The 64,173-nt window shown below is 36.4% G+C and overlaps 1 protein-coding gene across 13 annotated transcripts; it reads right to left on the reverse strand.

Moving 5' to 3' along the window:
• Positions 1 to 33,221: 33,221 nt before the first annotated feature.
• LOC107030925 (trithorax group protein osa-like) lies at positions 33,222 to 43,147 on the reverse strand. 13 transcript variants are annotated; one of them, XM_015232142.2, is made up of 11 exons: positions 43,049 to 43,147; positions 42,697 to 42,785; positions 41,306 to 41,596; positions 40,998 to 41,213; positions 38,328 to 40,923; positions 37,450 to 38,222; positions 37,100 to 37,284; positions 36,857 to 37,018; positions 36,741 to 36,790; positions 33,649 to 36,111; positions 33,222 to 33,562 (listed from the first exon to the last, which is right to left on the reverse strand). In XM_015232142.2, the coding sequence occupies exons 3-8, from the start codon at positions 41,510 to 41,512 to the stop codon at positions 36,937 to 36,939; spliced, it is 4,059 nt and encodes a 1,352-aa protein (XP_015087628.1). In that variant the 5' UTR covers positions 41,513 to 41,596; positions 42,697 to 42,785; positions 43,049 to 43,147; the 3' UTR covers positions 33,222 to 33,562; positions 33,649 to 36,111; positions 36,741 to 36,790; positions 36,857 to 36,936. The 13 variants fall into 13 exon arrangements, with proteins under 13 accessions (XP_015087628.1, XP_015087626.1, XP_015087629.1 ...); XM_015232143.2 differs by having other exon boundaries at positions 33,223 to 33,562; positions 33,649 to 33,803; XM_027919549.1 differs by having other exon boundaries at positions 33,223 to 33,562; positions 33,649 to 33,818.
• Positions 43,148 to 64,173: the final 21,026 nt, after the last annotated feature.

Consider the following 64,173-nt stretch of genomic DNA (forward strand, 5'->3'; position numbering starts at 1 on the left):
ATACTTCATTCATACATGCATGTGCGTGTACATATACTTAAGATATAACTTCAGATAAACACATTTAGGCACACAAGTTTATAACTTCAGTAAGCATATACTTTACATTCATAGAAATAGGTAATGATGCATAGGATAACTATCCTTTCCTTAGTCATCATGAATCTACCCTACTTATAAAAATGCATGAATTGTGTGTACCTTGGTCAACATGATCACATAATGATTATCACATAGCATTGAGGAAGCCACCCTCTAAAGGTCACAAAACATGTATAACATTCTATCAAGTCTTGAGTCAAACACATCTAAAGTATTTAAGACTACAGACTACAGACTACACACACTCACAGTACATCATAGGAGGCAAGTACATATTAAACAATAGAATAGAAGACTCATAGCATACTTCGATCACACATTTATATAGGGTTCAAATAGGTAGGGGTCATGCTACAAAGATATTCTTCATCACTAGCCATATAGACCACCTAACCCTAACATGTTCATCATACATATTCATATAACATCATCCCCACACCTAGGTCATGCAACTAGTTTTGAGGGCTGTTCATATACTTCACATAACATCAAACTTAGACATGATATTAGAATCATGGCTACATCCTTCAACTTCCTAAACATGGAATCATCATATCAAATGCCTTCAAGTCCATGATCATATCACATAAACATGTACAAGAATGTGAACACCTCCACCATAAGTGGACCATACCAATCATCACAATTCAATATACATTCTAAGCTAAATAGAGGAAATAGGTCAGCTTACCAAATCTCCAAATAATGATCATCCTTGATCGATTCCCAACAATTCATAATTGATTGACATTAAGGAATAAAGAACTAAGGAATTCGTTATAGTCTAAACATAATCTAGTCATCATATCCTCATGATCACAAGACCCACATTATAAGTCAATTTGAGAAATTAGGAGGATCATGGACTCTTTATGAAATTGGATTGAAATTCTTAATTAAAATAGTAATTAAACATAAATCCATCTTTTGAATGACTTTGAAATCAATTTGACGATGAACTCATGGCTAGATTGAAAATTGGGAATTTTGGTCTTTGAATCACTTTTGAAAATCATTGATTGAACTCCTTAAATGGAAAATTGACTAAGAATTAACAATTACCATACCTTATTGATTGAATACCCATGAAAAATTGGATAAGAAACCATAGAATTCCTACCCGTAGCTTGAACTTGAGTTTTGGTCTCCAATAGAGGTTTTGGGGTTTTGGGAGAGAAGAAGGTTTTGGGATTTTTTTTTATTTTTCTTATTGGGTGTTGGGGTTTTGATTTGGGGAAGGGGTTAAATAGGTCTTAAAAGTAGTTTATAACTGCCTCCCAAATTATAAAAAACACCCCTATACTTATTAGGACTTTTAGAAATGTCAAACTCAACTTTTAGTTTCGAAATTATCGTCGGGAAACAAGTCCGCGACGTGGAGCTACTCTCACTTGATTATTTTGAAAATAAATTTTAGGAAAGTGGAGTCTGCATTGTGTCCATGAAGAAGACCAACTTTTTTCCTTGATTAACCAATTCCGCGACGCGGAATAGTTTCCTCTAATGGTAATTTGATGATGCATTGGGCATCTTGCTAGCCCAAGGTTGGGTCCTCCTCAAGGACCCCTAGGGCGGTCCTTGGGGAGTCGTAACCAGATGTTTTGACCCTAAATAGGTTCATTTAAAGATTGGGGTCATCCCTACTGACTTTAGACTCCAAACAACACATAAAACTTTCCAAAACACACTAGAACACAGTAGCACATCTCAAGGCTATCTTTCCAACGTCTTGGACGTTTTTGGACGTTTGACCTCCAAACCGCTTCAAATCAACTATAAATGTTATATAATATTTTATTAACATGATATTAACCTTTTTATACACATGTGAGTGTCAAACTACCTTAGTCAATTTTGAGGGTTTAACAGATATTGAGAGAGTTTGGAACAGTTTGTGAGGAGGAAGGGGAAAATGAGGAAACCATTCTTCAAGCCCCCTTTACAGTTACCTGATCTCCCGCCTTAGCGAGAGATCCCACACCACAGCGGCCCCTCAGTGGGAGGGCTACTGCTCTGGCATGACAAGTTGTGTAAATTTTAATACATTTTATTCTTCGTGTAGGGTTTTCATTTATTTCTCTAGTATGTTGAGTATAGTATTCACTCGTGGAAATAAATTGAAAGGTCAACTTTAATCATGATGACGTAATAAACAATACCTTAATTTAATAATAGATTGAAATGGAGCCAGTGATGTCCCGTGCACTAGTCTTTCGAGGACAAACAAAGGGTAAATTGGTATCGATGATAACGACCTGAACCGTCTTTATTTAAGAGAAAAAAATATTTGGGAAAGTTCTTGCCATTGTCCCACCAGACAATATAACATCAAGAATACTTCAAAACACATAAACATGAGACCCTCCTACCAAAGGTTATTCTAAGTCTCACTTGAGTGAATTATGAAGCGACCTCCCATAATCCCTTCAGACACACCAGATAGATCCTTTAGACTACCTAAGATAATATTTTTCCCATTTCATTAATCAACTTTCCTATCTAGAGTTACTCTTAAGAATCCCCTAAGTCATACATGAGGAGAGCATTCATATGTCCCCTCCACACCTTAACTAGGCAATCCTTAAAGCTACTCTAGATAAGTACTTATTCATTAACATGCTTTTTAACTTAAGTCATTATCTTCATTAGTCCATTTAAGGGGCATTCAACAATAAAGGACACTCACATAATGGTCTTGGAGAAGACCTAGGGTACTCACACACTAACATCTTCAAAGCGTAATTGTGCAACGTCTAGATAGCGTCCCATTCCACTACATAGTACTTATCCAACACTAGTATGTATCCCATATGATGAGAATAGGAAATAACCAACATAGACATGGTAACTAAGCATGGAATCCAGAGTCAAACCTACTCCGATAGAGGGTGTTCTACTTGCCAATGGTAAAACTAGGACACATCACATGTAGGCACATGGTTAAGCAATATTAAGGGTTTCTTGGTACTCTAGCCTAATTATTAACTATAGCTATACCCCAAGAATATTCTCTCGGTGCTAGACTTTTTTCTCATAGAGTGATTCAATAAAGGAGCATATGAAGAGGTACGATGTATTTTTCATAACAAAATCATACTACACCTTACCAAGGAGGACCCATAGGGTTTCCTTACAGTGGTTAAGAGGATAGCTCAATGACTTTTCTAAGGATGATTTCATGTTGTTTCAGCCGACCAACCCTAAGCCCACCATTCACACAAGAAGGATACCATTACGGCTTTTAACTTCAAGGATATCATAACATTCCATCTAGGTTGAAGGTTCCACCTAAAGGACCTTCTTAACTATATTAGGTCACATGTTAATCACACATACAAGACTAAGAAGCCTTATCATACTAAGCCAAGTATCCTTATTCATTTTACATGTATCAAGTAAGGGACACAAGTCTACTAAAACGAGACAAACACATACTTCACCATATCACATATAGAATATCATTCAAGAAGAACATAGGAACAACAAATGTCAACTATAGGTCACCCTATTCACTACTATAGTATCCTTAATCTAAGTCATCACAATTCTCATATAATCCATAAAGAAGCATCACACTTTAACATCAAGTAATACACATAACAACTTCATTATAGCCTACTAAAGACACATATCCTCAACACAAGAACTCATGCTTTGACTTCACATATACACATACGTCATCAAGACCTTCACCATACTCGCATATTCACGCTATAATATGATAAACCCATAATTCATAAATTAATGCCGATGAGGCCACATTATTCACAATATAACACATAAGCGCCGCCACCATAAGTGGACCATACAAACTATCATCATCATCTAAGAACTCTACTACACAATATAGAGAAAGCTAGGTTAACATATCACCAATCCAATCTCACAACTCCAATTCGGAGGCAATTCAACCAACTCAATATACAAAGGCTCTTACCAATAGCCATAGTCACCAATTCAATCGAATAATCACAATATACAATGATTCCAAGATAACAAAATATGAATTTATCAAACTAGGACAGCCTACTTACAGTTATTGCATGATTCTTTCATAATTCAATAGCTAATCAAACTATACAAGAATTCGATAGTATAGAGACATGATCAAATCACCCATAAAATAGTCAAAACTAGGGTTTCATGATTTGCATGGGTTCGTAGAGTTTTTAGTCTAAAATCATCAAATTAAAAAATCAATTGAATAATAATACATTGATTCAAAAAGTTTTATTCAAGAACCCATGGCTAGATTACAATTTAGAAGTTCATCTTTTGAGAAAGTCTTAGAAAACAACTTTGAAGATTGGTCCTTGAAGAAAAGAGATTCAAGGATTAAAATCATACCTTAATTGATGATAGACCACGAAATTTGAGATGATTTGAGGGAGAAATCACCCTCCAAGCTCCAATCTCCCTTCAAGCTTTAATTGTGTTCTAGAGAATTCTTTTTTAGGGTTTGGGGTTTTGATTTTGAATAATGACTTGAATAGGGGTTATAGACTTATAAATCTACTTACCTAAAACACCCTTAAGAAACCATAAAACTAATTTTAGGAAGGCTAGGTGAAAACCCCATAATGCCCTTGGGTTGGCTGAGACCCTGCAGGAAAATTGCAAGTCTCATCGACGGCCACCCATCGACACCTCGTCTGCCCACCAAAGGACCGTTCTTCTAGTCCGTGGTTTGGGTAAGAGGCTGGACAGATGGGAGCTTAATACCACTAGCCTAAGTTTCAACCTGCGCCCTCCACCTACGAGGCATCGCCTTACCTACTGGGCGTCGATTGCCTTCCGTAGGTGAGGCTTGTTTTAACAGCTTTTGGCTACAAGTTGGGTCCTCCTCAAGGACCCTTTGGTTGGTCCTTGGGGATTTTTTTCCCAGACGTTTCTAACTCGAATATAGTCTTACACATGTAACGAACCTTTCACATCAATTTCAACCAAAACGAAAAAAAGAAAAACTTGATGAAACACACTAACGCACAAGCACGTTCCAAGGCAAACCTTTCGAACGTCATGGATGTTCTTTGATGTTTGACCTCCAAACTTCACCAAAATTTATACACTTCCTATATACATCAATATCAACCATTTTAGGACTTTAGAACCTCATGAAACACGTGTTAGGATCTAGTTTCACCTAAGACGTTTTAGAGGTGTTACATTTGCCCCCACTTGGACAATATTCGTCCTTTTTTGTTTGATTTTAGGCACTATCAAGAGATAATTAACTCAAGACTAGCAGCACATAACCATACCATACAATAAAAAACTTATATATTGGCGTAACACAAATTTCACATAATCAAGAGACTCCAAGCACAACAAGAAGATAGAAACTAATCTACGACTCATTACGCAATAAGACTCACATTCTTCATTTCAAATAAGAGAAAACTCCTTATCCACTCATTAACATGCTCATACACATAAATTCTATTCACATTAAAACCATTTTCAACAAAAGAACAAATTAGGCAAATTTCCAAAAAAAAATTCACAGTGAACTGTCAAACACTACAATAAAAGATGCTCGAATTTTGAAAATGCAACTCATAAGCAATTTATGATGAAAGCATGACAATATGAGATAAAAAACCATATAAACTCGTTTTACAACCTAATCATAACTTCATGAGGTTCACAATGCAAGGAATCAATGAAATTCAATTTCATCAAAAATCCTAAACACAACGCAACATGCAACATGCTACTATGACATTCTATCTCTCAAGCTTGAAAGAATAAAAGAGAAGAGACAACAAATCACAACTCCACTACCCACCATACTTCCCCACTTAGAAGGAAATCATAACAACTAAAGGTAAAAACCATAACTTACCAATATCATCTTCATCCGGCTTTGATCCCTTAGGCATGAGGGCATAGAAGAGACTCCACTTTGGAACATCATCACCTGGAACACTTGGAGGATCTTTCTTGACCTCTTTTCCTCTAGACGCAATAGTAGGACAATCCCTCACCTTATGACCATCCTTACCACAAGCAAAGAAATACCCTGTACCAGCTAGACATTTCCCATAGTGCTTATTCCCCCAAGTAACACAAGTAGGCTTAACACCTTGAGAACCACTACCCTTCTCAAGTTTTACCTTAGGATACCTAGGTTCATCTTGAATTGGAGCCCTCTTCTTGAATTTAGGTTGGTTTTTCTCACATGACCTTCTCCTCTTCAAATTCTTTGATATCCTACTAAGCTTGGACTCCTCAATGGATTGAGCATACACCATAAGCCTAGACAAGTTCATGTAACCATGGAGCATAGCCTTACGGCACTTTTCTTTCACAAGGTCGGCAACACCGGTCACAAACCTACTCATCTCATCTCTAGGGTTAGACACCAAGGATGGAGCATACCTAGACAACATAGTAAACTTCAAAGAGGACTCTTAAACACTCATGTTCCCATTCTTTAGGTTAATGAATTCTTCAACCTTCACCTCTCTCCTCTCACAAGGAAAGTACTTTCATAAGAAAGTCTCCTTAAACTCCTCCCTCTCTATAGGTCCCAACTCAACCGGCCTATTATCTTTCCATAGAGTGTACCACACTTGAGAAACCTCCCACATTGGTATGAAGCTAACTCTGTCTTCTCCCTAGAAGTCACACCCATGGCACTCAACACCTTATACACTCCATCATGAAACTCTTAGGTATCCCCCCCCCCCACCTTAGAGCCTAGAAGGATAGGAGGATTCATTCTCAGAAAATATCTCAATCTAGAGGTCATACTAATCTTCATAGTATTCACTCTAGGCTCAATGTCTCTATTCAAATGAGTGGTCATAACTCGAGATAGGGCAAGGAGAGCATGTATAATCTTTTCATTAGTCAAGTCCGAGGAACCACCGGAACCTCATTACCTTCACCCCCAATAGGAACTTGAGAACCTTGAGGAACTTGATCACCTTGTGGAACTTGAGAACCTTGTGGATCTTGTCCATCTTGGAGAATTGGTTCCACTTGTTCCACTTGAGGGAGAATTTCCTCATTCACCCTCTCTTCTTCAACCCACCTGGAAGACATCCTTTTAGTAGTCATCTTTCTACAAACACAATGGAAAGCATTAAGAAGGACACTCATAACATTTAACTCTACGGAACGACACAAGATTAGAGAAAGAAGGGAAACTCTATCGTCCTATAGTCTCTCGCTCATAGATGTGTCGCGACTCACACCGATGTACAAGACTCTACTATACGTGGATTTATGAGACTTTTTGATTCCTAAGACTACTTCATAACTTATGCTCGATACCAAGTTCGTCACGACCGAGGGCACACCGTAAAAGATATGTCATTCCCTCGAATCGTGGCATGGCGTACTTGACCTCTCAGAGGTGTTGTACATGTCCTTAGACATCATTCATTGCATACATGTATGAAAAGTAGTGCAGAATTAAAACTTTTCACATAAATAATATCTCAAAACATCTTTCAAATAAAACGATAGAATATAATAAGTCTCCACATACGCCAATCTTTGACTCAAGAATACTTGCGACATGGCCCATACAATCGAAGATAGAAAACTTAGTCTATCATAATACTTTGAATGAAAGAAATCTAAAGATAGTAATGTCCTCGAATCAAGTAAGGACGTACCCCAACTTTGCTTGAAAGAGTCCTAGTTTCCAAGCTTTGCTTCAAGATGCCTCTCACCTTCCACCTACAACTTTATATATTGACAAAATGTATGAAATTAGTACAATGCATATGCTAATTATGGCATAATGCATAAAATCATAAAAAAAAAGGGACATTTGTATAAAATATGCTCTTTTTGAGTAAACCATTATATCATTATAACAAACCACATTAACATCAATGAACACATATAAGTCATATCCCACTATATAACATCAACAGTATTTCAAAACACATAAACATGAGACCAAACTACCAAAGGTATTCTAAGGCTCAGTTTTGTGAATTATGAAGCGACCTCCTATACAATCCCTCAACACACACCAAAGAGATCCTTTAGACTACCTAAGATAAGATTATTCCCATTTCATTAATCAACTTTCCTATCTAGAATTAGTCTTAAGACTCCCAAAAGTAAGACATGAAGAGGTCATTCATATGCCCCCTCCACACCTTAACTAGGCAATCCTTAAAGCTACTCTAAATAAGTACTTATTCATCAACATGCTTTTTAAATTAAGTCATTATCTTCATTAGTACATTTAAGAGGAATTCAACAATCAAGGACATTCACATAATGGTCTTGGAGAAGACCTAGGGTACTCACACACCAATATCTTCAAGCGTAATTGTGCGATGTCTATATAGCGTCCCATTCCACTACCTAAACTACATAGTACGTATCCAAAACTAGTATGTATACCATATGATGAGAATAGGCAATAACCGAAATAGACCATGGTATCTAACCATGGAATACAGGGCCAACCCTACTCCGATAGAGGGTGTTCTACTTGCCAATGGTAGAGCTAGGACACATCACATGTAGGAACATGGTTAAGGAATACTAAGGGTTTCTTCGTACTCTAGTATCCTTCTTAAATAGAGCTACCCCCCAAGAATATTCTCTTGGTGCTAGACTTTATTCTCATTGAGTGATTCCATAAGAATATAAAGAGGTACGATATCTTTTTCATAACCGAATCATACTACACCTTACCAAGAAGGTCCCCTAGGGTTTCCTTACAGTGGTTAAGAGGATAGCTCAATGACTTTCCTAAGGATGATTTCATGTTGTTTCAGCCAACCAACCCTAAGTCAACCATTCACACAAGAAGGATACCATTACGGATTTCAACTTCAAGGATATCATAACCTTCCATCTAGGTTGAAGGTTCCACCTAAAGGACCTTCTTAACTATGTTCAAGGTCACATGTTAACGACACATACAAGACTAAGAAGCCTTAGCATACTTAGCCAAGAATCCTTATTCACTTTACATGTATCAAGTAAGGGACACAAGTCTACCAAAACGAGACAAACTATTACTTCACCATATCACATATAGCATATCATTCAAGAAACACATAGGAACAATCAATGTCAACTATAGGTAACCCTATTCACTACTATAGTATCCTCAATATAAGTCATCACAAGTCTCATATAATCCTTCAAGAAGCATCATACTTTAACAACAAGTAATACACATAACGACTTCATTATAGCCTACCAAAGACACATATCATCAACTATAAGAACTCATGCTTTGATTTCACATATACAAATAAGTCATTAAGACCTTCACCATAATCACATATTCACGTTATAACATGATAAAGCCATAATTCATAAAGTAATGCCAACGAGGCCACATTATTCAGAAGTATAACACATAAGCACCGGCACCATAAGTGGACCATATCAACCATCATCATCATCTAAGAACTATACTGAAAAATATAGAGAAAGTTAGGTCAACATATCACCAATCCAATCTCACAACTCCAATCCATAGTCAATTCAACCAACTCAATATACAAAGGCTCTTACCAATAGCTATAGTCACCAATTCAATCGAATAATCAAATGAATCCAAGATAACAAAATATGAAATTTATCAAACTAGGACAGCCTACTTACAGTTATAGCATGATTCATTCATAATTAAATAGCCCTATCAAACTACACAAGAATTCTATAGAATATAGACATGATCAAATCACCCACAAAATAATCAAAACTAGGGTTTCATGAGTTGCATGGGTTCGTGTTTTTAGTCTAAAATCATCAAATTAAAATCAATTGAATCATAATACATTGATTCAAAATGTTTTATTCAAGAACCCATGGCTAGATTACAATTGAGAAGATCATCTAGAGAATGTCTTTGAAAATAACTTTGAAGATTGGCTCCTTGAAGAAAAGAGATTCGAGGATGAAAATCATACCTTAATTGATGATCGACCACGAAATTTTAGAAGACTTGATGGAGAAATCACTCTCCAAGCTCTAATCTCCCTTCAAGCATCAATGGTGTTCTAGAGAGTTCTTCTTTAGGGTTTGGGGTTTTGATTTTGAATAATGACTTGAATAAGGGTTATAGACTTATAAATCTACTTAAAATACCAAAACCACCCTAAAGAAAACGTCCAACTAATTTTAAGAAGGCCAGGTGAAAACCCCATAATGCGCTTGGGTTTGCCAAGACCCTGCAGGAAAATTGCAGGTCTCATCAACGGACACACATCGACACCTCGTCAGCCCACGAAAGGACCGTCTTTCTAGTCCGTGGTTTGGGTCAGAGGCTGGAAAAATGGGAGCTTAATCCCCCTATCCTAAGTTTCAACCTTCTCCCTCCACCTACGGGGCGTCGACTGACCTACTGGGCGTCGATTGCCTTCCATAGGTGAGGCTTGTATTAACAGCTTTTGGCTACAAGTTGGGTCCTCCTCAAGGACCCTTTCGTTGGTCATTGGGGATTTTTCCCGGACGTTTCTAACTCGAATATACTCTTACACATGTTAGGAACCTTTCACATCAATTTCAACAAAAACGAACACGTAAAACTTGATGAAATACACTAAGGCACAAGCACGTTCCAAGGCAAACCTACCTCCAAACATTATACACTGCCTATAAACATCATTATTAACCATTTTGGGACTTTAGAACCTCATGACACACGTGTTAGCTCTAGTTTCACCTAAGTCGTTTTAGAGGTGTTACATTCTCCCCCACTTGGACAACATTCGTCCTCGAATGACACTTGATTGATTTTAGGCACTATCAAGAGATAATTAACTCAAGACTAGCATCACATAACCATACCTTACAATAAAATAATTATATATTGTAGGAACACCAATTTCACATAATTAAGAGACTCCAAGCACAACAAGAAGATAGAAACTAATCTATGACTCATTACGCAATAAGACTCACATTCTTCATTTCAAGTAGGATAAAACGCCTTATCCAAACATTAACATGCTCATACACATCAATTCAATACATATTACAACAATTTTCAACAAAAGAACAAATTAGTCAAATTTCCCAAAAAATCACACTGAACTGCCAATCACTATAGTAAAACATGCTCAAATTTTGAAAATGCAACTCATAAGCAATTTATGATGAAAGCATGACAATATGAGAGAAAAAACCATATAAACATGTTTTACAACCTAATCATAACTTTATAAGGTTCACAATTCAAGGAATCAATGAAATTCAATTTCATCAAAAATGCTAAACACAATGCAACATGCAACATGCTACTATGACATTCTATCTCTCAAGCTTGAATAGAAGAGAAGAGAAGAGACGACAAATCACAACTCCACTACCCACCGTACTCCCCCACTTAGAAGTAACTCAAAACAACTAAAAGTAGAAACCATAACTTACCAATATCATCTTCATCTGGCTTTGATCCCTTAGCCTGGAGGGCATAAAAGAAGCTCCTCTTTGGAACATCATCACCCGGAACACTTGGACGATCTTGATTGCTCTCTTTTCCTCTAGCCTCAATAGTAGCACAATCACCTTATAACCATCTCTTACCACAACCAAATCAATTCTTGGTATCAACTAGACATTTCCCATAGTGCTTATTCCCACAAGTAACACAAGTACGCTTAACACCTTGAGAACCACTATCCTTCTTAAGTTTGACCTTAGGATACCTAGGTTCATCTTGAATTGGAGCCCTCTTCTTGAATTTATGTTGGATTTTCTCACTTGACCCACTCCTCTTCAAATTCCTTGAAATCCTACTAAGCTTGGACTCCTCAACGGATTGAGAATATACAATAAGCCTAGACAAGTTCATGTCACCATGGAGCATGGCCTTACGGCACTCTTCTTTCACAAGGTCGGTAACACCGGTCACAAACCTACTCATCTCATCTCTATGGTTAGACACCAAGGATGGATCATACCTAGACAACATATTAAACTTCAAACTGTACTCTTCAACACTCATGTTCCCTTTCTTAAGGTTAATGAACTCTTCAACCTTCACCTCCCTCCTCTCACAGGGAATGTACTTCCATAAGAAAGTCTCCTTAAACTCCTCCCACTCTATAGGTCCTAACTCAACCGGCCTATTATCTTACCCTTGAGTGTACCACACTTGAGCAACCTCCCTACATTGGTATGAAGATAACTCCGCCTTCTTCCTAGAAGTCACCCCCATGGAATTCAACACCTTCTACACACTATCATGAAACTCCTGGGATCCTCCCCCACCTTAGAGTCTAGAAGGATAGGAGGATTCATTCTCACAAAATCTCTCAATCTAAAGGTCATTGTACTATCCATAGCATTCACTCTATGCTCAATGTCTCTAGTCAAATGAGTGGTCATAGCTCGGACTAGGCAAGGAGAGCATCTCTAATCTTTCCATTAGTTAAGTCCGGGAGAACAACCGGAACCTCATTACCTTCACACACAATAAGAACTTGAGTACCTTGAGGAACTTGATCACCTTGTGAAACATGAGAACCTTGTGGATCTTGTGAATCTTGGAGAAATTGTTCCACTTGAGGAGGAATTTCCTTATTCACCCTCGCTTCTTCAACCCTCCTGGAAGCCATCCTTCTAGTAGTCATCTTCCTATAAACATAAGGAAAGCATTAAGAAGGACACTCATAACGTTTAACTCTATGGCACGACACAAGAGTAAAGAAATAAAGGAAACTCTATCGTCCTATAGCCTCTCGCTCATAGATGTGTCGCGACTCAAACTAATGTACACGAATCTACTAGATGTGGCTTCATGAGACTTTTTGATTCCTAAGACAACTTCATAACTTATGTTCTGATACCAAGTTTGTCACGACCCGAGAGCACACCCTAAAAGATATGGCATTCCCTTGAATCGTGGCATGGCGTACTTAACCTCTCGGAGGTCTTGTACATGTCCTTAGACATCATTCATTGCATACATGTATGAAAAGTAGTGCGGAATTAAAACTTTTCACATGAATAATATCTCAAAACATCTTTCATATAAAATGATAAAACATAATAAGTCTCCACATATGCCAATCTTAGACTCAAGAATACTTGGGAAACGGCCCATACAATCGAAAGATAGAAAACTTAGTCTATCACAATACTTTGAATGAAAGAAATCTAAAGATAGTAATGTCCTCGAATCAAGTGAGGACATACCCAAACTTTGCTTGAAAGAGTCCTAGTTTCCAAGCTTTGCTTCAAGATGCCTCTCACCTTCCACCTACAACTTTATATATTGAAAAAATGTATGAAATTAGTACAATGCATGTACTAAGTATGGCATAATGCATAAAATCATGAAAAGGGGACATTTGTATAAAATATACTCTTTTTGAGTAAACCGTTATGTCATAATTATAAGAAACCACATTAACATCAATGAACACATATAAGTCACATTCCACAATAATATCAACAATAATTCAAAAACACATAAACATGAGACCCTCCTACCAGAGGTTATTCTAAGGCTCAGTTGAGTGAATTATGAAGCGACCTCCCATACAATCCCTTAACACACACCAAAGAGATCCTTTAGACTACCTAAGATAAGATTATTCCCATTTCAATAATCAACTTTCCTATCTAGAATTACTCTTAAGACTCCCAAAAGTAAGACGTGAAGAGGTCATTCATATGCCCCCTCCACACCTTAACTAGGCAATCCTTAAAGCTACTCTAGATAAGTGCTTACTCATTAACATTCTTTTTAACATAAGTCATTATCTTCATTAGTCCATTTAAGAGGCATTCAACAATCAATGATATGCACATCATGGTCTTGGAGAAGATCTAGGGTACCCACACAATACCATCTTCAAAGCGTAATTGTGCAATGTCTAGATAGTGTCCCATTCCACTACCTAAACTACATAGTACTTATCCAACACTAGCATGTATTCCATATAATGAGAATAGGCAATAACCGACATAGACCATGGTATCTAAGCATGGAATCGGGATTCAACTCTACTCTGATAGACAGTGATCTACTTGTCAATGGTAGAACTAGAACAGATCCCATGTAGGCATATGGTTAAAGAATATTTAGGGTTTCTTTGTACTCTAGACTCCTTCTTAGGTAGAGCTACTCCCCAAGAATATTCTCTCGGTGCTAGACTTTTTTCTCATAGAGTGATTCAATAAAAGAGTATATGAAGAGGTACCATATCTTGTTCATAATCTAATCATACTACACCTTGCCAAGGAGGTCCCTTAGGATTGCCTTATAATGATCAAAAGGATAGCTCAATGACTTTCCTAATGATCAATTCATGCCGTTCCAGCCAACCAACCCTAAGTCCAGATCAATTCATGCCGTTCCAGCAAACAAACCCTAAGTCCACCATTCACACAAGAAGGATACCACTACGGCTTTCAACTTCAAGGATATCATAACCTTCCATCTAGGTTAAAGGTTCCACCTAAAGGACCTTCTTAACTATGTTCAAGTTCACATGTTAATAACACATACAAGACTAAGAAGATTTATCATACTAAGACAAGAATCCTTATTCACATTTTATATGTATCAAGTAACGGACACAAGTCTACCAAAACGAGACACACATATACTTCATCATATCACATATAGCATATCATTAAAGAAGCACACAAGAACAACCAATGTCAACTATAGGTCACCCTATTCACTACTATAGTATCCTCAATCTAAGTCATCACAAGTCTCATATTATAACGACTTCATTATAGCCTACTAAAGGCACATATCATTAACTAGTAGAACTCATGCTTTGACTTCACATATAAACATAAGTCATCAAGACTTTCACCATACTCACATATTCAATTTATAACATGATAAAGCCATAATTCATAAAGTAATACCAATGAGGCCACAATATTCACAAGTATAACACATAAGCACCGCCATCATAAGTGGACCATACCAACCATCATCATCATCTAAGACCTATACTACACAATATAGAGAAATTTTGGTCAATATCCAGCCAATCCAATCTCCCAACTCAAATCCATAGCCAATTTAACCAACTCAATATACAAGGCACTTACCAATTGTCATAGTTACCAATTCAATCCAATAATCACAGTATACAACGAATCCAAGATAATACAATATGAATTTATTAAATTAGGATAGCCTACTTACAATTCTAGCATGATCCTTTCATAATTCAATATCCCTAATCAAACTACACAAGAATTCGATAGTATACAGACATGATCAAATCACCCATAAAATAGTCATAACTAGGTGTAGCACTTCAAAAGTCTAGGACGTGTTCTAGAGCCTAACATAGGTGTCAAAAGGTTTAGATACTGTTTTTAGGTCAATTTTAATGAATATAAGTCATTCAGGAAGATTAGAAACCAAAATGTCAAAGAATGTCCATGACGTTCGGAAACTAGCTCAATGAGGTGCTACTGTTCCTTAGCCTATTTGAGTAGGTTTTAGGAGTCGGAAAATGATGAAAGTTGGAGGAAGGGTCTCTAAAATTTATTAGAGTTTATTAATAATTGAAACGTCCGGGTAGGACTCCCCAAGGCAAACCAAGGGCCCTTGAGGAGGACCCTTGCATTTCGGGGTCAAAGGCTGCCCAAGGCAGTGTCTACCAATGGATGCAACCAATGACCAGTTTTCCAATTGATAGGGCGTGAACTCCTTCCATCGATGGACACTTAGCCAAATCCTTAGAAGCCTATTTTGGACAACTCTGTGAAGTTAACGACGGATCTGTAGATTGCCAAATAGGGCGTGGACTGTTCCATCGACGGTCTCTTAGCCAAATCTTGGGAGGCCTGTTTTGACAAGCCTCAGACCAAAATGACGGGCCAACTGGAAGGTTGGTCCTTGGTCCGTCAATTGACACACGACGCATCGACGGGGAGTCGTTTGTGAGGGTACTGTTTTGCTGCTCGTTTTTAGCTAGGTTGAGTTAATTAATTAGTTAGGGGTTTAGGAAGCCTAATTAAGTGGGTTAATGACCTACATAAAGACCCTAAGTTAATTAAACTAACCTAAGCCCTCATAATTCCCAAACTCAAACTATATTCCTTTTCTCTTCTTTCTCTCTCCCAAGTTGAAGAACACCATAGAAGATCAAATTCAAGGGGGTGCTACGGCTGCAATCACAGAGGTTTCTTTATCAATCTTCATCAAACAATAAGGTGTGGGATTCCTTTCACCTTTGGTACTTCTTTCCTCAAAGGGTTCCATCAAATTGATTTCAAAAGTATGAAATTCATGTGGGGGTCTTCCAATCTCGAAATTGATCTTCTGAATTGCTTTGTTTATGATTTCTTTTGGATATTATGAATAGATTAACATGTGTTATAACTCAATTATGTGCTTTCTTGATGGATCGGTATAGTTTGTAGAAGATGACCTTTTCCCCTTAACCTTAGGTTGTGAACTTGAATTGAATTGTGTATTATTGTTGCAATTGGTTTGGTTAGTGTGTGGATTACTATCCTCTGTGCTTATTATTCTAATCATGAGTAGATTATGATATACTTTAGTCCAATTATGCTAGTTCTTGAGAATGACTCTAGTTAGGGAAGTTGGTTGATTCTTTAGGCATGATTTAAACTTAGGAAGTCTTAAGTATTATTTAGGTAACCTTGAAGAGGGTGTATGTGCATTCTCTTCTAGGAGTACTTAAGTAAGTCTTTTGATAGCCTTGGTAAAGAGAATGTCATATCTTATACATGTTATTTGTTGGGTGTATTGTAAGTGTGTATATGTCTCATTATAAGTAGTCTTGAGGATCGTTTAGGCATGCTTAGAGAGGGTGTATAAGCAGTATCTATTTGTGTTGCTTAAGTGAGTCTTAAGATAGCTTTTAGTGGGATACTTACATGCTAGAAGGTGTCTTAGGTGAAGTTAAGCAACTTCACTGTAACAGTGAAGAAGTTCATTGTACAATGAGTTGAGGTCACTATAATGTGTTCCTAAAAATGCTATAAATTGACTAAGTGATTTGTTATGTGTTTCTAAGATGTTAAATGTTGATCTTATGATTATATTATGATATTTAAATCAAAAGATGCATATTTCCAATAAATGTCCGTTTTTATGATTTTTATGCATTATGTCATACTTAGTACATGCGGTTGTACTAATTCCATGCTTTTATCTATATCTATAGTGGTTGGTAGGTGAGGAACATTTGGGAAGCAAGACGTGGATCGTAGCATCGTTCAAGTGAAGTTGAAGTATGTCCTCATTTGACTCTAGGGCATAGATGTCTTTTATTTCTTTTATTGAAGTATTGTAATAGATTTAGTAGTACTATATTTCTAGATTGTGTATGGGCCGTGTTCCAAGTACTCTTGTGTCTAAGCTTTGATGACATTGAGACTTAGTATTTCCTATGAGTTTTATATAAAATAGATTTTAAAGACTATGAAAATGTTTGTGAAAAGTTTTAATTACGCACTACTTTTCACTATGTATATGCGATGAACGATGAAGGGCTTGTATAAGAATTACGAGAGGTCGAGTATGCCAGTTGCACTCAGACAATGCCATATCTTCTAGGATGTGGTCTCGGGATTTGACAAATGGAGTACAAACCAACTAGGGCGAATTAAGAGGTTTGACTTAGCCTAGGTAAAGGTATGGCACTCTACCTATGACTTGCACTAGTTTGCCTTGAGGGAAGCCTTAGGAGGTTGTTCTTATGTATGTATATGCTTACAAATGTAAATGATGATAGTATGATGATCTTACATGTAAATGACACTATGTGATGTTGGCTACTCTTATGAACATGTATTTGGCCTCTATTGCTAAAGTATGATTTTATGTACTCTTAATGATATGTTATGTGGAGTTGGACATTGGTTATGATTCTTGCTAGGTTAATCTGATTAAGTAAAGTTATGGGGCTTTGCTTGGTTATTGCACAAGTAGACTTAATGAGGGTCATGAGTAATGGTCTTACTTTGTTATAATGTGATGAACTCTTATTCATGCTTGTGATATTATGACTTGATGATAGAGTTGTATTTGATTATAGGTTCAAGTATGTTGATATGCATGTGACTTGATTAGACTTAGGGTGGTTTAGTCTTGTATAGTACATGGTATTGACTTGATAAATATGCATTACTGACTTGTATTGGTTCGTGAATGTGCATAGGTAAGAATTCAGAAATAAAAAGGCTAAGACAGGGAATGAGTCCGGGCAACAGAAAGGTAATGTGAATCGTTCGTCCTTTTAACAAAAGCAAAAGGGGCCTGCTCCATCATCTACTGATGCACCTACACAAAGTAACAAATGTGAGTATAATGATCAAAATTTGCATAACTTCATAGATATACCGTCACAATCTCAAGGTAGAGTGGCACAAGGAGGTAGTTCGGATCATGCATGTGCTAGGTGTGGTAAAACCCACCCCAGTAAATGTCGTGATAGCAAGACAGGTTACTTCAAGTGTGGTCAAGAGGGTCACTTTATGAAAGAGTGTCCTAAGAACAAGAAAGGTAGTGGGAATACAGCAATAGAGCCCAATCTTCATCAATTTCTCCACCAAACAAAGTTGCACCTAGAGGAGCTACTTTTGGTACTAGCGAACGAGCAAACCGCCTTTATGCAATTACAAGTCATCAAGAGCAAGAAAACTCTACAAATGTTGTCACTAGTATGATCAAAGTCTTTATTTTTGATGTTTATTGTTTGCCAAACCCAAGAGCAGGTTTATGTTTTGTGTTTCTACACCTGTTGGGTATTCTATTCTAGTTGAGTGAGTTTATCGTTATTGTGTCATTTCCATCAATCAAAAAGATCCCATGGCTGATTTAATTGAGTTAGACATGGTAAATTTAGACGTTATTCTAGGTATGGAGTGGCTTCATGCCCGTTATGCATCAATAGATTGTAGAATTTGAGTTGTCAAGTTTCAGTTTCCAAGTAAGCCAGTTAGAGTGGAAAAGTAGTTCAGCAGTGCTTAAGGGTCATTTTATTTCGTACCTTAAGGAAACAAAGTTAAGTTTCAAGGGGTTTTTGTATCACTTAGTCTGACTTAATGACTTAGGTGTTGAGATACCTCCTATACAGTCAGTTCCAGTAGTAAAAGAGTTCCCAGAAGTATTTCTAGATGATTTACTTAGAGTCCCTCTTGAGAGAGAAATAGAATTTGACATAGACATTTTTCCATATACTCGTCCTATCTCTGTTACGCCATATAGAGTGGCACTAGCAAGTTGAAAGATCTTAAAGGATCTCTTATATAAGGGCTTCCTTCGACCAAGTGTCTATCCTTGGGGAATTCTGGTCTTATTTGTGAGAAAGAAAGATGGTCCATTAGGATATGTATAGATTACCGTCAGTTAAACAAGGTTTTCATCATGAACAAACATCCTTTTCAAAGGATTGATGTTTTATTCGATCAACTGCAGGATGCCACCTATTTTTCTAAGATAGATCTCAGATCTGGCTACCATCAATTAAGAGTAAGGGAATGTGACATTCCAAAGACAGCTTTCAGAACCTGATATGGTCATTATAAGTTTTTATTCATGTCCTTTGGTTTGACCAATGTGCCTACAGCATGATGGGCCTTATAAATAGGGTATTCAAACCTTATTTAGATATGTTTGTTATTATCTTGATTGTTGACATACTAATCTATTCAAGGAATGAATAAGATCATGCTAGTCATCTCAGAGAAGTCCATCAGACTTTGAAAGATATGGATTTATATGCTAAGTTCTCTGAAATTGAGTTTTGGCTCGAGTATGTGGTGTTCTTATGCCACATAGTTTCCGGTGATGGAATTACAGTTGATACCCAAAAGATAAAGGCAGTGAAGAATTGGCTTAGACCCACATCTCCACCTGATATTAGAAGTTTCTTGGGTTGGATGGCTATTATAGAAGGTTTTTGAAGGGGTTCTCATCTATTTCATCCCCTTTGACCAAGTTAACTCAGAAGAAGTGAAGTTTCAATGGTCTAAAGCTTGTCAGAAAATCTTTCAAGAATTGAAAAAGAGGTTAACTATTGCCCCAATTTTGACCTTACTAGAAGGTACTCAAGGTTTTGTGGTGTATTGTGCTGTATCTAGAGATGGTTTGGGTTGTTTATTAATGCAGAATGGGAAGATTATAGCTTATGCCTCTAGAAAATTGAAAGTTCATGAGAAGAACTACCTAACCCATGGCTAATAGTTGGTTGTTGTAGTATTTACTTTATGGCATCATTATTTGTATGGTGTTCATGTTGATGTATTAGCTGATCACAAGAGTCTTCAATATGTGTTCACTAAGAAAGAGCTTATTATCAGACAAAAGAAATGGTTAGAATTACTCAAGGATTATGACATACGTATTATTTCCCACTCACGTAAGGCTAATGTTGTTGTGATGCTCAAGCTTTGAGAAGGTTGTGTATGGGTATATAGTACCGCCATGTTGAGGAAGAAAAGAGAAAGTGAAAGATGTGCATAGACATGCATGCTTAGGAGTCCGACTAATGGACTCCATCGAAAGAGGAGTAGTGATGATGAATGGGGATGAATCATCTTTAGGGTCATAAATGAAAGAAAAGCAAGACCAAGATCCTATTTTGCTTGAATTGAAGGCAAATGTTTATAAGCAAAAAGTATTAGCTTTTGAACAAGGGGGAGGTGGTGTATTGAGATATCAACGTAGATTATGTGTACCAATGGTGGATGGACTCCAAGAGAGGGTCATGGAGGAAGCTCGTAGCTCTAGATATTCCATTCATCCGGGTTCCAAAAAGATGTATCCTTACTTGAGATAAGTCTACTGGTGGAGTAATATGTATAAGGGCATTGCTGAATTTGTTTCTAAGTGCACGAATTATCAACAAGTTAAAGTAGAGAATCAAAAGCCCAATGGTTTGGCTCAGAATATAGAATTTATGAAATGAAAGTGGGAGATGATTAATATGAATTTCATCACAGGTTTACCAAGGTCTCGCCGGCAGCATGATTCTATTTGGGTGATTGTCAACATAATGACAAAATTAGCCCACTTTTTATCGGTAAAGACTACTCAATCAGCAAAAGATTATGCTAAGTTGTATCTTCAAGAAGTATTCAGACTTCATAGAGTTTCGATCTCCATCATTTCAGATAGAGGTGCACAATTTACTGCACAGTTTTGGAAGTCCTTCCAAAAAGGTTTGGGTTCGAAGGTGAACTTCAGTATTGCCTTTCATACCCAGACACATGGGCAAGCAGAGTGCACTATTTAGACTTTAGAGGACATGTTGAGGGCATGGGTGATTGATTTATAAGGAAATTGGGATTATCACTTAACTCTCATTGAGTTTTCTAACAACAATATCACCACTCGAGCATCCAGATGGCTCTTTATAAAGCTCTTTATGGGAGAAGATACAAATCTCCTATTGAATGGTTTGAAGTTGGTGAAGCAGAGTTGATAGTACCAGATTTAGTTCATCAAGCTATCGATAAGGTAAAAGTTATTCAAGAGAGGTTGAATACGGTAGAGAGTCGTCAAAAATCCTACATTCTTTTTAGGAGAAAAAAGTTAGAGTTTGAAGTAGATGATTGGGCATATCTAAAAGTTTTACCCATGAAGGGTGTTATGAGGTTTGGTAAGAAATGAAAGCTTAGTAGTCCCTGGCATATTGGACCCTATCGATATCCAAAAGGATTGGGAAAATAGCTTATAAGTTAGAGCTATGTAACGACCCAGATTCTGGAATCCGGATCGAAACTGGCGTCGTTGACCTCTCAGAGGTCGCAGACAAGCCTCATCTTGCATTCACCACATTCATATTATTATTTTTAGCAGAAAATTTAAAACTTTTAAACATATGAAGTATACATACACTTCATATAGTTATTTCATGAATTCATCATATACTAAGCTCAAAATAAATATAACAACCATCTATCATAAGAATCAATTTGAAATAGAATAAGAATATATCATAAATACGTTTACCAAACATGGCCTTAGTACAAAATCTTTGAAATGAAAGTACGAAAGAAACGCTAGGGACAACATCCACTAGATTTTTCTAAAACTAAGGCTAGACTAAAACTGTAGCATCCTCAAAATCAAGAGGACCTACCAAATGGTCTGGAGAAACGCTGATGTCCAAACCGTTGCAAGAGTCGTCAATTTGTCCCTTAACCTGCATCTATAAAATAGTAAATAGTAGGGGTTAGTACACCACTTGTACTAAGTATAGGTGTATGCACACATACACATAAGGTTATGTATGATCAAAGAAATCTCTTCCTAAACAACATACATGCTTTTTCTGGAAAGCCTAGTCACTAGACTTTCCGAAATCGTTAGTTGCGAATTGTGGTATGAATATGGTGTATTTTAATGCATTAAAAGCACACAACTCATTTTCTATATGATTACAAGACATTAGTATCATCAACATAATTTTAGAACAACTCGGTCGAAGATTTGAGATTTTTGATCCTCTTAGGCCGAGAGCTCCTCTTTGTACACTTGGATTATTTTTCAGTCTTTTTCTTCTTGTTGTTGTGTAGTTGAATAATTATTTTGGTACTATGTTTTACTTACAAGTACAATTATTCATTATAGTCCCATACCTACAGTAAATCGATGTAAGTAATCCAAGGATTAAGGAATGATTTCCCTACCTTATAGTGAGTCATTCTTTACATTATACATTCATACCTTTCATTAGCAATTCTCTATTGATGTTGCCATTGATTTCATTACTTTCATGTTTTATATATTATACATTTCATATACACGAGACTTTGGAATCGTTGATGTAGCATTAAGACATCTCAAGTGAGGGACCAACATATGGGACCTCAACCCGAGGGCCTTCTTTAGCAAACACATAGTCTGCTTCATTCGTACTTCACATTATTCATTTCATTCATTCGTAGGCTGATGTAAACACCAGCTATACCTAGGACGAAGTTTAAGACTCTCATCGGGATCATGAAGTGCAATGACCAAGAATGACCTAATGTCATTACTTGAATCTGATTTCACCTCCTGATTGTCTTGCACAAACACCTTCTATATCGTTCATTTCATTATCTTTCATACTTTGAGGCTGGCCTCATTCTTTCTTTGGGAACTTTAACCTTAACCGACATAGATCATGTGAGCATCATGAAATCCAGTGTCTGCCTCACACTAAAAAGAGGTGGAATCACCGGCCAAAATGACCCGAACATGCTAGCGTATATAGGGAGTCGAACCCTGGTAGATCCCTACATTGGAAGTATAGGTTCAAAGACTAGGAGATATAAGGAGACCTATACCCGGCATGCCGGACAGTCTCATCTCATGAGAGTTACGTGAACCTCAGCCCTTCCCGAAGGAAGGCATCACCGCTCATAGCTAGCCTATCGGTGCTCAATATAAATTTCCATTACATTGAACTCATAGATCATGGAAGATGGCTTCTAGAATGAGGGCATCGTTGCTCATTAGATGATTTTTCATCTCATCATTAGTACTAAGTGAGAATTGTCCTTACACTTACATATAGAATATGATTGAGACTTGTCTCTTGATATTCAACACTCTCTTAGGTGAGTACTTTTAGTGACCTTTACTTAGGCTTGGTTGAGACTTGTCTCACCATTCATATTAGCCTCTTATCATGTTGTCACCATTTTCATTATCATCATAGATTAACATAATTACTCACCTCATTACGTGAATGTTTTATTTCTTCTTTATCTTTTAGTGTTGATTCAAGCATTATGGAGGCTTGCTTCTAGATTGAGATTTACTTACTCTATTGATGACTTGTCATCCTTACATTACATTGATGAAATGTGAATTTCTTTACATAACATCCTTTGGTGATAATGAGACTGGCTCACACATTTTAACACCTTCATACGTGAGTATTCTCTTAACATAGTAGCTTAGGTGTAAGTGAGACTTGTCTCACTTCCTTTAACACCCCATTCTAGTCATTTACTTACTTTAGACCCCTTCAATTATTTTATAACTCACGTTATTTACTTACTTTAGTGTAGTTGATTCATATCATTGTTTATGGACGATGAGCACTTCATTCAATGAGTTATGAGTTCATATGTCATTCTTTTAGAGCATGTTCGGAGTTGTCCCAATGAATGGCATGTCCTTAGTTATGGATTCATTGAATTATTTTAGATGTGCTTATTCATTTGGCATTACAACATTTTAGTCATATAAGATAGTATAGGGTATGTTGGGACTTGTACCATTGATTGACATACCCTTAGTATGGATTCATTTTATTCTGTTGGTCATGCTTAATTTGACATTGCATTATATTGGGGACATAAGATTGGTGTAAATTTAGTATTGGCCTAGAAAATTTGGAAATGACTTCATAGCCAATTTATTGGCACAAGCCAAACATTCATTCAAATATAGTTTCATGAGATTCTCATTAGCCAATTTTTCCATCATTATTTAAAAGCAATAATGTAAGCCAATTCCATTCAACTTTTGGGCAAGACATTGTTAGTCATTTTACTGGCATAACCCAAACATTCATTCAACTTATGATTTCATGGAGATCTGTTTATCCAACCTTATAACATAACTTTAGGCATAACTCTTTCAAACATCTTGGACAGAATCATATTAGCATTTGATGAATATATCATCTTTATAACTTCATATTAACAGCAAGTATGCTCAACAGACCGTAACATCTTCATACATAACATTTTCGAACATATCTTTAACATAGTATCATTCTTTTAATTCACATAATAACACTTAGCATCAAACGAGTCCAATTAATAGGTTCATTCAATCATTATTTAATCAAAAACCATACACATTAAGATCAGTCAGAACCACATACCAACAACATGATTTCTAACATATTCAACATTAAAATCGTAACAAGGATACTAGGGAAAGGAGTTCGACAAGACGATGGGAAACAGCCTTAGTTTTCAAGATCTTTGAATCATTCGAAAGAAAGTTATCTTGGAGAAAGAAGTCCAGGAGATAAACCCATTCCTTATGTAGAACTTAATCTACGAAGACCACCTTGAACGAAACTTTGAAGGAACCTTGAAATCGCCCTAGAGACATCGATAAGTTTTCTACCTTTTTCTTGCGTTTGTTGCTTACTGTTTTTGCATCGCATTTTCTTTGAGTTTGAACGTGATTTTCAGGTTTAAGAACTGATCTTTAGTTATAAAACTTAGGTTTCATAAGTTAATTTAATAAACTAATTAACCAATTACCAAAACGCCCCTCCGAAGTTGACTAAAGATAGGAGAACATAACACTTAGTCAAATCTGGAAATTGGTGTTGACTATGATTTCGGTCAACATTTTCACTTTATATCAATTAATAAAATCCTTAATTTAATTAATTTAGGTACCTAGGGTAAGTATTAAAGTACCCCTAAGTCATTGGAACTATAATCAACCCTTTAGGACCATCCTAGGTTAAGTACTAGGATGTTTCTTGAATTATACTAGGTTAGTGTAAGAATTTTGTTTTGATCATTTAAACCAATTAATTAAATTGCTAATTTAATTAATTAGGTGACCTAAGGTAATTAAAAAAGTACCCTTAAGTCGTTAGGACCATAACCAATCCTTTGAACCATCCTAGGTTAGGTACTAGGTTGTCTTTTTCTTGTTTTAATCGAAATCTAAAAATTGTTTTGTGATTTCGGTTTTGCCCCTTTACATTAATTAATTAAGTTGCTAAATTAATTAATTAAGTAGTCTAGGGTAATTACTAAAGTATCCCTAGGTTGTTAGGACCTCAACTAACTCTTTGGACCTTCCTAGGTTAGCTACTAGGTTGTCTCTTTAACTAGTACTAGGTTAGTGTCAACCCGATTTTGGTCTTAGGTTGTCGGGTGCACTAATGGGTCCATTTAGGTTATTCCTAGGTTATTTAGCTATTTTGGGAAGTTATTTAGGATCTAGTTTATTAGGAAGTTAGGCCCCACATGGAGTGGTCCCTTGTGCACGTTTTCCCCCCTAACTACCCTAACCGAATTCGGTTAGGGTGGTCCCCTCCTTTGGCAGCTTCTTCACATGTCTTACACATGGGTTGGTTGTACCTCCCTAACTAACTATTATTTCTGGTTCATTTGAGAATGTTTACTTATTGTCCCAATGACCCTCACTATGTCCTTGGGCACTGCTTAATTTACATGATCATTTTAAATGGTCATGTGGAATGGTACCTAGGCTGGACACTTGGATGCCTCGTATCTAAAGTGCTAAGTTGTGAATAAATGTTTTTAGCTTAGGGTCTTCATTGCAGGTGCATTTCTTAAACAAGCTCATTAATGTTAGAAAATTAGCTAACACCCTTTAAGCCAATATTTTCTAATATGCCCAATATTTTGCTTATTTGGGTATTATATAGAAATTGGCTAATACCCCTTAGCTAATTTTCTATATTGTGCCATATATTTCTCAATATTGGGCATTGGGATGCCTATGTAATACACATTCTTAAAGACCTATTGGTCTCTTCACTAGATATGTAACTTTTCCGGAATGTTACAAGCTACCACAAGAGTTCGTTGCGATACATCTGGTGTTTTACATCTCCAGGTTGAAGAAGTTCATGGGCGTTCCATCATTGATCATACCAACTAAAGATATCGGGATCAAGGATAGCCTATCTTATGAAGAGATTCATGTTCATATTTTAGATCGCCAAGTTCGCAAGTTGAAAACTAAAAAGGTGGCATCAGTCAAAGTCCTTTGGAGGAACCAATTTGTTGAATAAGCTACTTGGGAAACTGAGGAGGATATTAAGAAGAGATATCCACATCTCTCCAAATCTGGAGAAGTTCCGAATTAAGGTATAAATCCTTTTTATTAGTATTTAATTATAAGTTGGCATGTTGTTCTTGCATTTGCTTATTGGTTGTTTGAAATGAATGGTTGCATCCTACACCCTTGGCATAGCAAGATTAATCTCATTCGAGGATGAATGTTCTCAAGGGGGACATATTGTAATAACTCGCAATTTAAAATAACTAGAAAGAAGCTACGAATTGGAAATAATCATTTTTGGAAAGAATTAAAATCTGAAAATTTGTTTAAGTTAAGTTAAAAATGAGTTTTAGCTCAAATTCAAATGACAATAACTCCTATCTCAGGATGAGTTAGGTGTATTTTCACATATGGTTGAAAATCTCTTGGAGTAACCTTTCCAAAGCCACGGAGTTTGGCAATTCTAAGTTCGTATAAGTGAGTTATACCTTTTAGAAGTTGGGTTGTTTGATTAAGTAAAGTCTAATCCAAAAATTGGAAGGATAATTTAGTCTTTTCCTTACCTAAGTGTTCTAATTTGTTTTTAGGAGTTAATTGGGGTAAAATCAGATTTTACTCATTTTAGAAAAGTTGAAGTTTCACGCTAGGTCTTGGAGAAAAGAGAAAAGAGGAGAAAGGAGAAAAGAAATAAAGATTCATCGAGATTAGCTTGTGAATTTCGTCGAGGGTGATCCCTATAAGGTATGTGAGATCACATAGTGTTGGGATATTTAACACACACGCCAAGCATGATTTAATTCAGCGAATTTAAGTCTTTGAAAGTCCAGAAATAGAGTTCTTCATAAACCTTATTGAAGGTTTTCCTTTGAATTCTTGTGGGTTGTGTCGTTGAAGTTTCTTGCGATTTGATTCATGTTTCTAGTGTAATTTTATTTTGAATCTATCATATATTAAGGGAATAAATTATTCTATGTGTTTATGGAAATAATCATTGAAGTTTAGAGGGTTTAAAGTTAAAAAACAAAGAAGAAAAGAAGTCAAACACCTGGGGAAAAAGGTGGGGCGCGGCGTCAACCAGCGCGCCCCGAAGCAGTCTTTGAATGTGGGGCTTTGGGGCGATGCGCCAGCCAGAACGCCCCAACTTTCCCTCTGAGTTTTGAGGGTTGGGCGCCACGCGCCTCTCAGAGCGCCAGGGAAGCCAGTTCTCCCCTATCTTTTCGTACTAGTTCCTTAGTAAAGTACCTATATTTTCTAGTTGATTCCAACACTCTAAGGTACATCTAAATATCATGAAATCATTTATAAACGTAAACTCATGAACCTTGAATCCATAATTCAATTCAAGAAAAGTTAAGATCAAGTCAAAAGAAGTTAAAAGTCAAGCCTAGAAGTTAAGAAGTAAGTCATATAGAAGTTTATAATTTTTTAAAAGTCTTTACAAACATATTAACTTTGTTTTAAGATTCAAGTTTAAAGTTCAGAAAAGAGTAAAGAGTTGAGTTTATTTCTCAAAAATCTATAAATGAACTAAGTATTCTCAAAGAGTTTATAAATGTTTTCACATTTGAGCAAAAAAGGGAACATTGATTCCTCTAGAGCTTTTAAGCTAAGTTTTGAGTAATTATTTCAAGTCAAAGAAACAAATTTGTTTTTAAAAAATATGATCTAAGCATATTTTGGGAGTAGTATTGAGAACCGATATGGGGATGCGAGCTCATATTAACTGAAGTCTCCATAAACCATATAGCCATCATGGGTACTAAAGGCTCATACTTTTTAGATGACTCCTTAAGATACGTATAGCATACACTAGTGGATCCACTAAGTTAAGCTTTCTATATGACAGCAAAGTATAGGAAAGTTCTGACAGCGTGGACAAGACGTTATATCACCACTTAAATTCATAGTGGTGGTTGTCGGTTAGAGAATCTCTCGCACAAACTATATTATTTTATTATACAAGTAAAGTTAAGCTTGTTATTGCATTTTTCTTAAATGGACTAAGTTTTTTTCAACTGTTTTACAAACTTTATATATATTACATGTGTTTTATTGCTTTATATTGAGTTAAGTTATTCAAGAGTTGAGTAAAGTCAAGGCAATTGTTCTTTTCATATTCTTTTCAAGTCTATGTTGTCCTTAGCATTTCAACTCGCATATTTGTACATTCAATGTACTGATGTCAGTTGGCTTGCATCATTTTATAATGTAGACGTAGGTAACCAAGATCATCACGCACCCCCTTGTTGATTAAATTGAGCACTCCAAAATCAGTTGGTGAGGCTCCTTACATTCTCGAGAACTCCTTTTTTTCTTTCGGTTCTTTTCGATAGTTCACTTGTTATGATGATTGGGGGTCCTGTCCCGACATCCATCTCGGTTATTTTAGAGGCTTCATAGACAGTCAGATGCTAGTTCTTTAGCATTTTCATTATCATTATCGTATGTTAAGACTTGGATTGCCTTGATGGCCAAGTTGAATGTTCTTGTATAACTTTCTAGTTTATTTCATAGACTTGTCTTTGTTGATTAAGTCTTCCGCTAAGTAAGTAAGTCAGGACAAGGGTTCGTTTGGATCCAGTAATAGTTCTCGAGTGTCGATCACGTCCAAGATGTAGGCTCGGGGCTGACTTTTACTCTCAGAATTCTATCAATGGCAATTAAATTAAAACAAATGAAATAATATGTATAATTTGAAAATTACATAAACGGAAAAGGGCCTAAAATACCCTTGAAGTATTGAAAATGGTACAAAATTACCCTTCATTCACCTATTGGCTCCAAAATGCCCTTTTCATCCACCTATTGGCTCCAAAATACCCTTGTCATCAACTTTTGGTTCAAAATTGACCACTTCTTTAATTGTTTTAAAATTAAACTCTTTAAATATTTTTTAAAATGTTTGGCGTTCAACTATTGGTTATAATTTAATTTATTAATATAATTTATAAACCAACCCACTACCCATTCATTACTAACTAAACCTCACCCAATTAATAATGCAATTATAATATCAAAATCGTCATAAATACTACTAAAACACGATGAAATTATAGATTCCTGAAAATGACATTCAAATTATTCGAGTCCGAATCGAAGCCCCAATTAAATTTAGGTTGAGCCGCTTATTTAGGAGGACACTTTCAATAGGATTCTCTTTCAAGATTGAATTAGAAATTTATGATTAAAGGTAAAGAAGTAGTACATCCTGAATTAATTCATGCACTTTTTTAAAATATAATTTTATAAATATTTATGATTTGTTTTAAAACCTTTAATATATTATTTTGAAAAGAAGTTACATATGAAGTAACATCACATAATTGAGACGTAAGAATAATTAAGATGAACATAGTCAGACTTTTAAGTTTATCGGTAATTTTTATTTAGACACTTGAATGTATGATAATTTACTTCTATAGATATTTTTCGCCTCAAATTTTTGAAAACACTCAATTGGCAGTAGCTTTTTTGTTGTTGCATTAATAATGTAACGCGTTTATTTATTTGGAGGGGTTTAATTAGTAATGGGTGAGTATTGGATTGAAAATTATATTAATAAGTTCAATTATAACAAATAGTTGAGCACCACGTATTTAAAATAATATTTAAATAGTTTAAATATAAAATCGTTAAATAAATGGTCAATTTTGAACCAAAAGGTGGATGACAAGGGTATTTTGGACCCAATAGGTGGGTGGGAAGGGTATTTTGGAGCCAATAGGTGGATGGAGGGTAATTTTGTACCATTTCCAATACTTAAAGGGTATTTTAGACTCTTTTCCGTTACATAAAAATACTAAAAATCACAATAATTAACAATTAAAAATATATTGAAATTCATATACTAATTTGGTTGACTCTCCTAATTTAATTTGGGCAACATAAATTGAAAAAAAGAAGAAATAACATATATTATTTTAAAATGACGTTAAATAATACTATAAATCACAATAAATAATAAGTTAAATTATTTATTAAAGGAACATATTAAATTTTGATTGACCTTTTAAATTCCATTGTTTGTCCCATAAATTGATATAAAGAAGAAATTTTACATATACAATATATTTTATTTGATTAATCACGCTTTTAAGTGTTACTTTATTTTTATTACAATATATGGCATAATTTAGCTTTAATAATCTTTGATATAAATCTGTATTAAAGTTGTCTAAAATTGTATATTAGGTGAAGTTCTTAAAATTATATTAAAGTTGTATTAATTAAATATAAGCAATCCATGGTCTGGTGATGGTGATTACAAAAAAGGAAGAGGTGAAGCTCTGAAAATTTGTTCTAAAGTTGTATTACAATTGTATAAATATAAATGATAGCCTTAATAGAATTTGAATTCGAAATATACGTTTCTATAAATTCGATAGTTATTATTTCAGAACAAATATAATACTTTCTAACAATGTAAACTAATTTAAATAGTATCGAAATATTTGAAATTCACATATAATACTTATAATATATTTGTATCAAAAATGTTTTAGTTATCTTCCTCGTGTCCATCACTAGTCGAGGAAGATGGGACAAGGGAATGAAATAAAAATTTTAGATTTTTTTTGTCCATTTGAATTTCCAAGTCAGCAAAAAAATATAGTTTTATGTGATTTTTAAGGTAACGTTACATTTGTTGGGTTTGAGGGGTAAAAGTGAGTCAATGCACTAAACGTTAAGGGTATTTTGGACTCCAAAATCAAATGGAGGATGTATTCGATCCATTTCCAATAGTTCAAGGGTATTTTTTACCCTTCTCTATAAGTTAAATCAAAAAAATACATAAATCAGCAATATAACAAATTAAAATATTGATATTTTTAATAAATATTGAAAGTGTGGCTAAGGAGTCCTATTAAATGCTAAAATATGAACATTTTGAAAATTTTCCTCTTATTTTTTTGCTATCTAAATTGTTATGACGTATTTTTCATTTATCCATAGGGAGATCCAATCGTCAAAATCAATAAAAAGACCATCATGGACCAAGATCCAAATGGATCAATCTTGTTGGGAGGTATTGCCCAAGGCTCTGTATTTTTATATATGCTTTTATTATCCTTCTTTTTTCATTCTACTATAGAACAAATTCTTTCTGCTACGTTTGCACAATTCTCTTTTAAAATATGTTTCCTTGACTACTTTTGTTGAATATTTCATTTTTTGTGTTACCTGATTTCCTTGCAAGTTGCATACCTTCTCCCAAATGTATGAATGCAAATACATTATCTTTTGCGCCTTATGCAACAAGTTTTAATGGAACAATCAAGAATACACCTTAGCTAACCTTCAAACGTGTTCCTTATCATGTAAAAAGATATACATAACCAACTTAGAAAGTTGATAAATTCTTATCTTTCCAAATTTTTTAATATATTTATGATTTTCTTCATATAGTATAACTTACTATAATTACCCTTCAAACGTTATAACTCACACTCTTCAATCAAGTCACTCAACCAACATCAATATCAAATTATACACCAATACTTTATAATCTTACTCGTATACTAAACATTTATGGTGTCAAGCCCGTGCTAGCATGGACACCTTTGTCTAGTATTTACATATTCTAGTCTCGTTTAACATTTTTCTTTTAATACCCATTCTTTGGCAAAAACTAATAGATAAATAACTTTATATATTTTTCCTTTTGTTTGGTACAAAAGAAAATATTTCCACAAAATGTTTTTTCTAGAAAACATTTTTAAAAAAAATAAGTGACTTCCTCACTTGTTCAGGCATTTGGTTAGTTAATAAAAAGTAATATCCCAATATCAATATAATCTGAACACATACTATGACACCAAATCAAACCCAAAATCTCGACCAAACACAAAACTCTATTACGAACCCCCGACTCCATGCTCATCTCTCAGCCTTGACCGAGACCTATGGTTTGGATCCAACTTCAACCTGACTTCCAAACCTGACGCAAAGACACCAAAACCAAACTTCAACCCCGACTTTCAATTCCAACTCAAGAAACTCACAAGCTCGACACTGAACCAAGTCTCGACCCTAACCCAAATCCAGATTGAGAACTGAATAGACGACTGATCAGAGGAGATTCTTCAAAAATATTTTCCTTATATCATGAAACGAAATCATTTTCTTTAAATTTGAGAAGAATAATAAGTCTACTCAAAATACATATTTCTGCCTAAACGCACTCACTACAAAAAGGATTCTTTTACAACTGATTTTGTTACAACCAAAAGAAATATATTACAAAAAAAATATATTATATCAAAAATACTTTCCTTTAAAACAAACTCACCATTGGGTTGGAGCCCTAATTTTTCTTCACCCAACAATTAATAAACAGCATTTACAGGTAAAATTAACTTACGAGTTGTCTATACTTGACCTCTCTAAACACCAAAATAAAAATACAAGAGATAGAAACACTTATTTATCAATAAATGAGAAGGAAAAAAAACCACTGCCTATATTTACAAATCATTTGCTTTAAACTTGAAAAATGTACATATCTTCACATCAATCATCTTTACTTGCTGTAACTAATACATCCCCAACAGCCTTTACAGGGTAAAATTAACATAGAGCTGTATTTACTCTTCCAGCTCTAATATCAAAATGAAGGGAAAGATCAAAGAGTTCGTTTATCAAAGAACAAAGGTAGAAACAATAAAAGACACTGCCTACATTGAAGATCACCCTTTTATTTTACAAACAAATACTACAACATTCTTCCTGATGGTTGTACTTTCATAAACAGCCTGCAATGGAAGTTGAAATGTGTAACCACTCCTGGTAACAGAAGAACCTCATCATTCAATAGGTTCAACTTGAACACATAAGTAATATCAACTAGCAATGGAAAAACACAAGTATACCTAACTAATGACAAAGGTGATCCTCAGGAATGTCTAGATGCTTCGTCGTGCAATTGAGAAGATCTTACATTGGGTTCTTCCTGTCAACATTATCCAGCAGAATATAGTGGTACCGCACTTAGCTAGACTAATTTTCCCATGTGGAAATGGAGTTCCTGCTTGCAACATTGCTAAACTATATTTTAGCAATATGAACTACCATTGCTTATTTTGCATGTTTACTACATAATATGCTTTACAGCAACTGCAGTTCGCCATTTTTATTACTTTAACATTCACCTAGGCTTCACCCCAAATTGAGCAAGGAAAGAAAGAAAGTTAGTATATGCAAAATTCATTAATGTTTTGGCTTGTCAGATATCCCAGATTCTGGCTTTCTGCATAACACAGTACTAACAAAAACACTTCTAAAGCAGCACATGCATGTGTTCCAAGGCAAAGAACTGAATTCCATAACCTGACTAAAAGCTCAGACATACAAGTTCCTAGTCACATTAAAACAATACAAAAGACTCCCTCATCCTTTTAAATGGTTAGATGTACCCTTGCTATTCTCCTGTAACACATACTAAGAAAGCACCTCAATCTATAAACTCTGCATCGTGTCTCCGGGCCTAAAGTTTATGAAGCTCCATGATTTAACCTATGTCAAGCAATTGTTGTCAAAACTACAGGCATCATTAACAACAACAATTTGGGAACACTTCTTATTTATCAAAAATGTCTCATACACCCCTTTTGATCAAAAAATAAAATAAAAAAACTCATACAAATTTAACAAAAAAGCTACAACAGAAACCAATTTTTATAACCTCTTAATCATATATTCAGGAATCTTAATCGTGGTCTCCAAACTCTCCATATCAACATCAACCCTCCATCATAGACAACAACTGAGATTATCAAATAAGTGAAAATCCATGTCTCCAAAAGATCCAGGTTCCTTTTTGTTCACAGTTCTTTACACTAGTGTTGCAGTGAAGGATTATAGCCTCTTTTTTGTACCCTGTTCTTTCTTGATGTTAATTACAATTATGTTGAATTGTTTGTCCATCAATTTTGTTATAGTATGGACTGTCATAGACCGCCTTTATTACTTTCTGTTCGCTGGCTTTCCTTTATGTTAGTACACTGACATTGTATATCCATCAATTTTGTTTCAGCAATCTGTATGGTCTTATGGCTAAATTCCACTTTGATGATATAGAACGAATCAAAGTCTTAATAAAGAATAACCTAAATACATTGTCAACATCCTGCAAAGTATTCAAACTATGATGACCAGAGAACTTCATAAACGTTTCTCAAAAAGAGGTTCAATATCATAATACCAGATCAACTTCAAGAATATTTTCCATCATTAAAACCTCGTCTTTACAACTAAGCTACATCTGTCAGGTAACCAGTCCCAAGAATGGAGAGATCGGAACATTAGCAACCTAGCTTGGTGAAATAACCTTGTGCAATAGACAAATTAGCTCAACAAACCTAGGCCAGGGAATCAGGAATTCCAATATTAACGAGTAAAGAACCATGAAAATTATGATGCATCCTCGAGGCATGAGAGAACATCACAAAATAAAACTGCAGGCAAGTATGAAAAGAGATGCACAACAAAAGAGCCCTATAGTAAAAACAAATTTTACTGCTGTGTGGCAGAAGACAATTGCCCGGAGAAGCTTCTCCCATCCCCCAACACAGAAGTTATGCATTTTATGTTCACAGTTCAAAGGATAATGTATTATGACGAACAAGCTTCAATTATCTTCACTAACAGATCTCCTTTGACCAAACCCCATTTACATGTCATCCGAACTAGGAAATTTCAGTCTTATTAGTATAAATGTGTCTTTTCATAGTCTCTTTTTTTGGTTGGCCATTAAATAACACAAACCCCTTCCCTTCAATCAAGAAAAACAGCAATCTAATATTGATAGTCTGTTAACCGAGAGCCACCAATTATAAATTTTCATAATAATTGTTGTACAGTTTTATTGATATACCAATCTAATGGTTGCAATGGTACATAACTCCGCAGCTCGTACACCGGTCAATTTTAGTAAACATGGAGACACCATAGAAAAACGAAAAACAAAAAACAAGACGACCCTAACTGAACTTCAATGTTAAGACCAGAAAAGCATCTCCAAGCAATGAAAAGGATGTCTCACCAAGTGCTACGCCTCAATCCCAAGCCAGCTGAGATCAGCCATATGGACCATCACTATGATTTAGTTCCACTAGAACCAGTTCCATTCAAGTTTTTTAATGTAATTTAGACTTTTCTAGTACCTGCAAGCTCTGTACATATTCTAAAAACTAGAATGGTAAATTGTAAAGCGGAAGTTATATTTTAACTCCAGTTGCTAACTGTATAGTACGTTCATGGATCACAGGTTCTGTCTCTGTCTCAGCAGTTCTTTTCTTTCTGGATAACTGTGTGCGTCTCTGCTTTATGTATCACTGCAGCCCAAAAGTGGCCATAAGAATCCCTCTTACGCAAAGTGTATATTTAGTTAAGAAAAATGAAGTGCACATTCCAGTGCGGCAATGCCCTTTTTACTTAAGATGCTGCACAGCAAACTGTGCACTGTCAGGGCCAAACTGATCTTCAGATACAGTTTTGCTTTTTTTTCTTTTTTCAAAAGAGGATGTAGTGTTTTGGCTAGGAAGCAGACAGAAGAACTTCTATACCAATTCTTTATGGAGAAGTTTTCTTCTGTTGACCAACAAAAATTAAGGAATAACAAAAGAAGGTATGATTTGATATGATTCTCATTATTATTTAAGGATCAGGCCTTCACTATCTCCATATCCAATGAAGCATCACAATTAGTTACTATTTCATTCCCGAAGCATGAACGAGCACTAGAAGACAGAGGTAAGATCAGAGCATACATATTATAGGAACTCTCGCATAAGAACTGAAACTAATGCATAGCAACATATAATTAGCAGGAGACTTTCCCTGAACTAGGTTGCATAAGGAAGAAAGTGCAGAATATAGCTACAGATCCACTAGGACTAAGTTGACATAATTGTTCTAATACAGGAAAAATAAGTTTTCAAAACCATGGGCAAAACAACTTAACTGCCACAGAAACTTCCAATCCAAACCATCTTCCAACAACAGGGCGGCAACCTGAAATGACAAAGCTAGGATAAAACCCCCAGAAGAAGAAGAAAGATTGTAAAGCTAATCACCTACATTGCGGTGCAAATGCTTGACTGAAGGCTTAGTTACAACCATCAAACACAGCCTTTCACTTCCTATCTACTATCCCAAGCTCAAGTCTTTCTACCACGGCTCTCGAACACTGCCTTTCTAGTCCTCCCTTTCTCTTCAACTGAAGCACGATCACTAAAAGTCCTACAAAATGGTGGCAAAAGGAATGAATTAGATTTTATGCTGTCGAATTTGTTGGTGTTACAAAATCTATCGAACACTCACTTCTGTTTCTTTCGGTTTTGCTCCTTGATAGACCTGACCATATCCATAGCCATATCCTGGTGCTCTCTTGTCTGTGAATGCATATCTAGGCCCTCAACGGTTTCACAATCAACCTTGCAAATGCGGCACCATCCCATACTCGTGGACTTCCTCTTTCTTGGTCTATCAAAGGAGTCCACATCACCCTGAGAAGTTGGGAGTTCACAAAAAATCAACAAGAGGATATGCTAATTTTATGCACATTATGTCAATCACGTGATAAAAATGCTATAAAGCTCTATTTCCAAGAAATAACACATTAAAAAGGAAAATGAACAAGATAATTACAGGGTTCATAAGGCAAAACTTACTGCATAAAGTCCGTGATTCGGATACCCCGGAACAGGATACCAGCTCCTGAAGCCAGGCTCCCCAAACTGTGGCATACCAGGTTTGTTGCGTCCAATTGATTCATCAAAACCAGGAATATCTCCAAACCCAGACAACTCCCCCATATAAGCACGGCCAGCGAAGGAACCAAAGCCACCAGGTTTATCAAAACGTAAATGACTTGGTAATTTCGGAGGATCCAAAGACTCATCATGATGCAAATGACTCGGCATGTCTTTTCCAAACAGATCACCACTCTGGACATGTTTGTAAGGACGACCAAAGGTAGTATGCTCACCACCTCTCAAATCCCCAAGACCATCAGTCTCTACTCCATGTGGATGGCCAGGCAAAGCTTGGAACCTACCATTAGAGTATAAGCCGCCAGCTAGATTGGAAGGTAAATTGAAATGTCCTGGCCCTTCAATAAATTGACGGGGCTCTCTGCCACCAGTATCATCAAAACCTGAGTGACTTACAAATCCACGTTGTGGAATGTTAAATAACTCCCCATCAGGGTTTCTGGCAGACAAATAATCCATATGATGCACACCCAATCCAGATCCTCCCCTTTTTCTATCATCGTCATTTGGACCAAGTGGTGCTTCTCTTTCTCCACTATCCTTGAAATGCATCGAACCAGGAGGATGATGTGGAGGCAATAATCTGTTCGGTGGAACCCCGGTACTGGCCTCAAATTTTGATCCAGAATCATATCCTAATCCGTGAGGAGGTTTGTCATGTGGCCGTGATCCTGCAACAACAAAGCTCATTATTTAGTGTAACTAATTAGGACATTGATTTTAACTCTTCTTGGCAAATTATTTAGGAAATAATTGAATATTAAAGTCCAACTCACCTTGATCACAAGGCACTGGTAAAGGAATTAAATGCTCCGCCATAGGCGCCTTCAACCTTTTATCCCTAGCAGATTCCATACTTCTAGGTTGGACAAATGGAACCTTCTCAAAAGACCCTGAGGAAAATGGGTTTGATTGATTTCCTTCAAAACGATTCACCCTTTGGTTTTGAAACATTTCAGCCTCTGCTGGATTAACCGACTGTTGTGTTCCACTAGGAATTTCAGCACCACTTAACAGTGCTCTTCCTACTCCCGTAATCCCCTCTGGGAACTCACCTGGTGGAGGAAAATGACCATGCCCCCTAGCAAAGGTTGTAATAGACCCTGGACCAGGGATACCACCAAGGGGGGCACTACTAGGCTGCTTCAGGAATTGTGGACGATGATCAAGAGAATTCAATGGCTGACCAGCCTGAGGTACATTCCCTGAAGGCATCATTGCAGTGGGGGGATATCCAGGGAGTTGGCCATGAGAAGTACTGCCTGCAGGTCGCACTGGTGATATTATCATAGGACCAACGGGCCTTTGCTGAGCAGACGGTCCATATTTCGGCTGTGGCATCCCATGCCCATACTGCTGAAAAACCCCTCCGTCAGTGGTAGCGTCATGTGAATCTCTTCCAGAGTTCAGATTCTTAATCGAACCATCGGTAGCATCAGAAGATTCATGCTTTTCCAGAGTCTGGTCCAGTTCTTTTGGAACATCATCACAGGCATCTTTGTCTGGTTTAACTGTTGCATCGGCTGATTTGGCAGCAGATTTAGGCTTCAAAAAAGTGTCATCTTCCTCTTTCTTAACAGTTCTTTTGTCCATAAGCTCATCTGAATCACCCCTATGGACATCTATATCACTGCTGGCCCTCTGTCTGTACTCATCATCAATTGATTTGGCTGGAAGAGAATTTAGATCCTTTTGAGCATTGTCCTGGGAAGGAACTCCCACTTCTTTCCTTCCAGCAGTTTTGTCAGGTAACAGATCACCTTTACTTTCTAGGGCTAACCGTTTCTTCTGATCCATCGACTCATGCTCATTGCCCGTGTAGTTCCCATAACTTGGATTTATTTGCGGCTGGCTTAAAGCAGGCTGGACAGGTCTAACCTGGGCTGTACTATTATATCCACCATGAGCCTGTGAAATCGACTGGACATGATTTTGCATCCCAGGCCTTCCTATATATGCTTGAGATTGTTGAGGTTGTGGGGGAGGTGGTAAGGTGGCATTTTGCTGCGGTTGAATATACGCATGCAAACTTTGAGGCACCACATTAGGAAGACCTTGTGGGCGAAACTGAGACTGCAACGGCTGCTGGTGAGTAAAATGACCTTGCTGGTGAGATTGGCTCGGAAATGGACCAGGAAATGTATGATGATGACTGTACTGTTGAGACATTGGCTGTTGATTAGACTGACCAGGATGTTGCTGAATTGAGTGTCCTGCTTGCTGAGCAATAGGATAAAGTTGAGATTGTGCAGGAACTTGACCTTGAGAAGGTACCAGCCCCGGTTGCTGATTGCCGATTAGACCCAGAGGTGGGCGCATTAAGGGAGGTTGAGGAACCTGACCATGAGTTTGAACCAGAGGCATAGACCCACTAGTAGGATGTGGGTACATTGGAGGTTGCTGTGACATCCCTGTAGCCACTTGCTGCGTAAGCTGGGTTTGTGGATAGGAATGGAAACCTGAAACTGCATTGGCTGTTGAAGGGAGGGTCTGACCCTGTGCATGAGCAGGCTGGCCGACCTGAGGAGGGCGCAATTGGCCATGAGATTGTGGATGATGTTGCACATTTATTTGCGGCTGGAGTTGTGAATGAGGTTGTGCTTGCACAGGAGGATGTGGTTGGGCTTGAGAGGATGGAGGGGGATGAACCAGGGCAGGAGGCTGCTGATACTGTGGCACTTGCACATATTGTTGTGAATGAGGCTGCATTGAATAGGTCTGTGAATATGGCGGAGGCTGAGTAGGTGGATGAGCACGAGAAGCTGGATATATTTGTGATGGAATTTGGGCATGAGGTTGCATAGTAGGTGGGAGCTGCTGTACTGGGTTGACTTGAACCTGGTTTTGATGCTGTTGTGCCAGAGGTTGAACCTGTGGTTGAGTTGGCCCTTTAGGTAGAGCTTGCATTTGAGTATGAGATTGAGGATTAAGTGGCTGCGGCTGGGATTGGGGCTGGGCTGGGGCTGGGGCCAGGGTCTGGGGTTGTGCTGGTGGCTGCATGTAAATGTGAGGTTGTTGCTGATATTGTTGGAGGGGCTGTTGCTGATAAGGATAGTATTGTTGATAAGTTTGCTGTTGATAAGGCTCATATCCAGCAGCATATTGCTGATAATACTGCTGATACCACTGCTCTGAAGTAGGCATACCAGCTGAAGCAGTAGCAAGAGCCTGAGAGCTGGCATTTGTTTGCTGATTGGGATCTTGTCCAGGAAGCAGAGAAGCAGTTGTGGTTTGAGGGTTTGGTGTCTGTGATGCTGGAGTTCCTGAATGAGCCTTAGTTTTATTCGAGTCGGTACCAGCAGCAGTGGTGGCTGCACCAGAGCTAGGATTATCCTGGGCACCATGAGTTGCCTGTTGTGCAGGATATACACCCTGTATAGAACATATACTAAGAAACCATCCACTACAAGAAAGATGAGTATTGCATACGTATGAAAAGTACTCACAGGGCAACTCAGGGCATGCTCATGCACTTGTCGATGCACAATCTGGACTCCACATCTATTGCATACAACTGGGGAGTCGCCAAAGGAACACCCAGAACAATGGGAAGTGCAATCAGAGAAGGAACCTTCCCATGTGCATCCACTTCTGTGATAGAGACAACGCACTTTAACTCTGCCTATGCTTTCAGCAAGTGTCTTGTCCGACTCGATAAGGGCCTGGGAGGATAAGTAAATGCAACATTCAAAATATCATGAGTAGCAAAAGCATCAGCAGTTATCTAAAGGACAATTTACTACAGGGAGCTCACTTTAGAGTCTGCTTCAGTCACCAAGTATCCATCATAAGGACAGGCTCGGCTCCCATTGGCAACATGTGCCAGACAAGGTTTGCAGTAGAGATGAGTGCACTGTGATTGGACGGCTTCATTAGGAAATATGAGTGTGCGACAAACAGGACAGAAATACTCTCCAGGATAGGTATGGATGTCAATTATGCATTCAATATCAAAACCCATATCAACTCAGGAGTAAGAAAGTTTTCCACAACACATCAATGCAATTATGCTTCTGGTAGATGAAAGCTGCTCTTGCTGTGCAAACTGCAAAGTTCACCAAAATAACTACAATTAGAAACACGAAAATAAATGAAATACACATTCAGGTAACAAAGACAACAATCAAGGAAAAAGTCAAAACTTAAAAAGACACAAATGCACCCACTTATGTGCAATGCTCTAACACTTGTATATGCTGAATACAAGTTCAGAATGATGTTTAAAACAAGAAAGAAAGTAAAGCAGAACTAGGTCCTGCGAGGATGTGATTATTAAAACAATAAGGGGTTGTTTGGTTGGAAACAAGTTACCCCAAGATAACTTATCCCAGCATGTATATGGGACAACTTATCCCATCACTATGATATAAATGGTGGAATAAGTTATCACAAATCTGGTAACCAAACAACATAAAAAAAATTATCACATCACTATCATTTTTAATTCCTCACACCAAACAAGCCCTAAAGGTTTTTGGTTAACATTTCCAGTAATAGAAAAGGATACGTATACACAAACAAGCAAAGCTTGAAGAAAATTACAGTAATGCAAATTCCAAATTATTCAATAAACCTTGACCTTGATAATTCTTTGAACTATACAACTACACCGCACTCACTTATCAATTCAACCAAATTTTATTCTCAATCTATCCTACAAGATTTACACTCCTCAACACCAATTTTGAATTGGGAATAATAGCAACAGTGACATAAACACAAAAGTTAACAAATAAAGATTGAATTCGAGCACAAATAGCCAACACCATCATAAGCTAATAAAATCGATTTCAAAACTTGAAAAGAAATCTTTTTCCCCACTCAAACTAACACAAACTTTGAGCTAGTTAATCCTTTGAACTACACACTAATTTATTCTCCATTTATCATGTAAGAAATTACAATCTTCAACATCAGTTTTGAATTGGGCATAAAAAGTGTGCACATTGAGAGAAACACAAAAGTTGACAAATAAGCATTGAATGATTCACTAAAAGTGGGAGGAGGGGCAGAATTCGAGCACATCAAGATTAATATTCAGACAAAAGTTATCATAAACCCAAGGGCGGCTCAACCCTAAGCCAAGGGCGTCCAAAGAACCCAAAAAAGAAACCCTAAATTCAGTTCACTCTAACGAAAACATACCTGTACAAAAAAAAATCGACCAAGCGGCAAGATTAAATGAAGAACCAAACGAAACCCTAAATTCAGTTCACTCTAATACGAAAACATACCTGTACAAAAAAGAAACAAAATCGACAAGAAACAAGATTAAACGAAGAACCAAAAGAAACCCTAAATTCAGTTCACTCTAATACGAAAACATACATGTACAAAAAAAAAATCGACCAAGAGGTAAGATTAAACGAAGAACCTAAAATAAACCCTAAATCAGTTCATTCGAATACAAAAACATACCTGTACAGACATAGAAGTAAATTATAGCAAGAGGTAAAGATTAAACGAAGAACCAAATGAAGATGAAGGAGATACATACATCAAAAAGAGAACCAGATCTGATGAAGACGGTGTAAAATGTTTTTTTAACTTGTGAGAAGCACCAGCACACTTGTAAAACCTAAGTAGAATATAAAATAAAAATATTATGTATTTATAGGGCTAATCTCAAACTATTATGGACATACTTTTAAAATTTTATCATTTGTGTAATTATTATAATTAATAATTGTAAATAATTAAATTGATTTTATAAAAATATCTTTAATTCTTTGAAATAAATATGTTTTATTAAAAATTTCAAGCTCAAATGAATTAGATTATTAAATATTAAACTTTTAAAAAAAATTCTTAATTTTGAATATATTCTATTATAATATTGAGAGATTATCTACTTGGTGTTGGTGCGATTATTCGCTGTTCAAAATAAATGTTCAAACATGTATCAAAAAATTATAGGGTTTATCAAAGATCGCTCGATAGTAAAAGTGAATTGGCAAACTCTAACTAGTGAGGAGAGCAGCAAACTGGTTATACCTAGTGCGATGGCATTTATATAAATATATAAGCAGAAATAGAAATTTTTCGTTCTGGCTATAAACAGCGGCACTAGGGGTGGGTTAATTGATTTAACCCTAAATCATATCGTCAAAGCCTAGAAGATATTATGTGTCCAAATTAGACTACTGGCATTACTTTTTTTGTTATTTCAAAGAACATATTTCTAATTAATTTGAATTTGTATTAAAAATTTAATGCATGTTACCTCACTAATACAAATAGTGAGAGCTCCACTCATCATGTGATAGGATAAATAATTTGTTAGACAATTTGTAATATATAAAGATCTTAAACTGAATAAATACATTTGTTTGTGAAAGAGTATGATTATTCTAAAATATCATCTTTGAAGTTCAACATAAGAAAAATTTGAAAGTATAACAATAAATGTTATTGTATTCTAAAGGGAATTGCTTGTATTTTCTTCAATTTGTATACATACAATATTTCTTTATGGAAAGTTAATTTTTTTTCATGCTCAAGTCATTCCTTTTTTATTGTGCTTTTTCTATTTTTCTAACAACCTTAAACATCGATGTTATGAAGAAGATATGGCATATACAAACAGTATTTATATAATTTAAAGGCACTTAATTAATGATAATTCTGTCAATCACAAACTGTCACAGAATAGGAATACTTTAATTCTACGACTTCAAAAATTTTCTGATAACAAGTTTTGTGAAGTTAACATTGATTGACTTTTACTGCAATGATAAAACATTAAATTAAGAAGGTAAATGAAATATTTGAATTATTTATCGTCAATGACTATAGTTGCTTTTCTCTAGCATTAATTGTGAATTATAATGCACAAGAAAATTCTCAGTTATTGTCTATTGGAGTAAAGAGTTGTAAGACATTAAATTTTTTGACATTAATACGGATTTACATGTAAAAAATGGCATAAAAATTGTATAGTAAAATATGATAGTGGTGGTCATATAAACAAGAAAGAGAATTGATGATTGTTATGGTCTAATGAAAATTTCATATCTCAATGTCAGTTATTTTTCATTTCATTTATTTTCTGACGGGTTAAAAGTTAGAGGGTTATTATGTTCCTCTCATTGAGAATGAGAAAGAAAGATGCAAGAGAAATGACAATGTTTCGCTAATTATGATGTACTAACAATTTCATAGCTACTCTTTTTATTCAATTGATCTGGTTTCATTTTAAAGTGACATTTTGTAAAAAAAACTATTATAAAAACTTTACGACAAATTAATCATTAACATGTCAGCAACATGACCACAATTTTAAATAATTAAAATAATTACATCAAATAAATCAAGAAGAAAGTACAACTTTTTGTTTATAAATATGTGAAATTTATTTTTATAAATATTGGGTAGATGACTATAAAGGTCCTTCTAGTCATTTTATAAATTTGATGTGTTTTTTTGTTTTGATCTTTTCATAGTTTTTATATGTGATTATAACTTGTAGAGATTGATAGTACAAATTTCTGGGGTGTTCGAAATTAGCAATTTGGATCATTGATTGGGTTCTTGAGTTTTGAGAAAATTAAATTCGATCGTGATCAATTTTCAATCAAGATGATCTTGAATCAGTGTTTTGATATTTTCAATAGGTCTAAAACGTGTTTTTTTAAAAATTTATATATTCCATTTATTTTCACAAGATTCCAAACAGATCATAGGGATATACTTGAAGTTTTAATTATTTTAGACAATTTGTTAAATTGATAATTAATGAACCAAGTTCATAACTCATTTAATATCTTTATGCCACGTGATTCATATAGAAAGATAAATTTAAGTGAGAAGGATTTATTAACATGTTAGTTAAACAATGAATTTAAAAGCTCCTAACAAAGAGCAGCTGGGACGCAAGTCACAACATTAACTAAGGTTCAAAGAGGAGATTTTCGATTTTATCTTGACGTTAGATATGTGAGATGTTACATTTATACAAGTATTTTACAAATAATAATATGTGGCTAAATAAATGTCAAATAAGATCATTTATTATAGGTGAAATTATTTTCTATACTATTAAAATTTGTGTGAATTAATCGAGTAATCACGACATAATGATAATATGATGAAGACATAATTATTGAAAAATAATGATAAAATAGGTGTTTTGATTGTTCATTTTTATGTATTAGGTAGTTTTGCAGGTGTTGTTTTGTATTAGTGTATGATTTATCTCGATCGCTATTATTAGATCAATGGTGAAAGAAATCGGATCAGTCTTTTTTTGGATAGTTACATAAAACTTTTAGGCTAAACTAGTTCTAGATGGAATATAGATAAGGTAAAGTATATGTATATTCAGAAACAGATGAGATGAAATTTCTAAAATTGAATAATATTTCTATTAGCCAAGACGCTTAGGAACTCATAGGGCTGCTAAAAATTAATTTTGAGTGAGTAAATCTTTCGAATTAAATTTTAGCATGAAGGGGTGGTTTGGGACGTCAAGGGAAGAAGGAATGTTAAGAAATGAACTTTTAGAAATTTATGAGTCTAGAGTTCATGCAATCCACTATAGAGGGTGATAAATCGTTATAGCGGGAGTGTGTAGGCGTTATGGCGGGATGATCCGCTATAGCGTGGTAAGTTAGAATTTTATATAGAAAAAGTCTCAATACCTCCTATTTTCTGCATCCTCATCCTTGGGTTTGAGATGAGTGAATTAGGAAAGTTTTCACTCGATTTTCCATCAAATTCATCGGTTAATGTAAGTTCATTACTCTCTTATCTTGTAGTGTAATTCTTAAGCTTTAGAATCTAGAATGTTACGTTTGGGAGAGGGTTTTGACTTGATTTAGTGTTGGAAAAAATCCTGGCTTTGTTAGAAGGATCAAGAATTGGCATGGATGTAGAATTTTGTTATAATCTGGAAATAATTAGGTCATTTTTCATTGATTGTTGTGCGTGTTTATTGTTTTAGAAATAATTAGGTCACTTTTCATTGATTGTTGTGCGTGTTTATTGTTTTAGACCAAAGAATAATCCAAGATATTGAACAAGCAAAAATCTAGGGTTCTTTAGAGTTTTCAAGAGACTTGATTTCATTTAGGTGATGATCGTATATTTTTCAACTCATATATGTACGTATGTCAAGTGCTTTATTGTATCACTTGTACAATGGATGATGCGAAATACATAGGGAAGCGTATGAAATGATACCGTGTTAATAATATCTTGCAATGAACTTGTTTACTTCACTTATGGTTTCAAGTATTTTTGTTCATTGTGATCGTGATTGTGCATGTTTTGTGATTATTGGTTGACTCGAATATCATATCTAGTATAATTACTAACACTAGTTGGCTCAGATATTGTGACGATACACTAACAGTCTTTGTGTGGTCCCATAAAAGAATCATGTATATGCATTTGTGATCACATGAGACATGTTTCATGCATGAGCTGATCCAGGATATTGTGATTGGGAGTCTTGTGTTCATGATCATTGTTATATGTGTTGACATGTATTTACTATTGATTATATGTTTACATTTTTAATTTGGAACTGGTTATGTGATCATACTAGTATATTTTGATTATGCAGTGATATTGCACTTGCTCTTTTCTTGTTAAGTACATAGCATCGTCCAACGACTGATACGAGATCTTAGATAAAGGATGCTTGACTTCGAATCTAAGGTGAGCTACTCTTTCAGGTTGCTATAGGTTCCTCTACATCTTCTTGTCTATCTTTTAGGTTCCTCTACATCTTCTTGCCCATCTTTTCAGGCAAAGATGTTGGACTATTAGTTCATGTTTTCTTTATTTTTGGGATTGCATCTCCATTATTGACTCAATAGAGTTTTATTACTACGACTTTCTATTTCTAGGGGTTATTTTTCCATTATTGTTTTGACTACTTATTGAGTTTATGGAAACTCAATCATTTAGTTGTTCTTGAACTATGATCCTACTATGTTACCTTATGACTTGACTTTAGAAAATAGTTTTGAGTTAAAATTTAGATTGGTAATTGGTTCTCCACAAGAGGATTAAAGTGGGTGTCATTCATGATGGTTTGGACCTGTCACACCTCATTTTTCACAAAACTGATTATGCAATGACATGACAACTCTTTTAGAATTTTGAAAGAGAAGAGTCATCACCTAACTATTTAAAGGCACGTTAGAGCACCATTCTAAACTAACTAATACTTAATTAAATTAAAATGTCAACGAAATTAGTGATTGGGTAAGGGTTCTAAATTACCTCAAAGGAAAGGTGTTAAGCACCTTTCGAGGTCCATAAATGTGTGTGCCTATCGAATCTCATATAAAATTATATGGGTTGTTAAAATATGAAAAATAAGTTTAGTTTATTGTAATTAATTATAGACAAACTAAGTTTATGAGGGTATGAAAAAAATTTAATGCAAAACAAATAAAAAAAGGACATATAAGTAATAATAGATTAGCAAGAAGATAGAATTTCACAAATGATATATGAAAGAATAAATTTTAGTTAACTATACTACCCCAAATAATACATACAACAATATATAAGGAAAAACTAAAAAAAAAGGAAAAAATAAACTTAAACTAAACTATCCTTCACGAATTAGCGATTGACTTATTAATCGGGAGATAATAGTTGTCATTTTCTGCTCGGGTCAATTTACATCATTTCGGAAAGGCGTATATATCCCTACCCCACCTAAGTTAATTTATTATTAAGAGACTAAACGCGAACTAAAAGAAATAAACTCCCACGTCCTAAAAGGTGCCTAACGGCAACTTCATGTCTAAGAGGCATTGAACTTACTAATACGATAAGTTTTAGATTAAAAAAGAATCTTAAGTTGTCTAATTAAACACTAAACGTTAAACATAACAAATAGGTCAAACAATTAGTAAGTTAATGTCTCATATTAACCTCTAATTTAGTTATTGGCATGCCTAAAAACACATAAACATTGTGAAGGCATAGCAAGGTGTGTGCATACACAATTAGACATATAAGTCGTAAAGCAAGACTTGATTCACACAGAGGCCAAACTTCATTATTAGACATATGAGGAAATTTTAATTACTAAACTAGCTGTAATAAAAGAACGACATTATGACAATTTTATCACTATGCTAGCTTTCATTACACATTAATATTATATGCATAATACGTGTATCGATTAATATGCTGAAAATTGTGTAATAAAGGTCTATGAATATGAAATCTAATTAATTAGCATGCTGAGATTATTACATAAAACCTACATACATGGTTTCTTTTTTCCATTAAAGTACACATTGGGCCAATTTATTTGAAATAAAATATTTGTACAAAAGACAACCCAAAGTGATATATCTCAAATTAATGAAGCAAAATAAAATAAAAAGAAATACAAAATAGGAAAGAGAATGAAACCAAAGAAATAACAGAGAGACCCATATCTTTCACTTCTCTTCTTCCAAATTATTCCAAAAAAATGAAGGTGAAATTCAACCTTCAAACTTGGAAACAAAAGATACATAGCTGAAAGGGCTTCTATGTCAACGATTCATTCTTGTTTTTCACGATTCGACCTCCACATTCGGATGTGAGAAAAATCAAATGAAGTGAATCTTTGTGTTTGGAAAGACCAAATTTGAGAGGGTAACGGTTGGATAATTTCACATTCGACATTTTCTAAGTCTCACAAATATCATGAAATTCATTCCAAAAAAAGACTTCTTCAACTTCACCATATGATTTTCGGCCACCAACACGCAGATTCAAACCACCTTCCGTTTTTGCTACTTTTAAACGATTTTAAGTTAGGAAATTTCCTAATATTTTTATTTTTCTCAGAGGGTTAGCTCACAAAGAACTAATACCAGAGAGTAAATGTAAACATCGGGTATATTCCCAAACTTGGATGCAGGTTAGTAGCTTTCTCCCTTCTCGTAAAAATTTGATATTTGTTGTTTGAATGTGCTCTTGTATCTCAAATTCATATACTCTAGTACTCAATATATGTGTATTGTCTCCTGTTTATTGTACCATCAAATTTTTATTTGACATTTTGTCAGGCGTAGATTTGGTATTTAATTTTTATCCATGCTTATTAAAGTTCTACCTTTATTCGAAACCTCTAATATAGAATCATAGGTCGTAATGCTTTGTGTATCTGCAAAACAAAAAAAATGATTAGTAAATATAAACATAGTTTCTATATAAAAGAAAATGCCAAGATATTTGTTAAGTCCTAAATATGATATCTAACTCAAATAGCATGATGAAAAGTATTTAATATAGGCCTATGAGTAGCATACCTAAGGATACGAGCATAATAAATAGTATATACATGATTTCGATATGACATACCATGCTACTTGTAACATCCCGCATGCTAGAACAACCAAATTGCAGATTCAAGGTGTTGTAGGGGGCACTCACGGGCACAATCCATGGACCGTAGGAGGACCCACGGTCCGTACTGCAGGTCCGTGGTGCACAACCTGCGACCCTTCCCAGAAACTCCAGGAAAATTATTCTAAGTGTTGACCCACGGCCGGACCCACAGATCGTAGGTTAGGTCACGGATCTAGTCTGCATCTGTGGATCAAACCCTTTGTTTTTAGCCCCCAATCATGACTGATGGTTGACCAGAACGGACCATCAGTCGATCGACGGTCCGCCGGTCCTGTCTGTCAGTGACCCCAACAACAGTTAAGTCATGGGTCTTTTAGTCTCTTCCTTATGTGATGGACCCCTAAACTACGTCATTTAATCCCTAAACTATATAATTTTGGCCAGTTTTAGCCTAGTTAACAAACTAGAACTTACCTCAATCTGATCTTTCACTAAAACTTAGAAAATTAGAGCATAAAGTAAAAAAAAGTCAAGAACCCTAGTTCAAGAATGTGACAAGGTTCCATCAGTTTCAACCCAAAAATTGAAAGATTTCTCTGTGGAATTCGTCACCAGGTATGTGAGATTTCACTAGTGGTTCCTTTCACCCATTAGGTCCCTAGATTTCAGTCAGATTCTTGATTCCCTTCAGATTATCTAGACCTAGGGTTTCTAAATATTTCGTAGAGTATTATGGATTTGTTACTTTAATGTTCCTAATGAGGTTATCATGTCGTAGTATCATTTTTATCCAAATTCATACATAAACTTAGAATCCTATCTATGTAGTTCTTTTAATTCATGATTTACACATGCTAGGTCAGATATTTCAAATATGCCTCAGATTTGAATGTTTCATGATCAACATATTAATGTTGCATTCTCAATTAGCATGTCAATTTTAATCTATCTAGTATTACAAAACTTCAATCATAAATTGTTAATTACTTAATCAATTGGGAGAAGCTTAATACTGAGTGGACTGGTCAGTCACCCTCAAGTCCCAAAACTATGTGCACCATCGGTTGTAAGTCCCCCGTGGACATCATTTTAGTGATAACGCCAACATGCATCTATACCTTTGGTAGGGTATATTGGGTCCTCTCGATGAGGCGTATACATCAAACTCCATATTTAAGTTATGTGGTTTTATGTTGGTTATTAGTATCTCCCACAATCCAGTCAGATTCTATAGCATCTACCATGTTATCAGTATAGCTTAATATTCAGTCTAAGCATGTTATAAACTTGGTCATTGCTTTAGTTTTGTCACACCCCGAGCTACCCCCGAGACACGGACATGGAACCTAGGACGACAAGTGATCCCAAACTGACCCTGCTGACATAATCATGAGCATACTAAAGATAATAAACTGAATGCGGAAACTAAATCATAATTTTAAACTGAAATAAATGGGGAATACCCATATTCTATAACTGAATAATGAAATCAATGGGTTTAATACCAAGAAGTTATTAACTCAATACTAAGCTGAAACTAACTATGTCTGAAACAAGCCTCTAACTGGACTAGAAATACTGGGACAAGCCCCAACTAAATCTAGCAAAACTGAAACTAAATGACTAAATACTGAAAAGAAACTCATGACTCTTGTCCTCGGAGAATGAGGACTCACCACTGAATCTGCTGAACTGGAGATTGGAAATCGATCTATGCGTGATCTGGATGCTGAGAACCTGAAGCTACATCACGAGAAGATGTAGCGCACATATGCGTTAGTACTTGAAAGGTACTGAGCATGTAGGATAGAGTAAAGCTAAAATAAAACATAACTGAACAAGCGCAAAAGCAAGTATAATAATTTGAACATGATATGCTGATTTCTGAGCTAATTGGATGCATTGACCAATTTATAACATGCTAAAACTGAATATTGAATATACTGATAAATGGTCAATGCAGAGAGTCTGACTGAACATTGGGAGCTTCTAATAACTGATAATAAAACCACATGAGCTAAATGTGGAGTCCGATGTATACGCCCCATCGAGAGGACCCAATATACCCTGCCAAAGGTATAAAGGCATGCTGGAGTTGTCACTAAACTGATTGCCCACAGAGGAGACTTACAACCTACTTGGCTAGTAGTTCTGGGACTAATTGGGTACGCTGAACCCGTCCAACTCAGTGTTATGCTACTCCTATGAATTATGTAATTAACTGATTATGACTGAGTTTTCTGTAAATACTGGATAGCTCGAAACTTAACATGCAAACTGGGAATGCAACAATTAATCTGGTGAAAACCCACATACCTGGTGATGAAATCCACGAGAAAATACTTAAGTTTCGGGGCTGGAACTGCTGGAACTTGTGGAGTTCTTGAACTAGGGTTCTTGAGCTTTTTCTCCTCTCTTCCTTCTAATTTTCTAAGTTTTGATTTAATGATTTGACTTAGATATGTTTTAATTATGTTTCCATGCTTAAACTGACTAAAATATGATGATTTAAGGTCAAAACGACGTAACTTAGGGTTTAAACAAAGTGGGAAAGGTCCAAAAGACCCCTGGGAAAGTTGCTGTCGGACCAATCGACGGCCAGGACTGACGGTCCGTCGATTGACCGATGCCCCGTCGGTTGGGCCTGTTCGACAAGACTTAACAAAAACGGGCATAACGTTTTACTCGGAGGTCTGATTTTAGCAAGGTCGGTGTCTATGGAAATATAATTCAATTATCTATCTGTGGATAGGTAATGGGAGACCTAATTCTTTTTGTGCTAAGACTTATGACCATTTGAATTTGACCCAACTGCATTTCCCCTTAACTGTCTGCTAATTTCCCACCTACGGTCAGACCTATGGACCGTAGGTCCACCTACGGACCGTGCTGGTCATTCGTATCTCTTGTCAGAGAGTGAGTGAAGGGAGACTTGATCGACGGTCATGGACTACAGACCGTAGTTTGATCTACGAACCGTAAGTCCGTCCGTCGACCAATACTTAACCAATTTTCCTGGGCTGAGATTTTTGGGAGTTTCTGATCCCATCGATGGTTGTGTAGGACGGACCGTGGGTCAGGCTATGGTCCGTCGGTGGTCTCATCTGTTGCACCTGCAAATTTTCTGAAAAGCTGATTTTTTTGTTTGTTTTAGCTACGGGGTGTTACATTTTCTCCCCCTTGGGAACATTAGTCCTCAAATAAAGACTAAACTAGCTAAAATAGAGGAAGAGAGTTGCAAACCCCACTACTAAACACTGAGATCTGAGTTTCTGACTGAATTGAGTTCCGAGAACATGCAAATACGCTGAAAATGCAAGTATAAACTGAGGGAACATGATTCTAAGACTAAATTCACGCATGAATGACTGGAAAACTGAAGAGGAACTATTACCTCAAGCTGGAGTGGAATCGGAAGAAAAGAGGTGAGGATACTTGGCTTTCATGGCTGCTTTTGCTTCCCAAGTAGCTCCCTCTATGGACTGACTCCTCCACAAAACCTTGACTGAAGCGACTTCTTTATTTCTCAACCTTCTATCCTAACGGTCAAGAATCTCAACTGGTACATCCTCATAAGAAAGACTATCTTTCACCGCCACAGTCTCTAATGGCACTACAGAGGCTGGATCACCCACACACTTCTTCAAGAGTGAGATGTGGAAGACCGGATGCACTGCTGCTAATTCTACTGGCAACTCTAACTCATATGCCACCTTGCCAACCCTTTTCAAGATCTTGTAAGGGCCTACATATCTAGGACTGAGGTTCCCTGTCTTTCCAAATCTCATCACCCCTTTCATAGGTGAGACTTTCAAAAAAACCCAATCATCAACTTGGAAATCTAGTTCCCTTCTCCTTACATCTGCATAAGATGTGGCGACTTTGGGCTGTCTTAAATCTATCTCTAATGAGTTGCACTTTCTCCATAGCATAAAGGACTGAATCTGGCCCTTTCAAAGCTACTTCACCTACTTCAAACCAACCAACAGGAGATCTACATCTACGCCCATATAAAGCCTCATAAGGGGCCATCTTAATGCTGGAATGGTAGCTATTATTGTAGGCCAAATCAATAAGAGGAAGGTGATCATCGCAACTACCCTTGAAATCGATCACACAAGATCTCAACATATTCTCTAAGGTCTGAATGGTACGCTCTGCCTGCCCATCCGTCTGTGGATGAAATGTTGTACTAAGGTTAACTTGAACCAAGACCTTTCTAAAATGACTTCCAAAAATGACAGGTAAACGGAGGACCTCTATCTGAGATGATAGACAAAGGAACCCTATGCAACCTCACAATTTCATTAATGAAAAGCTTGTCATAGTCCTCTGCCAAATCTGTAGTCTTGACCTCCAAAAAGCGAGAAGACTTAGTCATCCTATCAACTATCACCCAAATTGAGTCAAGCTATCTGCGAGTACGAGGTAACCCTGTAATGAAATCCATATTGATCACATCCCACTTCCAAGTAGGAATATCGATCTCTTGAGTCATACCTCCTAGTTTCTGATGATCTACATTAACTTGCTGGCAGTTGGGCCACTTACTCACAAAGTCTGCTATATCCCTCTTCATGCCATTCCACAAATAGACTTCCCGCAAATCGCGGTACATCTTAGTGGCACCTGGATGAATAGAATACCTGGAGTTATGGGCTTATGCATGAATATGTTGCCTTTACTCGCCCACATCAGGAACACACAATCTACCCTGGTAGCGAAGTACACCATCTCCCCCTTGAGAGAAAACCTCCTCTCTCTGATTGTGGACTGCATTCTTAAGTTCAAGCAAAATTGGATCATTGTCTTGGTTTTCCTTAACCTTCACTACAAAAGAAGATTCTGCCCCATTCTGAACTGTTACACCATTGTCTAATATGCTCATAACGCGAACTCCTAAGTGAGCAAGCCAGTGAACATCCTTCACTAGCTCCTTCCTTTCTTCCTCAACATGGGCTACACTACCCATAGATAATCTGCTGATGGCATCTGCTACTACATTCACCTTACCGGGATGATAATTCACACTCATATCATAATCCTTAAGGAATTCAAGCCATCTCCTCTGGCGAAGATTCAACTCTTTCTGGGTGAACACATACTGAAGGCTCATATGGTCAGTGAACACATCTACGTGAACACCATACAAGTAGTGTCTCCAGATCTTGAGTGCAAACACCACTACTACAAGCTCGAGGTCATGAGTTGGACAGTTCTTCTTATGAACCTTAAGTTGTCTAGAGGCATAAGCTATCACCTTACCTCGCTGCAACAACACACAACCTAGGCCAAATCTGAATGCATCACAATAGATCACATAACCATCTGAACCCTCTGGTAGAGTCAAGACAGGAGCTGTAGTCAATCTAGTTTTCAATTCTGCAAAGCTTTTCTCACAATCATCTGACCGTTGGAACTTGACCATCTTCTGAGTCAACCTAGTCAATGGTGAGGCTATGGATGAAAATCCTTCCACAAACCTTCTGTAAAAACCTGCTAGACCTAAGAAACTTCTGATATCTGTAGCAGAGGTAGGTCTGGGCCATTGTTTCAATAGTTGTATCTTCTGTGAATCTACTCGGATCCCTTCGCTAGATACAATACAACCAAGGAAAGTAACATATTGCAACCATAACTCATATTTGCTAAACTTAGTGAATAACTGGCGATCTTTGAGAGTCTGCAAAACAACTCTCAAATGACTTTCATGTTCTTCCTCACTCAAAGAGTAAATGAGGATATCATCAATAAAGACGATAACGAACAAGTCCAAATACTGTTTGAACACTGTTCATCAAATCCATAAAAGCTGCAGGAGCATTGGTTATTCCAAATAACATAACTACAAATTTATAATGACCATACCGAGTTCTAAAGGCTGTTTTCACAATGTCACTATCTCTGACTCTAAGCTGATGATAACCCGATCTGAGGTCTATCTTTGAGAAATGGCTAGCACCCTGCAATTGGTCAAACAAGTCATCAATCCTAGGGATGGGATACTTATTCTTGATTGTGACCTTGTTCAATTATCTATAGTCAATGCACATTCTGAGAGAACCATCTTTCTTCCTTACGAACAATACTGGTGCACCCCATGGTGAAATACTAGGTGTGATGAAGACCTTATATAGAAGGTCTTTGATCTACTCTTTCAATTCCTTAAGCTCTTCTGGAGCCATTTTGTAAGGAGGAATAGAAATAGGCTGCATATCTGGAAGGAGATCAATTCCAAAGTCGATTTCCCTTTTGGGAGGGACTCCGGGAAGATCTTCTGGAAATACTTCTGGAAATTCACAGACTACTAGAACTGACTCAAGAGTTGGGATTTCAAGGCTAGAATCCTTAACCCGAACTAGATGATAGAGATAACCCTTAGATATAATCTTTCTGGACTTAAGGTAAGAAATAAATTGACCCATAGGCGCTAAGCTAATACCCTTCAATTCTAAGATTGGTTCGTCTGGAAACTGAAAACGAACAATCCTAGTTCTTTAATCAACTAAGGCAAAACATGAGTGTAATTAATCCATGCCAAGGATGACATCAAATCTACCATTTTTAACTCTACTAGGTCTGCTGAGGTGACTTTCTGAGAGACTGTGACAAGGTAATTTTTGTATACCCGTTTAGCTATAACTGGGTCACCGACTTGAGTAGAGACTGAGAATGGTTCTAAGAGAGTTTCTGGACTGACATTGATTTGGACTGCTATGTAAGGAGTTACAAAAGAAAGAGTAGCCCGTGGATCTAACAATTCATAAACATCAAGGTCAAATACACGTAACGTACCAGTGACTACATTAGGAGAACCTTCCTGATCCTGGCGAGCCTAAAGATCATACAACCTGTTCTGGCGCTGACCGCCACCTATACTAGATGAGTTACCCTGCTGAGTTGGGCGACTTGCTGGTGCTGCTGAAGTTGTAGACTAAGACCTACCATTACCACCTCCTTGACCTTGTGTAGAAGGACAATCCCTCAACTTGTGACAAGACTGACCGCACCCAAAACATCCCTCTTTTCTTGCAAGACACTCGCCCGGATGGTTCTTACCACACTTAGGGCAAGTGGGGTAAGTCTTGGTGCCTGAAACACTTCCCTAAGATTTAGATCCTGGTGCTCTACCCTTCTGGTCATACCTGTTCTTGGAGGATGGAAAAGTAACTGATGAAGGGGCTGGAGCCGAAAACTTCTGCTGACCTTGCGAGCGATTTCCATCACCCAATTTCTGGTGAGAATAGTCATAGTTCCCAGTCCTAGCTTTCTTATTTTCCTCAGCCTGTTCCCTAAGCTTATCACCCTCAACCTGCTGAGCATGAGTCATAAGTCTAGAGATGTTCATATCTCCAAGTAACATCGTATTTCTGCACTCAGTTTTCACCAAATCTGACACTCCATACAAAAACTTATTTATCTGAGCCTTGGAGTCAGTAACCATGTGAGGAGCATATCTGGAGAGTTGGTTAAACTTGAGTCCATACTCTTGGACTGTCATGTTACCCTGCCTTAAGTTCATGAATTCCTGTGACTTTGCCTCTCTCAACTCTATTGGGAAAAACCTGTCGAGAAAAGCCTCACTAAAGCAATCCCAAATGATAGGAGCTGCATCGGCACCCCTATTCTCCTTCCACTTAGTGTACCATATATGAGCAACATCCTTCAACTGGTATGATGCTAACTCAACTCGATCATTCCCAGTGACTTGTATTACCTCAAAGATCTTCTTGATCTCATCCAAGAAATTCTGAGGATCCTTATTAGCTTGCGATCCTAAGAACGCAGGAAGATTCATCCTAACAAAGTCACGAACCCTTGCTGCCACTGATCCACCATTTTCATTCACATGAGCATGAACCCGATTGTTCTAGTTAGTCATACTCTGATCCAACATTTGTATGACATTTTTGAACTCAGCATTGGAGACTTCCTGATCTGGGGCTGGAGGAGTTGCGTTTGCATTTCTGGCATTCGCATTCCTAGCGTTAGCTCTACGTGGAGGTATGATCTGAAACATAGAACGTCAAGTTAGAATGGAATAAGATCATACCTCACGCACGATAAGAATACCAAGAAAGTGAAGTTTTTCCTAAAACACTTCATAGCCTCCCTCTCATTAGATGTGGTGCACTTCACACCCATGAAAAAGACTCTACTTAGTGCGGCTTTTTAGACATCCTAGGACATTTAAACCTAGCGCTCTGATACCAAGTTTTGTCACACTCTGAGCTACCCCCGACATGCGGACACGGAACCTAGGACCACAAGGGATCCCAAGCTAACACTGCTGGCATAATCGTGAGCATACTAAATATAATAAACAGAATGCGGAAACTAAATCATAATTTTAAACTGAAATAAATGGGGAATACCCATATTCTATAACTGAGATAAATGAAATCAATGAGTTTAATACAAAGAAGTTATTAACTCAATACTAAGCTGAAACTAACTATGTCTGAAACAAGTCTTTAACTACACTAGAAATACTGGGAGAAGCCCTAGCTAAATCTAGCAAAATTGAAACTAAATGACTAAATACTGAAAAGAAACTCATGACTCTTGTCCTCGGAGAATGAGGACTCACCACTGAATCTTCTAAACTGGAGATCGGAAATCGATCTATGCGTGATCTGGATGTTGAGAACCTGAAGCTACATCACGAGAAGATGTAGCGCACGTATGCGTCAGTACTTGAAAGGTACTGAGCATGTAGGATAGAGTAAAGCTAAAATAAAACATAACTGAACAAGCACAAAAGCAAGTATAATAATCTGAACATGATATGCTGATTTCTGAGATAATTGGATGCAATGACCAATTTATAACATGCTGAAACTGAATATTGAATATACTGATAAATGGTTAATGCATAGAGTCTAACGAAACATTGGGAGCTACTAATAACCGATAATAAAACTGCATGAGCTAAATGTGGAGTTGGATGTATACGCCCCATTGAGAGGACCCAATATACCCTGCCAAAGGTATAAAGGCATGTTGGCATGATCACTAAACTGATTGCCCACAGAGGGGACTTACAACCTACTTGGCTAGTAGTTATGGGACTAATTGGGTACGCTGAACCCTAGTCCAACTCAGTGTTATGCTACCCCATGAATTATGTAAATAACTGATTATGACTGAGTTTCCTGTAAGTACTGGATATCTCGAAACTGAACATACAAACTGGGAATGCAACAATTAATATGGTAATTATGCATTTATAACTGAGGCATGTATATCTGAAGTAACTGAAATATCTGACCTAGCATGTGTAATTCAAGAACTAAAGAAATACATAGCTAGGGTTCTGAAATTCATGCGATAATCAGAGTAATAACATGATAATCTGATTTGGAACATTTATTTAATAGGTTCATGAAGTTCTATCAAAGTTCTAGAAACCCTAGGTTTAATCATGACAAGAGAATCAAGAATCTGACTAAAAACTAGGGACTCAGTGGGTGAATGGAACCCACTAGTGAAATCCCACATACCTGGTGATGAAATCCACGGAAAAATACTTAAGTTTCGGGGCTGGAACTGCTGGAACTTGTGGCGTTCTTGAACTAGGGTTCTTGAGCTTTTTCTCCTCTCTTCCTTCTAATTTTCTAAGTTTTGATTTAATGATTTGACTTAGATATGTTTTAATTATGTTTCTAGGCTTAAACTTACTAAAATGTGATGATTTAGGGTTAAAACGACATAACTTAGGGTTTAAACGAAGTGGGAAAGGTCCAAAAGACCCCTGCGAATGTTGCTGTCAAACCAATCGACGGCGAGGACTTACGGTCTCTCGATTGACCGACGTCCCGTCGGTTGGGACTGTTTGACAGGACCTTTACTAAAACGGGCGTAACTTTTTACTCGGAGGTCTGATGTTATCAAGGTCGGTGGATATGGAAATCTAATTCAATTATCTATCTGTGGATAGGTCATGGGACACCTAATTTATTTTGTGCTAAGACTTATGACCATTTGAAGTTGACCCAACTGTATTTCCCCTTAACTGTCTGCTAATTTCTCACCTACGGACCGTAGGTCCACCTACGGATCGTTCTTGTCATCCACAACTCTTGTAATAGAGTGGGTGAAGAGAGTCTTGATCGACAGTCATGGACTACGGACCGTAGTCTGACCTACGGACCATAAGTCCGTCTGTTGACCAACATTTAACCAATTTTCTTGGGCTGAGATTTTTGGGAGTTTTTGATCCCATCAACAGTTGTGCAGGACGGACCATGGGTCAGGCTATGTTCCGTTGATGGTCTCGTTTGTTGCACCTACATATTTTCTGAAAAACTAATTTTTTGTCTGTTTTAGCTATGGGGTGTTACAAGTTTGGCCATGTTTAGTATTTCCAGTATCCTTATCATGTTCAGATTATATCATTGTTGCATTGCTTTTTCAGTTATGTTATCATACAGCTTTACTCTGTCCTGAAATGCTCATTACCTTTCAAATACTAACACATACTCTGTGCTACATCTTCTCGTGATGTAGGTTCAGATCCTCAGTAGTTAGATAACGCATAGATCGGTTCCCGATCTTCAATTCATCAACATCAGAGTGGTGAGTCGTTATCCTTTGATGACTAGTGACATGATTATCTTTCTCGCTTTTAGCTTTAACTTTAGTTTCATTTTTGCTAGAGAGTTGGGGCATGTCCCAACATTTCTAGTCACTAGAGGCTACATTTCTGACATATTTTGTTCCAACTTTAGTGTTAGAGTTTGACTTTTCATTTGTATTCAAACTCTTAGTTTTCATATATTCAAATATAGTATATGGGGTTTCCCCGTCATTTCAGATTAATCACATGATTTGTCTTACGCACAATATTTTATTTAGCTTGCTTTAGTATGATCATGACATGTAGTATTGTTAGCTTTGGGTCAATGTCATGATCGAGGAGCACCCCCTAGAAGTAACCGGCGTTGTCGACCTCTCGGAGGTCTTGGACAAACCTCTTAGCATTCATTCATCGCATTGTCATAACATTAACAGAAAATTTAGAACATTTTCACAGATAACACAAGACTAACAATCCATTCCATTTAAAAACCATAAGTACATAGTTAAGATACTAAGTATCTTCTTTCCATCTTAGACACGACATTAATAGAATAGGGACACGATTCTTAATAACATAAAAGAATTACATGAACTTAATTTAAACTCTTGACATGAAGGCCCTTGAATCATTAAGGACACAATTGAACTTGGGAATATCTATCCAAGCTCTTCATTCTAGGAAAGATCCTCTAGCCATCACCACCTACACTTTGTGTAAAAAGATGAAGAAGAATGGTATTAGTACAAGAATGCACTAAGTATGATAACCATGCAAAAACATTATTTAAAGAGGACATTTAGTTAGAAACCATGCATCATGTATTTTAGAGTAACTTCATGAACATTTGATATAATACTCATCATATAGTTCACATATATCATATAAACATGGATTACAATTCACAACAACACATAAAGCCATATATCACATTCAAGACATATTCAATATCTTCATTACATTACCTTTCTTTTACCTTATCCTCCACCTAAATCAACCCTTTAGTAATACTTAGTGCAACGCATGAGTAGTGTACCATTCCACTATTCATACCAAAGTATCACCTTAAGGTCACCAAGGTGAACATTCATACAACCTTCATCAATTCAAGCATATACATTCATAAAGACATAGAATATGTTGAAAGACAACCTTCACATAAAAACTATCACCTAAGACAACCCCAAGTCATACTAGTTCAATGTGTAAGTAGCATCCCATAATACTATTCACACTAAGTGTTCCCATGAAGTCACCCTAGACTAGACACATGACATTCAACAAATACAACACGTGCATTTAACCTTAGACATAAGACCCACATACTTCATAGACCTCATATAAGAACTCATTCATTTATTATATCATAGTCATAATCCATTTAGTCTTTATTGCACATCTCAAGACAATATACAAGTCAATACTACCAATATCACCATAATGAAACAATAGTCAATGTTGCACATTTAGAGTTCTTTTCATCCATAAATCATAAGACCTTACTCATAATCCCAATCTAAGTCTATTGGTCCAATGTATATGTGAAACCCCATAACCTCATACATACCAAGTAAACTAACAAGGAGATCACAAACATTGCCTTTACTTCATACAACATCATGACAACTATAGTTAACAATATGCATACTAAGTAAGACCATCATCATGCATACCAATTAGACTACATTATGCATCTCATTATAACAAGTAGGTTAACACCATAATGTCATGCATAAGATATAAATATATAGATACATATAGAACTCTCCCTAGAATTCCCTTGAAGATCTACTTATGCAATGTATAGGTAAATTTCCATTCCCTTACCCGCACTAAGAAACATCTCTTAGGTAGTCCTATTTAGTGTTCATATTATTACTTCCATTGTTCATTTTACAATAGTAAACTTCACCATAACCGACATTAGACCATGTGAGCTAAATATGGAATTCGATGTCAAGCCGTCACACCGAAAGAAGGGCATCCTATTTGCAAAGTTAGGACATATACATGATAATAGAATTTAGGTGGATCCACTTTCTAGGTTCCTTGGGGGCATATAATTAAGGAACTAGGAGGTTGTTACTAGAAACCCTCTTTATGCTAATTCGCATTCTAGTTTCCACCTCATGAGAACATCGGATGAACCTCCTTTCCTTTGTGAAAGAACACCTCTCATTGTCAAGTTCACTCGGTGCTAAGCTAACATCCCTTTTTGAAAAGCCTTAAGTCTTTATTAACCATTTGTTCATAAGATAGGCTTTGTAGGATTAACCCCTTATATGCATGTACATGACTCATTAGGTTATATGATGAGAATGTCCTTTCATCACAACCAACATCATGTGACAATGTTCTTTCACATAATTATAACATAGTCTAGTTTAGAGTACAACCAAGGAAACCATCCAAGAGACTATCATTCACTATATTATAGTTAACACCTTCATTCATACATTCATGTGTGTGTATGTGTACATCTATGAGAAAGCCTTTCACATAAACACCTTTAGACAACACATGTTAATACTTCATTATTCATATACTTTTCATGCATAAAAAGAGATAAAGGTTCATTTGATAACTATCCTTCAATTAACACCATAAACATATAATACTCATAGTTATGCATGGAGTGTGTACATAGTGTGTAAGGACCCTCAAAATGAATTAAGGTGCGTAGAGCCTCACATGTGTCTAAAAAGGTTTAAAATATTATAATTTAAGTGTTTTACAATACGCATGTTTAATTTGAAATCATTTGGAGGTTAAACGTCCAAGAAGGTCTGATAACGTCTAAAAGTTAGCCTTGAGACGTGCATGTGTGTCTTGACATCTTTTACGTGTCCGTTTTGGTTGAAACTTATGTGGAAGGTCCCTAAAATATTAATGAGTGTATTTACGTTGAAAACGTCTGGGTACGACTCCCCAAGGGCCCCGTAAAAAGGCCCTAAATGAGGACCCCAAACACTGCCCAGTTAGTGTCAAACGACACCCAAGAACGACGACCAGTAGCCATAGTGACGCCCCATCGATGGGGAGGTGTCCTTCCATACTTAGCTTGAGGAAAGGTCAAGCCAATTGAAAACCCTCATACCCAAACGATAGTTGCCAGTACGGCCCGTCGATAGGTCTACTGGGCGTCGATCGTAGGCGTCGATGCAGCCTGCAACATGCTGCCAGATGCACTGTTTCATTGAGGGGTGAATGGAAAATTCACCCTATGTCCTAACCTGACCCTAGGCAGTTAATTTAGTTTGAAGCTCAAGAAAAACTTGGAGCTTGGATTCCCATGGGTTCTTCATGAAGATTTCGTGGTCTTATACTACAATGAGGCATGGTGATCCTTCATCCTTAGTCAACCTTTCTTCTAAGGAGTTCCTTCCAACGGCTTCAAGAAATGTTCATTTCCACATCAGGGAAGTACCCCCTAGACGTAACCGTCGTCCTCGTCCTCGGAGAGGACTAAGACTAGCCTCTTAGCATTCATCATAACATTCACAGGTTAAAATTGCAAAAAATTTAAAACTTTTCATATACACTTCTTCATGAGGTTTACTTAGACCTCTCGCTTTCACATAATATATTCATATCGAGTATACATAGACCCTTCATATAAGAGATTACAGAGATTACATAGTCTTCTACTTTTATGACATAAATATATACATATATATATACATATACATATACATATATATACATATATATATACATATACATATACATATATA

The sequence above is a fragment of the Solanum pennellii genome, chromosome 9, assembly GCF_001406875.1.
Source record: "Solanum pennellii chromosome 9, SPENNV200".
NCBI classification, from domain to species: domain Eukaryota; kingdom Viridiplantae; phylum Streptophyta; class Magnoliopsida; order Solanales; family Solanaceae; genus Solanum; species Solanum pennellii.

Bases quoted from the DNA above. Each gene is read 5' to 3' on its own strand.
- LOC107030925 (XM_015232142.2), bottom strand. From the start codon at position 41,512: ATGGGTTTTGATATTGAATGCATAATTGACATCCATACCTATCCTGGA. The intron at 40,924-40,997 runs GTGAGTACTTTT...TGTTCTATACAG, and splicing joins AGCATGCCCTGAGTTGCCCT to GGTGTATATCCTGCACAACA. The intron at 38,223-38,327 runs GTGAGTTGGACT...TTGTTGTTGCAG, and splicing joins ACCAGTGCCTTGTGATCAAG to GATCACGGCCACATGACAAA.